The sequence below is a fragment of the Vipera berus genome, assembly GCF_964194415.1.
Source record: "Vipera berus genome assembly, chromosome: 12".
NCBI classification, from domain to species: Eukaryota; Metazoa; Chordata; class Lepidosauria; order Squamata; family Viperidae; genus Vipera; species Vipera berus.
Window position 1 is genome coordinate 17955519 of NC_138215.1, and position 71925 is coordinate 18027443.

The 71925-nt window shown below is 44.1% G+C and overlaps 2 protein-coding genes across 2 annotated transcripts in view; both read left to right on the forward strand.

Annotated features, from left to right (window-relative positions):
- Positions 1-7114: 7114 nt before the first annotated feature.
- Positions 7115-44875, forward strand: TBC1D21 (TBC1 domain family member 21; the record flags this gene model as incomplete). Its single annotated transcript, XM_081337027.1, has 13 exons — positions 7115-7207; positions 8301-8408; positions 11807-11910; positions 12172-12266; positions 16383-16493; positions 18393-18493; positions 19024-19120; positions 19785-19882; positions 23456-23572; positions 24070-24159; positions 43011-43234; positions 43474-43597; positions 44798-44875. The coding sequence occupies 13 exons, from the start codon at positions 7115-7117 to the stop codon at positions 44873-44875; spliced, it is 1440 nt and encodes a 479-aa protein (XP_081193153.1).
- A 24112-nt stretch (positions 44876-68987) lies between these two features.
- Positions 68988-71925, forward strand: part of LOXL1 (lysyl oxidase like 1) — a 16693-nt gene continuing 13755 nt past the window's right edge. Inside the window, exon 1 of the mRNA XM_081337055.1 lies at positions 68988-70799. Within this exon, the coding sequence (XP_081193181.1) occupies positions 69611-70799 (1189 nt within the window). The 5' untranslated portion in view covers positions 68988-69610. The remainder of the gene's footprint in view (positions 70800-71925) is intronic.

Genomic DNA, 71925 nt, shown 5'->3' on the forward strand with positions numbered 1-71925 from the left:
GTCACACGCCTGGAGCAAAGGAAATGCAAAGTAAAGAATGTCTGATGAGCTGTGGTCTCCTCCAGAAATATTTCACTTTTGTTTCTAACTACCAAGCAAATCATTGGACTAGATATTTTTAAAGGAAAAACGAAGGTGGTCAGAAACAAATCAAAAGGAAAACTACCTGGAGTACAACCGTGCCCAAAACTACAAGGACATTACTACATTACTCATATTTTAAGCGAATGAAGTCATGACCACATAGAATCATAAGGCTTTAACAATTTGAAAGCTGAGAGTTCTCATTTGCCTCTGGTGCAAAGGGATCTTTTTCCAGGGTCAATACCCACAACGCATTCATGGAACATAGGCTGCCTTTCCCTCACTTTAGGAACTTAAATTCCACCAAGGTCTTACATCAGGAATGGTTGCTGGAATTGGGGCTGACTAGTTTAATGAAAAGAAGGACCAGGGGTGGCACAATAGCCATGTTCCAATACTTGAGGGGCTGCCACAAAGGAGAGCGGGGAGGGTCAACATATTCTCCAAAGCACCAGAAGGCTGGACAAGAAGCAGTGGATGGAAGCTAATCAAGGAGAGAACCAACCCAGAAATGAGGAGAAATTTCAATGAATCAGTGGAACGACTTGCCTCCAGAAGTTGTGGGTGCTCCATCGTTGGAGGCTTCCAAGAAAAGATTGGATTGGACTGAACACTTTATTTGACCAAGTACGATTAGACACACGAGGAATTTCTCTCCAGGACAGAAGCACTCAACCATTTGTCCAGGATAGTATAAGGACTCCTGCCCTGAGCAGGGGTTTGGAATAGAAGACCCCCAAGGTCCCTACCAGCCCCTAGGATTCCATGATTCTATCATGCAGCTCCAGGTGGTGACCCCAACTTCCCCTTCTCTCTTCTCACTACTTTCATTCCCTAGTTTGGGCAATGAAACGTCTGCAAGAAAACCCACCAAGCTCAGAGAGCCCCAAGGACCCCTCAGAAAATTCCCTGAAGGGTTTATGGAGCCTTGGTGGAGCAGTGGGCTAATGCCTCCTTAAGTAACACCAGCTGCCTGCAATTAGTGCAGGTTCGAGTCCCACCAGGCTCAAGGTTGACTCAGCCTTCCATCCTTCCGAGGTAGGTAAAATGAGGACCCAGATTGTTGGGGGCAATTAAGCTGACTTTGTAATAATGCCGCTTGGGGTGTGTGTGTGAAAGCCCTAATAAGCAGGCATATACATAGAATGAAGGCTACTGCTAAGCTTGTAAGCCGCCCTGAGTCTTCGGAGAAGGGCGGGATATAAATGGAATAAAAATAAAAATAAATAAAATAAAAAATAAACCCCCACCCCTTGCTCATCTCCAGGAGAACTCTCCCATTCTGCCAGTGTCGCAGCACTGCCGATGTTATTCTTGGTTCTGCCCTGGGGGAAGATTTGAAGCTATCCTAATGTCCAGTTGTGTGTGAAGGCAGCTTTTGAGAGGTTGGAAACTTTGAGAAAGTAGGTTGCTGAGGTCATGAAGAAAAATATCTCATTTAGCTCTTCCCCTCAAAGCTTTGGCCCAGCCTGGCCATCCGGCTCCTTCAGGTTTCTGACATAACTAATGCCGAAACAGCAATTTGAGCTGCACACTCTCTCTCTCTCCCCCCCCCCCCGTTTGAATAAAAAAAAAAGACATTTCTCTAAGCGGGGAAATTATTCTTCCTTTTCATGCTTCTTCTTCTCTCTTCTTCACTTATTTCAATCTTTTCAAAAGAAAAAAAACACACCACCTGTCAGCGGTTAGCCAAGAGTCGCCCTGATTTTGCTTGTTCCAAACTATTCTGATGGAAATGTCTTCCTGATCAGTTGGAACCAGTGCCAAGTACAAAAACACATAAAAACAGAACCAGGAGGAGGAGCTCATGCAGGGTATAGAGTCTGTGTGGTTTGTGATTATTATTATTTTTTGTCAAACTGTAAGAAAGGAAGATTCAGGCCACCCCGGAAAACTGTGGAACTGTGGGGTCCTTGGTGCTCTCTGAACTTGCTTGTTTTCTTGCAGACATTTCATTACCCAACTAGGTAACATCATCAATGATAGAGGTCCCAGCATCAGTGATGCTACCTAGTTGGTAACGAAATGTCTGCAAGAAGGCAACCAAGCTCAGAGAGCACCAAGGACCCCACAGTCCTCCTCTTCACAAACCCCATTCCCTTCTGTCACTGATGAAGTTACCTAGATGGGTAACGAAATGTCTGCAAGAAGGCAACCAAGCTCAGAGAGCACCAAGGACCCCACAGTCCTCCTCTCCACAAACCCCATTCCCTTCTGTCACTGATGAAGTTACCTAGATGGGTAACGAAATGTCTGCAAGAAGGCAACCAAGCTCAGAGAGCACCAAGGACCCCACAGTCCTCCTCTTCACAAACCCCATTCCCTTCTGTCACTGATGAAGTTACCTAGATGGGTAACGAAATGTCTGCAAGAAGGCAACCAAGCTCAGAGAGCACCAAGGACCCCACAGTCCTCCTCTCCACAAACCCCATTCCCTTCTGTCACTGATGAAGTTACCTAGATGGGTAACGAAATGTCTGCAAGAAGGCAACCAAGCTCAGAGAGCACCAAGGACCCCACAGTTCCGCCCTGAGCTACAAGTATCCTTTTGCAGTTGTGTGGATGTAACCATAAACTTTCATATCCTGGAGAAAGGAAGGCCATTACAGCATATGGAAAACTTCCGTGGGGTAAATGGGGAAAAAAGGGAAGGATATAGCAAAAAAAAAAAAGGTTTTCTTAACTTTCTTCTGCTGTTAATTTATTCATTCTGCCTTACGCTTCTGTGAACCTTTTTTTTACAAGAACTAAATAAAAAAGCACTTCCCCCTTATTAATTATTGTATTGGATTTTTTAATATAAAGAGCAAGGAAATTGCATCCACATAAAACTTTTTGAGAACAACCTCTTTTCACCCCAGTACATTTATAAGAGTCATCTACTTTCCAGAAAATATCTATCTCTTCATTATAATCACCTAGGGTTTTTTTTTTCCTTTGTATAATATAACAATAGAAGGGAAATTTATATTCCGGGAAAGAAGGAATGAAGGAGCTGAGAACACAGGAGATACTTACAGGCTCAGCTTTTTGTTAAAAGAAAATCATTGCCTAAGCAAAACATTAAATTGTGATGCGGTGCTAATTATTAATAAGATTCACTAGTTATGGGAGAAAGAGAGATTTGGCAAGATTCCCAATTTCATTCTCCTTCCATGGGGGGGGGGAAATAACAGGTTGAATGTGAAATTTGTTGCCTACATTTTACAATCAAGAGTTTGAAATTGGTTTAGCCTGAGTCTGGATCTGCGAATCCATTCATATTTTAGCACCTTCAACCCAAACTTTAGATGCCATTGCCTGTTAGGTTTTGAAGACTGTCAAGGGCAATTTGGGGCATCAAATCAAATATCTTCTTCAGAGAATGTTCAAATAAGGGGGACAACAGAATATTCTAAAAGAGATTTTTTTTGGGGGGGGTGATAAATTTAATATCAGCTCCAGAAAATCATCACATGACATCTGCTTCTTCTGAAACTCCTTCCAAGTCAATCGTTGTCATCTCCACTACATTCAAGGAGCAGAATCAGAATCGAAATAGAGCTGGAAGGGATCTTGGAGGTCTTCTAGTCCAACCAGGTGCTCAAGCAGGAGATCCTACCATTTGACACAAGTGGCTGTTCAGTCTCTTCTTAAAAGCCTCCAGTGATGGAGCACCCACAACTTCTGAAGACAAGCTGTTCCAGTGGTTGATTGTTCTCACTGTTAGGAAGTTTCTCCTTAGTTCCAGGTTGCTTTGCTCCTTGATTAGTTTCCATCCATTGCTTCTTGTCTTGCTTAGAGGTTCATTGGAGAATAGGTGGACCCCCTCTTCTTTGTGGCAGCCCCTCAAATACTGGACTACTGCTATCATGTCACCCCAATTCTTTTCTCTAGGTTGGCCATACCATTCTTCTTCATATGTTTAAGTCTCCAGGCCTTTAATCATCTTAGCTGCTCTTCTCTGCACTTTTCCCAAAGTCTCAACATCTGTTTTGTAATGTGGAGACCAAAACTGGATGCAGTATTCCAGGTGTGGTCTTGCTAACACTTCATTTGATTTTGATTCTATGCCTCTGTTTATATAACCAAGGGTTGTATTAGCTTTTTTGGCTGCTGCTGCACACGGATGGCTCATATTTAAGTGATCATCCACTAGTACTGTGAGGGACCATTTCAGATTGCCTCTGCTAAACATAATATTAAAATCATACTGTTCTTACTAACATCCCTCTAAACAGCAGCCAGGAACATTTGCCAATGAGTGCAACTGTTGACTGGAGTAGCAGATGGTTACAAGAGGTAGGTCTGTGTCACACCAGTTGTTGTCCTCATTCTTCATGCCTTGTTTTTTATGCTTTATGTGAAACTTGCCCAAATCCAGGCTAATACAGATTAAGTCAGTTAATTTGTATTAACTTTGTATTCAGGGAAATTCATTTCTACTCTAGCCCCAAAGAGACAACCTTAGCTAGCTTATAGAGATAAAGCTTTGTTAGAGATTGTCACATGCTTACGAGAAAGATTAATCACAATTACCTTGAAGTAAATATCGTTCAACCAAGCACTTAGTACTGGCTGGCTTATGAAAATCCCATCAGTCAGTATACATCAAATTAACTATGGTATTATTAACTGTTGCTAGCTAACTTTTAAAAATATGATGAAATAACTTCAATGTATCACAACAATTACATCACCTGATAACTGGTTGTGTATTACTAATAGAAGGATCTTGATCAGCCAACCCATGTCTTATTTCCATCCTTGAGGTTCCAGAGGACATCCAGTTATGCCTTTCCCTAGAGCTGGTGTCCTTATTCAGTTGAGTTCACCTAATAAACTAAGCCATAGCTTGTCTTGACTTGGCCAAAGGACAAATCCTGACCCAGGACTGGCTTCATCCAATATGCTAAACTAGGACTGGAATCTGGTATAAAATCCAGTCCAACTAACCTGGATGGAGGAATGATTTGGTTTTATATAATGACATTTATTATGCTCCAGGACCCTATGTCATGATTTTTACTGTTAGAAGGGATGGGATCAAAACCTACATCCTTCCTTCCTTCCTCTCTCCTTCCCTCATCTTCCTTCCTTTCCTTCTTTCCTTCCTTCCTTCCCTCTTTTTCTCCTACCATCCTGGACCAAAATTAATACAGTGAATAGAGTAGAGCAACGCTTCTCAACCTTGGCAACTTTAAGATGGGTGGCTGGGGAGTTGAAGTCTACCCATCTGAAAGTCATCAAAGACACCCTGCTGTTGGGCATCTAGACATCTACCCTGTTTTGCTTTCTTGAAACATACATCGCAAGCAAAGTGCATTCTTTCCCCATCCAAGTCTCATTTTGAATGGATCTGTTTCTTGATCCTTCCCTGTCCATTAACTGTCCCTAGAGTTCAATGGGTTTTTCTCTCTCCACAGTTGTCCCACTCTGTTGTTCCACACCTCTGCTTTCATACCTTCCCATCCATTTGCAGCTTGTTTTGTTGTTGTTGTTTCTTTAGCAAAGAAAAAATCTGTGTATTATTCACATCTGCTTGAAATCCACATACAGGCATCAGGGTTGACCTTCATGGCTACACCAAAGGGATCTACCCAAACCTAGATACATACATCAGATCCACTTTGGAATGCAATGACTAGCATCTCTCACTTGCTAACCAACATGCTCAGTAACTGAGAAGTTACTGTGAGGAATATTAAAGGGCAACTGGGACACTTCAATCCCTACAGCTGAGTATAAGAACTGGTTTGTTTATTTAAATGTATTAGCTGGCCGACTCCAATGGACTCTAGGCAGTTTCATTTCTGAACAAATAAAGATTCAGGAAACTATTTAGTAAATAGTCACCTGCAAGCATCTCCAGTTACAAAAACTTATTAATGCTATCATTCTTCATATGTTTCTGAAAGATTAACCAGGATGAGGCCAACCATACCTCAGAGGGGCAGCTACTCCAGAGGGCAGGGTCCACAACAGAGATGACATCTCTCCTAGGTCCTACTAGATGACACTGCTTCTACAGAAGGGACCTGGGACCTGAAAAGCAGCTCCTTAGCAGGGGTCAGAAAAAGATCTGTTTCCCTCCACAGCCCAAGAAAGCTATTAGAAAGAAAATCAGAACATTTGTACCCTGAAGAAACAAGGATAGATTGCTTTAAAATGGGGAATGATTCAGTTGTTGAAATTTCTGTAAACCCATCCCCCTTGTCTCACCGCATCTTGCTAAAGAGATGATGTGGCAATCTTGCTTGGAATGCATCACTTTAGGGTAAGAAGACTTTCACTGGGTTTGCACACTAAGTGACAAATAAACAAATGAGCCCCGATGATGTTATCTAGTTTGGGTAATGAAACATCTGCAAGAAGATAACCAAGCTCAGAGAGCACCAAGGACTCCACAGTTGTCATCCTCCTCCTCCTCCTCTTCTTCCTCCTCCTCCTCCTCCCCCCCTCCTCCCTTCTAGCACTGATGATATTACCTAGTTTGACAATGAAACATCTGCAAGAAAACAAGCAAGCTCAGAGAGCACCAAGGACCCTACAGTCTTCCTCCTCACCATCTGCCTCCTCTCCTCTTTCTCCTCTTCCTCCTCCTCCTCCCCTCCTCTCTTCTAGCACTGATGATGTTACCTAGTTGGGTAATGGTCTGCAAGAAAACAAACAAGCTCAGAGAGCACCAAGGACCCCTCAAAAAAAAAACACAACCCTAAGACCTCAATGGACTTGCTAGCCAGGCTGAGCAAACCTATCCAGTGAGGGTTCAAGATTGAAGTTCAGCTTGATTCTAGAACTTCCAGGTCCGTTGAATCCTTTCTTCAACCACCTGTTTTTTTCCCTTATGACCTCAGGCCTCCGTTGACTTCACAGCGCTACGGAAACCTACTTTTGTTCCAAAAGCAGAAAAAGCCCCCGCCTCATCTATCCATGGGCTATTTTACTGGATGGAAAGAGGGAGAAAAGCTCAACAAGACAGCCTGGCTACTTTGAAGCTAGAAAGCGAACGCAGATCTTGCTAAGCCTGGATGAGGACAAACATTGAGAGATGAAGCAGAGGATGGAGAGCGAAAGGTTCAAAAGCCCCACCTCATCGGAAGAGGAACTCAAAGGATTCAATGCCTCCGTCTCAACATTATTAGTAAGTTGCTGTCTTAAATCCTTGAATTCCACCCAAATGCCCATCCTGGCCTATAACTCAGAAGAATATCACATGGGACATTCTCCTATTCTTCTCTTGAGGTCCCCATCAGAACAACAGAATAACAAAAAACAGAATTGGAAGGGACCTTGGAGGTCTTCTACTCTAACCCCCAACTCAAGCAGAAAATCCCTAGACCGTTTCAGACAAATGGCTGTCCAATCTCTTCTTAAAAACCTCCAACTTTGGAGCACCCACAACTTCTGGAGGCAAGATCAGAGCAGATTGATGGTACTATTATTATTCTAGAAAGCAAACTGGTTTCTAGTGCAGTTTTCTCAATAGGTTTTGGAATGTTCTCCATTTCCATACTGACACTTCTTTTTCCAACCCGAAACAACAACTGCGCCTTCAAGTTGAATCCCATTATTTCTTTTTTTTTTCCCATTCCAGGAGCTGCAGACCTTCTGTGATTTTAATGAGATTTGCTTAAATGGTCCCTCTACCTGATTCCATCGATTTTATTTCTCCCCCCCAAAAAAATTTCCTCTCACCGGTTGTTTGTAACTAATTATGCATTCAATCTGTGTCGACCCCTAGTAACTAAATCTCATTTACAAGTATCTCTCGGCTCAGGTTTTCCAATCGGAAAATTCATTGCTATAGAAAGGCAAGGAATGAGAAACACGACAAAGATGTCAACATGCACCTTGCCACAACTGATGCTCGCGCACAGTGCAGCCGCATGTATATGCATGTGTGTATAGAAACAAACAAAATGGGGGCCCCAAATTTACATTGTTAAGTGATGCCTTCGTGAAGAGGGTTTTGCCCCGGTTTATGACTCTTCTTGCCACAGTGTTTAACGAATCCCATTGATTGATTGCTCTAACCATTGGGGATTTTCTCCTTAGTTCTAGGTTGCTTGTCTCCTTGGTTAGTTTCTATCCATTGTTTCTTGTTTCTTGCCTTTTGGTACTTTGGACAATAGTTTGACCCCTTCGTCTTTGTAGCAGCCCCTCAAACATTGGAACACTGCTATCACGTCTCCCTTAGTCCTTCTTTTCAACTCACGCTTGACGTTGTGTTTCAGGGGATCAAGAAACTGCCCATCGACGCTGCTGAATGGGAAAGCTATTTCGACGAGAGTGGTCAGATTCTCAAATCACGCACCTATGTGGCCTCCCAAATTTTGGAGAGGGTGAGTGTCCTTGGAGAACAATAGAGAATGTGGTGGTGGTTGGACCTCAAGAAGATAAAATGTCCATCTTTACAATTGGCTCTATTTTTACCTGACACACACCCCCCAGCCTTATCCCAAGATGGATGTTTTTCAAGAGTCAGTTCCCACAAGCAGTCTGGCTACCGTACAAGCCACATGGGAACTGTAGTTCATAAACCCCCAGAGCATATCAAATGGGGGGTTATCTGATTGAGTGGCTTGATTCCTACTTTTCCACCTGAAGGAATTAATTTAAGATGAAGTTTTCCTGGGGTGGGAACTCTGATATGAAAGTCCCCTTTCTTGTGGATTCGCCATATTTTTTTGCATGGGGGAAACACAGTTTTTTGACTGACACAATGGGCCAAGAATCAAGTAGAGATCCAGCTGTCTCCCAACAGTTAATTCAGGCAAAACACAATAGTTCTCCTTCTCCAAACATCTTCCTCCTATTGAAAGGTGAGGTTGCCATGGAGATCAGATGCCTGGGCAACTTTAGAGTGGGGGGGGGGGAATCCTTCCCCAGAGTTCTTTTCAGCGGTGGTACAAGTAGATTTCTCCAGCCAATTTGAGGTCAAGAGAATTTGCTTTTCCAGGGATAATGCAAGGGACCGAGAAACAAGGTCTATTGGGAATGCAGAATTTCAGGTGGGGACAATAGTTGTAGCTGCCTAATTGTCCACGTTTTAATTTGATGGAGCAGGATCATTTTTAATTGTAAAAGTCGCTTTTTAATGCCTTGCCAAAGATAATTCATTTTCATCCCATTGATCTTCTCTTTGCATCAGAGCTACCCACTGCCTCCTAGACAGATGGGGAATAATAATACTGTACAAGACAATAGCCTGGAGAAATGATTGAAGGGCCGTACAGAAGTATCCTTAACAGAAGGAAGTAAATAAAGGAAGAAGTTAAAATGCGGCTCACAGTCCAATTAACATTTTGAAAAAGCAGGACGCCTAGACCTGCCATTGAAGCTCTATTATTTTCTGAAACAAGAACACCTCCTTCCTATCACCCTAAAACAAAGGCAAATTGAACGACTTAATACTAAGGAAAAGGTCCAGAGTTGGAAAATATTAAAAGCTGAGAACTGCAATTGCAGTTTTATATACTTCAGTCTTAATTTATGAGAGGTCCTTGGTGCTCTCTGAGCTTGATTTGTTTTCTTGCAGACGTTTCATGACCCAAACTAGGTAACATCATCAGTGCTGGAAGGGAGTGGAAGAGGAGGAGAAGGAGGAGAATGGGGATGGAGTCCTTGGTGCTCTCTGAACTTGGTTGTTTTCTTGCAGACGTTTCATCAGTACTGTTGTGTTACCTAGTTTGGGACATGAAACGTCTGCAAGAAAACAATCAAATTCAGAAAGCATCAAGGCCTCTACAGTCATTGTCTTCTTCTTCTTCTTCTTCTTCTTCTTCTTCTTCTTCTTCTTCTTCTTCTTCTTCTTCTTCTTCTTCTTCTTCTTCTTCTTCTCCTTCTCCTTCTCCTTCTCCTTCTCCTTCTCCTTCCTCCTCCTCCTCCTCCTCCTCCTCCTCCTCCTCACAAAACCCCCTCCCTTCTAGCACTGATGATGTTACCTAGTTTGGCTCCATAATGCTTCGGCTCCAGGTTAAGCTTTTCCTTAAAGAAGCTGTGCTATTCTGAATCTCACCCTGGAGTCATGTTCCTCTTTCCAGCTAACTCCAAGAGGTCAATGAGAAGACTTCCCTTTTGATGGGAAGGAGGGAGAGGAAGAGAGAGAGCCAGAGGTACTTGGATGGCTGGTAAATTCTGGGAGTTCAAATCCACAAGTCTTAAAAGTTGCCAGGTTTGGAGACTCTTGCTCTGTACCATCATAGTCTGGATAAACTCAGCTAACACTCCGGTTTTTTTTTTAATCCTAGAGTCGTTTGTTTTTTTTAATTTTATTTTTAAAGAAAACATAAAATTGCCAAGTTCTTCCACAACTCTGTTCTCTTGTCTCTATTATGGAAGCCCTACAGCAAGTGTCGTTGGCACTGAGATGTTCTGTTTGCCAGTCTCTAAGCTGGCCGCTGTTTTTCCTGGCAAAGTGGCTTGATTGCTTCCTGAGGTTTAATTATGCTTTGGCACTTAGAATTCCATTTTTGGAGAAAGCATGATGTTAGCTATGGCTGCTCTCTTCCTCCAAGCATCCTTTGAAGGTTTTCATCCAGCCAGATATTTTCATCAGGCTGGTTATGAGCAAATCGTCGCCTTCCCAAACACAGCTCTCCTCCAGGCTTGTCAAAACTCCCAGAATCCTGAGGATAATCCTCCAACATTCTAAGCCTGCATGGACAAGCATTGGAATTCTGGGAAATGTACTCCCCCACATCTCTGGAAGGAACCAGGTTGGAGAAATGAGCATAGATTTCTCAAGGGAAGAGAAAGTCAGATAATTTTGAAAGCAATCTCTTCCCCTTGCATTAAATGAGTTATTTTCATAGCAAAGAAGTGCCTTTAAACTACACGCTAGCTGTTTATTGCTTAGTCCGTGGACCGGTAGCAGCCGCGGCATGCCAGCAACCAGTCTGCACAAACAAGCAAAGCCCCATCCGTGGGATGTAGGCAGCACACAAAACCATGCACCCTCCGGTCCATGGAAAAAACTCTCTCCACGGAACCAGTCCCTGGTGCCCAAAAGGTTGGGGATCTCTGGCTTGAATTGCACTGACACAGGAACCAGGCAATGGATTTGTCAAAGGTCAGTATGTCCAGCCATACATCAAACGTAGGGATTAAAAGGAGGCAGCTAGATACATGAGGAAAGGTTGCCATTGCAAGTGCAAGCCATGTTCTATGCTCTTCTTAAACCTGGATTGGATCACCTAGAAGAAGCCAACAACAAACCACATCTAAAAGTGTCTTCATGGAGGTGACTCTGATGTTCTGGAATGATTGATGATGATAGCCATGATCATGATCGTGATGACGATTGCTGATATTGAGAAGTTTGTGTGTATGTCACTTTGGGCATTTCCTTATTTTATTTTTAGTCTGATGCTTTCACTCCAATGGTATATATATTTTCATTCATTAATTGGCAAGGATCTGGTTGATTGCTGGGGGCACAAATCAAGGAGATAAATAAATCCACATGGGAAGCTCCAGAGGTCATGGAGAACACATCCACAACACACAAACATAAACAAGGGACGGTCTACACAGAACTGGAAGGTGCAGAAAAAAAAGACTTCTCCAAGGCAGGTGGTAATGAAATGGTTGACTGAGCAAAATGATCTAGGATGGTTACTCAAAATCCTTGTGTAGTAATCTTTGGTGGCTTGGAGAAGAGGCTGGGGTCACACTAGAATAAGCAACCTGAAGGTCCCCGTTTCCCTCCATTTCTTTTTGAATTTTGTTTTTGTTGTAGGGATTGGATCTTTCTGTCAGATCAGAAGCTTGGAAGTTCCTCACTGGTTACTATCCCTGGAAGAGTTCCTACGATGAGAGGCTCACAACTGACAGCATGAGGCGGTGTGTAAATTAAGTCCTGGTGTGGATAGTGCTCAGCAGAGGGTAGTAACTCAGCCACTTCCAGATCCATTAAGAGGACTTGTGCAGAATTCTCAACTAGCATGGGGATCCACCATGCAGGCTAGGAATTGTGAGACTTGTGACACACGAATACTTGGACAGAGCCAGGGCTGAAGAAAGTGAGATGTTCTGCTGAGTTGTTCCACATCTATCTCATCGGTTACTCAGCCTTGTCATCAATGCCTCCCTTCCCCTTTGCAGGAAAAGCTATGAGTCCCTGTGCAACATGTACACCAAGATTGAGCCACTGCTGGAGACAGAGCATCGAGACTTCACGGAGGTCCAGAATGTTATACGTAAGTATCCAAGAAGGCTTAGGAGAAGGATGCCTATAGAACTGGTGATGCATCTCAATATAAGAAGATACGTTTCAGGGGGGGAAAGAATAAGAAGCATGTATTTAAAATTGGTGCCTATTCTATATGTCTATGGAGATTCTCAGTCATCCACGTCATGGTTGGACAACTGGACAACTGGACTTTGTTTTTCCTTGAAGACATTTCACTTCTCATCTGGAGAACTGAAGAAGCTTCTTGGATGAGAAGCAAAACATCTTCAAGGAAAAACAAAGTCCAGTTGCCTTTTGAAAAAAAAGCATTCCATAGTATACTCATAAATTAATACAGAAATGGGATAGTTGTAGGATGGACGTTTAGTGGGATCAGATTAGCTACTGAGCCACGTCTACAATGGTATCTCGGTACTCATCATTAATTGGTTCCAGGAGGCACAATTAATGGGAGTACGAGGAGTACCGAACAAATTTTTACCCATAAGGAATAAGTAGTGAGTCACAAGGCAGCCAACACCGGCAAGTTCAAGCTTGTGCATCAAGTACCAAACAAACTATGAGTTACCAAGACAAAAAAGGATCACGTCAAAATGTGTTGATTACCAAATTCGATGAGTTTCAAAGCAATTGAGCACCAAGGTACCACTGTATCTTTCTTTCTGTCTTATTACTCATTTCCATGATTAGGATGGAAAAGAACAATATAAGAGAAGAAGATGCTGAGGGTGTTCATTAAGTATCCGTAGGGAGTTGGTGACCGAGGTAGATATTTCATTTCTTTTATTAAAGAAGCTGAATATGCCTGTTCTCTCAAAAATGACAGTGATGGCGAACCTTTTAGAGACCCAGTGGCCAAACTGCAACCCAAAACCCACTTATGTATTGTCGGGTGCTGGGTGGGCGTGGCCCATTGCGTGGGTGTGGCTGTGGTGGTAATGGCAGACTGGGTGGGACTGGAAAGTTCAATCGATCAATTCCAACTTTGCGTGATCTTTTTTTCCCACGAGAAGTTGGAATTTATTGATTGAACCTTTTTTTTTTGCACACGGCAAAGGTTTTATAAAACCCAGCTGAAGGCCTAAGACTGGGGTGACGGCACACGTGGCCACAGAGAGGGCTCTGCGTGCCACCTGTGACATGTGTGCCATAGGCTCGCCACCACGGGTCTATAACAAGACCAAGGCCACAGATGGGCCCCCACCCCCAAAGTCTTAGTCTTGACTTACAACTGTCGTGACCTAGAATGGAAATTCCAGGATTTATAATGGTCATAAGTCAAGGATGACCTGTAATGCAATAAAGAGGCTCTACACACTGGTGAGAAAATGACCTTTCTCCTTGCTATAAGGTCCCCGTTAAAAGACTAGGAAACGAAAAGGGAAATGTAGAGATGGGTAACAAATATTGGGGGAAAGACAGGAATTTTTCCCCAGTTTTTTTAAACACTTTTGGGGGAAAAAGGGGGGGAAAACACCCTACCCTCCCCCAATTTTTCTTGCCCCCCCCACCCAGGCCTTCCCATCTCTAGAAGGGGAAATATTTGGGGGGGGCACCATCTATCCATTCTGCCGAATATCCTGTTCTCCAGCCATTCTTTAAAAACTGCTCCCCACGTGCCGCTTTAGTTGCCCATACTTGCTAAGCACTGATTCCTAGCTTGAACGTTGTATTATTCTAGAAGGAAATCAATAATGCCCAACGAGAGAGACAGGATTTTAAAAGACAAGAAGAAGAAAGGAAGGAAAAGAGGGAGGGGGAGATGGGGGGGAGAGAGAGAGAGAGAGAGAGAGAGGAAAGAAAAAAAAAAGCTAAGCTGTAATTTTGAAAGAGCCAAATGGAAAAACACCTAAGAATCCATCTTCTCACGTTGGACAGAAAAGCCATGATGGATTATTATAATTTTATTCAGATCTCCTTCTCTGTCTTTTCCCAGCTGTCTAACGAAAAGAATATTAAACGATACAGCAAAATTAAGGCTACAGATCAATGAAACGGACATAAATCAACGCGAGGCAGACTCAAAAAAAAGATTTACAACTGAGATGGGATGCAGGCCAAGCCCTTCAGATATAATAGATATTCTCTCTCGCTGGAGAATTCTTTAAGCAGGTCACGTGCTGGGGAAATGTTCCCCTTTGTGGCCCGTTCTCTTCCCCAGAATTGGAATCAAAAAGATCATTTTCCCACTTTTATAGGTGGTGGTGGGGGGGAAGTAGCATGTCAGAGAGCGGCTTTTCGGCGTTACCCGTTTCCAACCCACTTGGGGAACTTAGCGTCTCTCAACGTCTCCACTCGGAGGTTGAAATGTCTGGCTTTGCTTTAAGTTGCCCTGCTGTTTGGCTCCTTTATTATTATTTTACTTCCTCAGAACAATCAATTTCAGCCTTCAGTGAGGGACTGTTTAACTTGGAGAGGGGTTACTAAATTAAGAGGTGTCAATGAGCTGTTCAGTAGCTGTAGTAGGAGCAATAGCGATGCTTAATTCAGGAATAACCTATTGCTCCTACTTGTGAGTAGGGATCTCTTTCTGGGTTCTGTTGACTGGATTTTGAACTTCTTTTGTAATTGTTGTCTTTCTTTCTTTCTTTCTTTCTTTCTTTCTTTCTTTCTTTCTTTCCTTCTTTCTTCTTTCTTTCTTTTTCTTTCTCCCTCCTTTCTTCCTTTCTTTATCTTTCTTTTTCTTTCTTCTTTCTGTCTTTCTTTTTTTCCTTCCTTCCTTCCTCCCTCCCTCTTTCCCTTCCTTCCTCCTTTCTCATCTTTCTTTATTTCTCCCTTTTTCTTTCTCTTTTTCTTTCTCCCTCCTTCCTTTCTTTATCTTCCTCTTTTTCTTTCTTCTTTCTTTCTTCTTTCCTTCCTCCCTCCCTCCCTCCCTTCCTCCTTTCTCATCTTTCTTTCTTTCTTTCTTTCTTTCTTTCTTTCTTTCTTTCTTTCTTTCTTTCTTTCTTTCTTTCTTTCTTTCATTCCGTCCTTATTGGTTTTTTTACAAATAACTCAAAGTGTTGAATATATCCAAAACACCTTCCTCACCCTATTTTCCCCACCAAAAAGCCTGTGGGGTGAGCTGGGCTGAGGGGGAGGGATTGTCCCAAGGTCACCCGGTCAGCTTTCATGCCTAAGGCACTAGAACTCACCATCTCCTGGGAATCGGCCCATAGTCATTCACTTTCCTTCCCTGCTTAAGGCAGGACTAGAATTCACTCTCTTCTGTTGATTGGCCCAAACTTACCCAGCTAGCTTCCAGGTCTAAAGCGGGACTAGAACTCACAGTCTCCCGCTTTCTACACTGCTGCCTTCCCCATTAGACCAAACTGGCCAGTTTGGCGAGTCCCGTTTCTCATTTTTCCCCTCTGGAGATTCACTTTCAACCCTAATCCCTTTTATGAGACACCATCTGTCCTTCCTTCCTTCCTTCCTTCCTTCCTTCTTCCTTCCTTCCCCTTCTTTTCCTTTTGCACTCAATTTGTGTCTGTCCATCAAGCCTTTTCAATCATACCAATTTTTAAAAAGTATAACCTGGCTGGAGCAATGCAAAGGGATTTGAAGGAGGGCTAGAATCTGCCTATGAATAAATCAGTGTCTGCTTCTGATTGCACCATCCACATAAATAAATCAACAATGAGAGAGGGGGGGAGACAATCCAGATGGAAGGAGGAGGAGGAGGAGGAGGAGGAGGAGGAGGAGGAGGAGGAGGAGGAGGAGGAGGAGGAGGAGGAGAAAAAGGGGGTGGCGTTGAGGAATTTCTTGCTAAGTTTCTCTAATCTATTGCAGAAGAGGACCCTGGAATATTTTATAAGGAGTAGCCAAATACTTTATCCTGGAATAAGGAAAGCAAAAAGCTCTGCAGATAAAAAGGTCTTTGCCCTGAATTTGCACAAAGGAAGGGATGTCAACGGACATCAGATGTTTAGATACACACACCACGAGATCACAGTCAGCAAGCTAACATATTTTCTGACCTTTCAGCTTCAAGCGGAGCATAAATCATTACAGCTAGGATGAACGCCAAGTTCTGGCTTGGAGAAAATTGGCAAACTTGGAGGGGATCTAGTAGGCCTCATTCCTTCGACACTCGGTTTGCTTCTGGCAAGCCCTCCTGATCCTCCTTTCTTTTTCTCCACAGAGTCTGACGTTCAAAGACTTTACATCAAAGATGCTCAGGGCAACCCTCTGGTTGATAAGAAGCAACTGGAGAAGATTCTCCTGCTGAATTATGTATGCAACGTGAATGCCGGTAAGAGGAGAGGAGGGGAAAAAAACCTGAGGTCTAAATATTTTCAGCAGGATGGAGGTGATGTCTTCAACGTTTGTTGGGCCTGCTCAATCTCTGCCAGCTGCTAAACCCCAAAACGGGGCCACCTTTAATGCTAGCAGATCTGGGCTGCAAAGATCTGAACCGATGCTTGATAGAGACAAAAAAAAATGGACTTTTCCATATCTCCTCAGAGATCGTTTATCAGGCTGTGAGAGAAATCGTTAAATCACTCAATACTACGAAGTAAAACACCTACAGGGAGTTTTCCAGTTATGACTAAGTTATCACTTAGTGACCATTCAAAGTTACCAAGGACCTATCGGTGGAGTGGGGGGGGGCTATTTATGATTCAAAGTTACAATGGTTGCACCCTCATAAGTTGGCATGGTCACGTGACCGAACTTCAGGCGCTGACTGGGGAATTCTGGGAGTTGAAGTCCATTCATCTTAAGGTTGAAGTCTTAGAAGTTGCTCAACTTGAAAAACACTGAGTTAGAGAAAGAAGGATTTACGCTCTGCCTTTGTCTTTGAAAAAATGCTAATCTGAGGTCATTTCTTTCTGTCTGTCTTTGCTGAAACGTGTCCGTAGGCTGTGTTAGCTTTTCTCCTAATATGATGTAGTCTAGGCATATATCTGGAGCATATTCCCTGTAAATAAGCCACCCTCTGGTTATTGTTCAAAAATCTGCTTTCTCCATCAATACTCAGGTTAAATTCCTCTCTTACACACACCCAAACCCTCACCAACCAGTACAAGCTTAGAGTAGCAACTCAAAGCAGTAGAAACGGCAAAGAATCCTTGTTAAAGCTCGGTCTGTTGGGTCGCTAAGACTTAGAAAGGACCAAAAAAGCAGACATTCAGATTTTTTGCAATATTGGTCACCCTTACATTAAGTCCCTAAGTTAACCTGTAAGCGTTTTTTACAACCCAAATGCTTTTGTTTCCCTCTTAATAGCATTTTTGAGTGCTATTGAAGCTTTCTAGAACAATTACATCTTCAATTAAAAGCTTCCTGTTTTCTAATCCTGTTCCTTTGATTGTTTTCGGTGCAGGGGAATTTGTCTCATGGAGGCTCAGACCACTGGCCAATCAGGCTTAGTTTGGATAAGTTCTCTGCAGGGTCCTTCATGCAGACCTTTCAGAACTAGAGTCATCTATTTTCTGCAACAACAACTGGATTTGCTCTCATCTATCCAGCCCTCTAAGTATCATTTCCTATAAACTTCTGTTTTGATTCCATTTCCAGCTGGTTGCAAAAAATCAATGCCTCAACAATGTTAAAGGGCCCTGGGAGATAGAGGCGAATCCTACCGTTCTGAGAACTTTGAAACATTCCCACAACAGTAAATTTTCCACATAGCCAAGCTCTTGTACAGAAGCATCTTATCAATTCTAAGGAATGAAATTCTGGATGTTCCCACTGAGAAATTCCAAGGCTCAAAGCAATTCAGGAGATATCTCTGAAAAGAGAATCTCCAAAGCTGGTAGGAATAATGAGATGTCAGTTTTGAAGTATGAAGGTCTAGATTCTTCAGAAGACCGATTTCTCAGTCACTTTCCCATCTCTCTCTCTCCCTCACACTTTCTTTCTTTTTCCCTCCCTCTCTCTCTCTTTTTCTCCCTCACTCTTTCTTTCTTTTTCTTTCTCTCTTTCCCTCCCTCTCTTTCTTTCTCTCCCTCACACTCCCTCACACTCTTCCTTTCTCTCTTTCCCTCCCTCCATCCCTCCCTATCTCTCCCCCTCTCTCTTTCTCTTTCTTTCCCTCACACTCCTTCCTTCCTTCCTTCCTTCTTTCTTTCTTTCTTTCTTTCTTTCTCTTTCATTCTTTCTTTCTTTCTCTCTCTCTCCCTCCCTCCCTCTCTCTCTCATCTTGCAGAATACCAACAAGGTTTCCACGAAATGCTTCTTCTCTTCAGGTTGCTTGTTGAAGAGGAGCATGAGATCTACTGGCTATTTCAGTTTTTCCTGCAAAAAACTGTGAGTTGGTCTCTCTTTGCTATTGCTGCAATTGTTGTTGTTATTTAAATCCCATCTTTCCATTTTACTCAAGTCATGAGGCTGCCTCCAAACAGATACTCAGATCAGGGTCACCTACCTTAATCAAACAACTCTGGACAGACAACATACAAATAGCAGCCACATAAAAAGAATAAGGTGGTCACGTAAAAACAATCAACCCTTCAATCAACAGAAATACTGAAGTCTGGCTCTTGAAAAAAGGCCGTTTCTGAAGCAAAAAGCTGTTTGATATATCATTCCAGATAATAATATATTTTTCCATTTTCTTGGTGCCAGGTCACTCAACTTGTTTTGTGTCTCCCTCTCCTGATTCCTAGTCCAGGGCTTTTAAGTAGACTGGCTCTTACGATAGTTACACAGTTGCGTAATATGGATTTGGGAGGATCTAAAAATGTGTAGTCTTAGATATTGTTTGGTTTGGGTTAGGTTGTCCAAAGTCTTTGCGTCCCTTGATCAAATCCCCTTTCCTCAATTGCTCTGGTTCTCAGGAGAACAGCTGCATCATAAATGTTGGGGTGCAGAAGAACCTGGTCATGCTGAAAGCCTTGGTGGCATTTATGGATCCAATCTTTGCAAAACACCTGGGTAAGTTTTGACGCTTGACTGGGTTAGCTCAGATGCTGTTTCCTTGTCTGCTCAGGAGTGTAAAAGCCAGAAGGTGACCAGAGATCCCTGGCGACTTCCTGGGCAGAGATTTAGTTTATTTATTTATGAACTCTTTAGAGAATTTATATGTCTACCCATCTGAAATGTATAATCCTGAGGGGCGGAAGGGAAAGGAAGGGGAGGGGAGGAAAGGGGAGGAGAAGGGAGAGCACGAGAGAAGGAAAGAAAGGAGAGAGGGAAAGGGGGGAGAAGGGAAAAGGAGGGGAGGGGAGGGGAATGAAGAGAAGAGAAGAGAAGAGAAGAGAAGAGAAGAGAAGAGAAGAGAAGAGAAGAGAAGAGAAGAGAAGAGAAGAGAAGAGAAGAGAAGAGAAGAGAAGAGAGAAGCTTTAATGCACACAACATAATTTTCTTTCATTCTAGAAATTTGTAAAAGCACTTTTAAAAAGCCAAGATCAGCACAACACAACACTGGCAAAACTTAACGGTTCATTACACTTATTTTTCAGGGTTTTTCCAGGAGTCAAAAGGGCATGAATAGAATGTTTTCTTCCTGACTCTTTCGGTATTGAAAGACTGGATTCACAGGACATAAACTTTAGTCCTTTTTGTATATGTGTTTGTGTGTGTTTTGTTTTTTTTCCAGAGTCAAAAGGCCAAGTGGTGTCATCATTGTTTCCTTGGTTCTGTCTCTTTTTCCAGCGTGTCTTCAAGTCTTTTGAGGATGTCTGGAGACTGTGGGAGGTAAGTATCTCCTGATACTTGTTTAGGGGTCCAGCAAAGAAGTTGGATGTCGAACGATAATCAATATCTTTTTGGTAGCAGTCAGAACAAAACTAAGTTTAAATGATGGGTTTTTTTTCTAAATTGAATCCACAATAAACTAAGGAAATAAAATACAAATCATTACGGTAAAAGTAAAATCTTCTTGGAATCAAAGTCAGCTCCTGGTGACCACCCAGGAAACATCTCATAGGAAATCCTGATGGGTTCCCACTGGAAAGTAAGCCCTAGTGTGATTTTTCAGGAAGCTCATAATATGAGCCTTGGTGGAGCAGTGGGCTAATGCCTCCTTAAGTAACACCAGCTGCCTGCAATTAGTGCAGGTTCGAGTCCCACCAGGCTCAAGGTTGACTCAGCCTTCCAACCTTCCGAGGTAGGTAAAATGAGGACCCAGATTGTTGGGGGCAATTAAGCTGACTTTGTAATAATGCCGCTTGGGGTGTGTGAAAGCCCTAATAAGCAGGCATATACATAGAATGAAGGCTACTGCTAAGCTTGTAAGCCGCCCTGAGTCTTCAGAGAAGGGCGGGGTATAAATGGAATTAAAATAAATAAAATAAATAAATATAAGCCCCACCCCAAAAATAAGCCCCAGTTAAGATCTTCAGCCAGATGGACGCATTTAGTACCAAATTTGCCTGAATATAAGCCCTAACCAGAAAATAATAACCCTAATGCATCTTTTGGAGCAAAAATTAATATAAGACCCGGTCTTGTGTTCTGGGAAAACAAGACCGCCACTTAGATGGGCAACTGATTATTACTCTCATGCATTTATCATTTTACGCTTCTCGTACTTAAAAAAAAAATTGCAAAAGACCTGGGGCCACATTCAAGATTTTTAACACCACATATGGATAGAGCCGCTAGTTCTGAACTTTATCCCGAAAGAATTCAGGAGAGGTGTGATTGTCACCCCCAAGCAAGGAATTCTGCCTCTGAGAATTGGTAGGAGGATTTTTCCTTTCTAGTCATGTCCCACTCTGCTCATTTCCACTTCTCAGCCGAGAGAGACAATGTTGTCCGAAAACCTTTTCCACGGTCATGAGGCCAGCGCGGCTATACGCCAAAGACGCACGGAACACTGTTACTTTCCCACCCAAGTGGTACCTGTTTCTCTACTCGCATGTGCCCGCTTTCGAACTCCTAGGTGAGCAGGAGCTGGAGCAAGGGACAGGAGCTCACCCCGTCGCGTGGGTCTCAAACCCAGGCTGTCCACTTTCCAGCTGACAAGCTCGGTGTCTTTCAACCGCTGAGTCAGCACACACCCCGAAACGGATTTGTTTCCCTAAACTGATTGGCAGAAACTGTTGGCCCCCCGTCTTCTGCCCAGAAACATCTGGGAGAACTTCAAAAGGCCACTTCTGTCCGACTCTGCTCAAAAGAGAGGAGACCTACAAAAGGAGAGCAGTTCGGAGATCCTGGCATTTCAATGGAAGCAACGGATGGGAACTAGTCAAGGAGAGAAGCAACCTAGAACTAAGGAGAAACTTCCTGACAGAACAATTAACCAGTGGAACAACCTGCCTCCAGAAGCGGTGAATGCTCCAACACTGGAGGTTTTTAAGAAGAGACTGGACAGCCATTTGCCTGAAATGGTATAGGGTTTCCTGCCTGAGCAGGGAGTTGGACTAGATGACCTCCAAGGTCCCTTCCAACTTAATATTATTATTATTATAATGCCAGAGATGAGAGCACTCCAGCTGCTGGGATCAGCGCAACCTTTTGGAGTGGGACCAGGAAACACATCAAAGGATTGGATTGTTTCTTCCTAGAAACCTAGTGAGGGGCATTTATTATTTTTGGGAGACTTCCTGCTGTGTGGCTCTTTTTCATGCCCAGCTGATATTTTTTTATGAATAAAAGCCACCATTTCAGAAGATCCTAAACTTCTTTTGCGTTCCTGCACAAGGCAACTGAATTCTGGGGAAGCGCTCTACTCCCGTTAAAAGTCTCGCCTCTTGGACTTGGCACACCTTCTCGGAAGACTGATCACGTTTTGTATCTTGCCACCTAGCTGGATCTAAAGTGCTTTCCAGTGTCACTCGAAAGACCAATAAGCATCTCACTTCAAAACTGCTGTTCGCTTAAAACAACAACAGCAATCATTCGCACTGATTCGCACACTGAAAAGCCTGTCTGATTTAGGGGAGGAAAGGCAAAACAAAACACCCACTCGCTGCAGAGCCCAAATCGAATTTTATTGACAGAATCTCTGCCAAGTGTTTCATTGATTCTCTGGACAAATAGGAGGGCACCAAGCAGTTTCCAGATGTTGACATCAGTGTCTGCCTAATGCTATTTCAGCACCTGAGAGCAGCTAATTCGGTTCCTCCCTCCCTCCCTCCCTCCCTCCCTTCCTCCCTTCCCTTCCTTCCTCCTTTCTCCTTCTCTCCATGCCTCCCTTCCTCTTTCTTCTTTCTTCCTTTCTTCCTTGTTCTTTCTTTCATTCATTCTCTCTCTCTCTCTCTCTTTCTTTCTTTTTCTTTTGGCTATTGCAAAGTCGCGTGGTCGCACAGAGAGACGGACACTGGAGCTGGGTAGTACTTTGTTTATTCGGATCCGGGATGAATCTGGGACAAAGGGGTTTACCTGGTGTTTCTTATACCTGCCCAGGTGAATGATGACCAATGGATTTGAACCTGGGCTTCCCGCCAGTGCAGGTGACCAATAGGTTTGAACCCTGGCTTCCCGCCAGAGCTGACCACGCCTGGGACTGTCAATGACTCACTCCATTCCGGCTTTTCCCGCCTTAGCAGTTATCACCTGGAGCTGTCCAGCCCCCTGCTGTGCTGGCATTTCCTGTGTATGCTAGCAGCATACACTACAGCTATCGAAGGGGTCCTTAACAAGGACTGGGACAGTGACCATAGCAAGTTTTCCAACCAAACCAAGCCACAGTTCCCACTCTGGTTCCATCCTGTCACCCTCTTTAGCTTTTCTTATTTCATTTCATATTTGCAAAGGTTGAACATCGGCATGCTTGTTCTTCTTGCCAGGAAGGTTGTCAAATACCAGGGGTTTGCTGGCAGTTATAATGGCAGCAGATGCGACAGCTCTATTTTTTGCAGTTGCTGCACTGAGAGAAATGCCAGCAAGATGATCTTCTCTGTCTCTGTCTCTTTGTCTTTCTTTGTCTTTCTTTCCTTTCTCTCTCCTTCCCTCACTCTTTCTTTGTCTCTCTCTCTTTCTCCTCCTCCCCCACTCCCTTCTAGCACTGATGATGTTTCCTACTTTGGGTCATGAAACATTTGCAAGAAAACCACCCAGCTCAGAGAGCACCAAAGACTCCATCCCCATCCTCCTCCTCCTCCTCCTCCTCCTCCTCCTCCTCCTCCTCCTCCTCCTCCTCCTCCTCCTCTTCCTCCTCCTCCTCCTCCTCCTTCAGAGGTCAAGTTCCTAAATATTTCACCAATAGTTTATCCCAGTCTAAAATGGATTGCGGGGATAGAAAGAGGCATAGATGATAATCCTGGATCACAGAAGGAATCCTCCAACATTATCTACTAATTCTAATTTGTGTTGAACTTCAAGGTGTTTCTGACAGGGCACCCCTGCAGGAACTTCCAGGTGATTGTGGCTTACACAATGCTGCAGATGGTGAGGGGCCAGATCCTCAGAGAAGATCTGGAGGGAGATGACATTTTAATGGTAAGTCGGATGAATGAGGGAGAGAAACATTCAAACGCAGGGTGAACAGCCCTGCATTTCCCCACTGAAAGCTACTTATGAAAAGTGCGGATTGCATGGAATTATGAAGGCCGCAATAAAGTAAAAACGACAAGCTACACCTGGTAAATTTCTATAGTCTAGCTTGTCAAAAACACAGTGCACAGACTCATTCCAGGACTCATGTTGTATTTTACAAAAACTGGTCTTTTCAAGAGTTGTTGAAAAAGGGATCTGCAGGTTTTGTAGGTGTAATAGTTGTACACGTGAGGGTGGGTCCTAAATCACTTTATTCCATAGCCATTTGAACGGTCGCTAAATGAGTGGTTGTAGGGTGAGGACCACTTGGATACAAACAGTAATTACCAGCACCAACAGCACCATTCTCATCCGTCAATTATATATTGATCTGTATTGAATTTGAACCATGAACTACAATGTGAGGTAGCTGATGTTGTCCCCTGTCCTTCTCCAACTAGCTGTGCCACAGCATTGTAGATCTTGATGCGGATGACTTGATCACCAAAGCCTGCAACATATATGAACTCTTCCTGAAACATGAAGACAAGGTAAAGAATTCCATAATTGTCCCACGTAGCATGGATTTAGAGGGAATGATCCTCATGACTAGGCATGTAAGAAGAACATTCTCACAGTTACACTTAACCAAATACTGTCCACACAGGGCATTAGATTTCAGATCCAGTGAGCAAAAGGGTATGACATTTCCCCCAGCATGAATCAAGGATTATTCCACACTACATCTGTGTCCCATGGCTAAACCCCTTGTCTTTTAAGAAGATGGCCTGCATCCCAGGTTTCTAGATGATGTTAACCTTGGTCTGGACAGGACACTTGGCCATCAATGGGGCCAAAGTGGAGGAAAGGATGGAAATTTGAAAAGCAATTTCAGTTGACATGAAACCTACTCAAGAAGTGAATAGAACAAGCGATGTTAACCAGTCCAAGGTTAATATTAGCTAGCAAGCTTGGATAGAGGTCACCTCCACATCAGAGAAGGGATCTGCTGAGAATGAAAGAATCCATTTCTACCATCCCCAAATGGTAAGTGGTCATCATTCTCGTGCTGGGACAAGCAGAATACAGAATAACAGAGTTGGAAGGTCTTGGGAGATCTTCTAGTCTAACCCCCAACTCAAGCAGACAAATGGCTGTCCAATCTCTTCTTGAAAACCTCTGGTGATGGAGCATCCATAACCTCTGGAAGCAAGCCCTTCCAACGGAAATATTTCTCACTGTCAGGAAATTTCTCTTTAGTTCTAGGTTGGGTTTCCCTTTAACAAGCTTCCACACATTGCTTCTTGTCCTGGCCTCTGGTGCTTTGCAGAATAGGTTGTCCGCCTCTTCTTTGTGATAGCCCTTCAAGTATTGGAAGACTGCTATGATGTCATATCATATCAAGCAGGAAGTGTGGTTCAGACCAAAGAAGGGTCTTCCAAGTCCTGGGTCAAAATACATGAATAGGAAATATTCTTCATCCATGGGAGGTGCAAACAAAGTCCTTTCAGCTATGTAAGGAATGTTCTACCAAAAGGTCCCCTGGTCATAATATTTCCTGGTGACTCTTATCCTACCTTCCTGATTTTTTTTTCTTTCTTCTCAGGTTCCAGAGGATCTCAAGGAATTTTTCAGCCAGCCTTAGCAATAAAGAGTCCACGCTATAAATCAAGAGGCTGCTCTAGCCAAAGCAGCATGAGTATTACAGAATAGATAAAATTGGGAGATAGAAACATTGTAAATACTGTTCAGCTAAGACTGGATTCACTGAATTAGATTATCTGAGGTTAGGGCGATGCCTTCTCTGTCTCTAAACTACCCATAAAGTGAAGGGGCAACTTTACAATTTCTGTTTCCTTCAAGGCAGGGGTGGACAGGGTCCCTAACGTTTTGCGGAAAATATTTCATTGGGTGAAGTCACAATGCACAATGGGTGATGGTGTGTTATGCATAAGGGAAGCGAGAATGAGTGTTTCTTAATTTCTTTTTGGAGATCAAGGACTTTTTTCTGGGTTATTAACCTATTTTAAAGCACCCATGGCCATCTTTATGAGTCATTTCAAATAAGAAACAGAGGCTACAGACTTTCAGTCAAGAACTGGATTCACCCATTCTAAAGATACAGTTTGCTGTAGCCCTGATGGCTACAGGGCTGCAGCAAATTGGGTTGGGTTTACATTTCCCAAGATATCTTAACCATGCCAATCACACTGTGGCTTAATGCAGGGCATAAATTTCCTCATTTAACAGTGGGTTAATTGGGCAAATGCTGTGAATTGTTAGGATAAAGCTGCATGAAACAGCAACAACAAAAAAATCTCATCATTGTTTGTGAGCAACGCCTGGTTCCCTCTCTCAGTAAAATGCACAGTGCCAATTGACTTCACAATGTGTCCATTTAAACCACCCCAGCTTTGGCTGTGAATGTCACTTGCATCATTTTTACTTTGGAGGAAAACCCCCATGGAAGAGTCTCTCCTCCAGTCAGACTAACCAAACAACAGAGTTGGAAGACACCTTGGAGGTCATCTAGTCTAACCCACTGCTCAGGTAGGAAACCCTATACCATTTCAGACAAATGGCTGGCCAGTCTCTTCTTAAAAACGTCCAGTGTTGGAGCATTCACAGCTTCTGGAGGCAGGTTGTTCCACCGATTAATTGTCCTCACTGTCAGGAAATTTCTCCTTAGTTCTAGGTTGCTTCTCTCCTTGATTAGTTTCATCTGTTGTTTCTTGTCTTGCCTTCGGGTGCTTTGGAGAATAGCTTGACTCCCTCTTCTTTGGGGCAACCCCTTATATATTGGAAGACTTCTATCATATCACCTTCTTTTCATCAAAATAGAACCAGGGGTCCCCAACCTTTTTGGTCCTGTGGACTGGTGATGGCAGCTTTGGCAATTTCTGCGGTGGGGGCAGGGGAGGAGAGAGCATGGTTTCACGTGCAACCTAGATCCCATGCGTGCCGAAATGAAGCTTCATGTGCTTGCCTGTCACTTTGGCGGCCAGGGTCCTAATGGGCTGCAGCCCGAGGATTGGGGACGCCTGAAGTAGACCTACTCAATTCCTGCAACCGTTCTTCCTATGTTTAGCCTCCAGTCCCCTAATCATCTTTGTTGCTCTTTTCCGAACTCTTTCCAGAGTCTCAACAGTCCAGGGGGGGCAATAGAGAAGAGGGGGGGTGGACAGAAAGAAAAAGACAGCCCTTCATAATAATTAAAATGATTTTCAACACCGAACGAGGAATTCTACATCCTAATCCAAGGCTTTACATGAAAGGCTGCCACTGTGAACAAACAGTTTCAGCTTTGCCACTGCCTATTAGGAAAACTGTTCATCTCATCTTGATTCAATGCACACGGGACTTCCCACAGAATCTCATAACCGGCACAGAATTTTAATTGGTGGACTTCCTCACTGGATGATTTGGGGTTTTTTGAACCTCGCCTTATCCTTCTGAAATTGCATTTGAAGACATGGAGGGAAATGCTTTTCAAAAGAATCTGTTTGCACTTAGCAGCTGATGTTGCCCATCTCGGCAGCCCCCAGCCATCTTGTTTGGCCTTTCGTACCACAATTCAGGGGTACATCCTCCGAAAAGTTTGGAACAATCTTCTCTGGGCTTACAGACTAATATGCAAAAATTCAGATCCCTACAGAATTTAAACTAAGATGTAATGGGAATTCAGGGAAAGTGGTTTGATAAATCACAGATAAGCTGTGATTTGCTTAACCATGATATATTGAATAAGCCACACTTTGGCCATTATTCATGGTTTAGAAATCATAATCACTGGGCATGGGAGCCCAAATCTGTTACCTCTTTGCACAATTTTAAAATGAATTACAGTAAAATAGGTTAATGGGTTACTCTTTCTTTCAACTCTGTTATTACACTCACAAAAAGTTCTCTTTTTAAAAAAGTTTCAAACTATAGTTCCTTGTAACAACCAAATTTGGGAACATGTGCTCTCTCTCTCCCTCTCTCTCTCTCTCTCTCTCTCTCTCTCTCTTTCTTTCTCTTTCTCTTTCCCTCCCTCCCTCCCTTTCCTTCATTATCTTTCCCCCCCCATACAAAATCTAAAACCAAGAACAAAATATGCATTAATCACATTCAGGGGATTTATGGAAGTTAATAAAATGTACATCATCACAGTTTGCGACAAATAAATTAACACTTCGTAAAACTACCACTTGAAGAATTAATCAACATTGCAAGGATCAACTCTCCCTTTTTAAGCAGAAGTGCTTTGGAAGAAAGTGAAAGGGGGCCTCAGGAAGGGTCTCAAAGACCAATATTGGAGAATATTTGTAGCTCAGGGATGAAACGAGGGGTCCTTGGCGCGCTCTGAGCTTGCTGGTTTTCTTGCAGACCTTTCATGACCCAAACAGCACTGATGATGTTACCTAGTTTGGGTCATGAAACGTCTTCAGGAAAACAAGCAAGCTCGGAGAGCACCAAGGACCTCTCAGGATCTCAAAGAAAAGTGAAAGAAAGAGTCCACACTGAAGGGAAAAGAGTTGGACGAGGAACCGGCGGTGCCAGGAGGATCCCAAGAACTCAACCTCGCCCAGAAATACATATCCCGAATCACGTCTGAACATGTCTCAAATATACAACTTACACCTGTTCCAATCATCATTCAATCATTCTCTCTCTCTTTTTCTTTATCATCTGTCTACTCTCTCTCTATCTTTCTATCATTCTCTCTTTTTTCTTTATCTATCCTTCTCTTTTTCATCTATCTATCTATCATTCTCTGTTTTTATCATTCTCTGTTTTTTTCTTTCTATATCTATCATCTATCATTTTATCTATCAAAGATAGGATGCAAATGGAATACACATTAAAATGCAGACAATTTATAAGCTAAGTCGATAGAAATGGTTGAACTAAAGAGCTGTCTCTGAAGTCCTTTGGAGTTTTCTCTTTTTTTTAAAGAACTTTTGCTATTATCTGTTGATTTATGTTGTGTTTTTAAAAGGGATTTTTGCTGACAAATTATTTTAATTTGCTGTTCAGTGGCTTGAAGAGTGTTCTGTTTTAATGGATGTGGGTTTTTAAATGTATTTGCATAACCAGTTGAGTACTCAAACAAGTGGGGGAAGCAGATTGAACTTTCTTAAAACATTATTTATTTATTTTATTTTTTAAAAAAAGCTACGTAAAAGTAAAGTTGAAGTCCGGAGAGTGATACCAGATTTCCAGTCTCTTTGGGAGTGGAATTCTGATGGTCAATTCTTCCATCCATCCCCAGCCGGTCCTTCCTGCGTATAACCCAGGTGACATGGGAATTAAAAGACATTAAGGATTTGTAGGAGGTGACCAGGCTGAGCCCAAGGTAAAGGTAAAGGTAAAGGTAAAGGTTCCACCGCACATGGGTGCTAGTCGTTTCCAACTCTAGAGGCCGGTGCTCATCTCCGTTTCAAAGCCGAAGAGCCAGCGCTTGTCCAAGGACATCTCCGTGGTCATGTGGCTGGCATGACTAGACGCCAAAGGCACACGGAACCCTGTTACCTTCCCACCGTAGCGGTCCCTATTTTTCTACTTGCATTTTTACGTGCTTTCGAACTGCTAGGTTGGCAGAAGCTGGGACGAGTAACAGGCGCTCACTGTTACGCGGCACTCGGGATTCGACCCGCCAAACTGCCGACCTTCTGATCGACAAGCTCAGCGTCCTAACCCACTGAGCCGCCCAAGCGAGGGGTCAAATACGTCATCAGTCATAAATCCCTGCACGCTCATAACATGCCTTTCTTATCTCCCGCTCATTTCCCAACTCATTTCCTAGTTGGTCAATTTCTTGTAGAGCGCTTAAGCTTGCAATAAATCTTTATGCTCAACTGAACTGCCTGAATCTCCTCTTTTTTCCCCCAGCACTTGACAGGATTAGTGCAAACTGGCAGGTCGTTCACTTGGGGGCTAAAGTGCTGATGCCCAAATTAGAAGTAATCAGAAGGAGAAAAACGGGATCCTTGGAGATACTAAGATAAATAAAGATAGATGTTCAATAAAGCGGTGCAAAGCTTCTGGTTACAGCTTGGAATTAGGAATGAAACCACGGAAGGACGTCCACTCCAAATGACATGAAATTTACAAGAGGAAAGATATAGATAGAGATATAGAGATAGATAGATAGATAGATAGATAGATAGATAGATAGATAGATAGATAGATAGATAGATAGATAGATAGATAGATGGATGGATGGATGGATGGATGGATGGATGGATGGATGGATGGATGGATGGATAGATAGATAGATAGATAGATAGATAGATAGATAGATAGATAGATAGATAGATAGATAGATAGAAGATAGAAGATAGATAGATAGATAGATAGATAGAGATAGAGATAGAGATAGAGATAGAGATAGAGATAGAGATAGAGATAGAGATAGAGATAGAGATATATTTTTCAACTGGATTTCCCCAGGTGGACATTGCAAGAGCTTCTACGAATCGGACCAAGACATCCATCAGCGTAAGCCCTGTCCTTGTAAAGCTCTTGGAGAAATTATTTTTTCCCCCTAGAGAAATCTGGTTGATTTGTCCAATTTCTTCATCCCCCAAAGGAAACTGCAGAGAGGCCCTTTGCAAACAGCTCCAGCAGCACCAACTTCAGACATTAGGATGCATTGCAAAAATTGGGCAGGGGTACGGCACGAACCGCGTCCAATCTGAAAATTCCAATTAGCCTGGGAAATTGAGTTGGCCTGATTTTCTAAATTGATTGGAGGAGGGGAGGAGAAGGAGGTTTCTAATTCAAAAAAAATGTGGCAATGTGGCCATTTCAAAATGCATCATGTAATGCTAAGCTTGCACTTTCCCGCTTTCCATTCGTACCGTTCCTCGGATTGTGCAAGAATCCGATTTAGAAACTCCAGCAATTTTCTCCACTATCTCTGCATGGCTTGATAAGCAGGCATGCGCAGGGCTTAACGTTATAGAACTAACTTTGAGTTGGCCCCATTGGAGGATCCTTATTCCAGTTCTCTGACTTACAGAAGTAAGCATAGCACGAAGAGCCATATTATTTTGTACGGCAATACCCATGGTGGTTAGAAACAGTGGGAATAGTGTTACGAGGATGCTTCATCAGGAAGGGAGAGAAATATCTTCCAGGCAAAAATAGACATAAAGTTTTCCCTGTCCGGTTGTGTTCCTACTCTAGGTCACAGTGCTCATCTCCATTTCTTGGCCAAGGGAGCCAGCGTTGTCCGAAGACATTTTCCATGGCCATGTAGCCAGCATGGCTATACACCAAAGGCACACAAAATGCTGTTACCTTTCCACCAAAGTGGTACCTATTTATCTACTCGGATTTGCGTGCTCTCGAACTGCTAGGTGGACAGGAACTGGAGCAAGGAACAGGAGCTCACCCCATCATGCTGTGCTCAGGTCCTGAACCTGGAATGTCAACTTTCCAGCTGACAAGCTCAGTGTCTTTAACCGCTGAGCTGTCACACCTAGGCAGATCCAACATCGTCTAGGCAGTGATGCTTAAACAATGGAAACATTCTGATGTGTAAACTATTTGTCTTTCCCACTTTATTTTGACAATGGGTGGTCCCCAAATTGCAATCATCCATTTAGAATGCAGACCTCATTCTGTCGCAGTGTTCCACACACTCAGAGGACTACATGAATAGGCATCCCTTCTTATCGAGTTCTTTAAAAACTCCTCTCTTTAAATCCTTTGCCTAGGGATGCCAAACAGACCGAGATGTAGATTTTAATTACAAAGGTCAAGAAGAAGTAGAAGAGGTGCAGGGTTTGCAAATACATTAGTTTTGACTTTTGCAAATGAAATTGGTACTATAAATATTGATTCTTCCTCATCCCCATCCAAATATTTCTCGATTGGGGAAATGGATGCCTAGGTAAAGGGTGGACCACTTACAAAGGAGGGGGGGCTGCTTTCCAGAGGACCAAGAAGCAACGGGGCTTGGAATGTTTGGTAGGCAGGAAGAGAGTAAAGGCAGACCCTCCCTAGCAGTTCAGAGAATATATCTAATAGTTAGATAGTTGCTTTAGTCTGGCAAGATTCTGTCTGTAGGCAAGTAACCATAAAGAAACTACTCAGGAGTAACTATACATTGTTCTTGGTTTTTGGGACCTGACATCAATCTTGCCGGGGGGGTGGGGTTAGAAGCTTCATCTAATCCAGCATACTGGATTATGCAAAGCTAAATCCAGTAGATCCCAGCTACTCACCTATGTGGACAGGAGAATAATAACTTTCTTCCAGAGTTCTTTCCTAGCAGTAATAGTTTGATTTTTCTGGCAGGTGGTATTCAGCTAACAAAACTATAGATAGTCTTTGAGATACAACAGAGATCGTTCAAAGTTACAATGGCACTGGGGAAAGTGACTTATGACTGTTTTTCGCACTTATGACTGTTGCAGCCTCCCCAAGGTGACGTGATCAAAATTCAGACGCTTGGTAATTGAGTCATATTTATGACGGTCGCAGTGTCCTGGGGTCACGTGATGCCTGTTTGCATCCTCCTTACCATCAAAGTCCATGGGGAAGCAGTCTCCAATCAGTAGACAACTCACTGTGTAAATCTCAAATTTAATTGTACCTCGTTCAACACAACCCTTGCTGATTTCTCCTCAATCTCCCTATTTCGGGCTTCAGCGAAGGACCTGAATTTTAATATTCTGAGAAAGGGGGGGGGGAAGTGTCTTTCCACTCTACGCAACACATGATTTTCCAACTCTATCGTATCTCCCCAGCTTTGCATTAAATTAATCTCTCCAAATGCTCCGAATATGCCTTTGTGCAGTACCGTTCTGATTTCTCTCCGTCATTTCGGTCTGGAATAGCAGCTGCATCATTTCATGCAGTGATTTTTTTCCGACACGGAGTGTAAAACCACATTCTGTAATGCTAATCCTTTTCTTACACGGACTTCGCTGTGGTAGGAAGGGTTGGCATCTAATCAATGCTCCAGAATGTAAACCCTCCTTCCCAGAGTTATGTGGTGGGCTCCTTCCTTGCTTGCTGTCCTTGGGGGTATCTGCCTAGCCTAGCAGTTAGGATGCAGCGGACATGTTGTCAGTCCCTTCCTTTAAATATTGCAATCCAGTGGAATCTAAGGATGTGTCTGTAGCAGCCCCCGCCCTTCCCCAACAGCATGGCAGCCCCTCCATCCCACCCTTTTAGAAGGTCGTAAAGTCCTGGGTCCTCCTCCAGATGCTGGGATAAAATGAGATGAAGCTTGTAGATCAGTGCTTCTCAACCTTGCTGACTTGACGATGTGTGGACTTCAACCCCCAGAATTCCTCAGCCAGCAAAGCCAAGGTTGAAAAACACAGAGGCAGATAGTTTACTCAGGGCATCTGTCTGAAATGGTATATAGGATTTCCTGCCTCAGCAGGGGGTTGGACTAGAAGACCTCCAAGGTCCCTTCCAACTCTCTGTTATTTTGATTATCCCAGGAGGATGGTTCAGGGGCTGGTTTTATGTTCTTGTTTTTCTGGCTTTTACAATTCTTTTTGTGGCTTCACTCTTGTGGTGAACCACCCAAAGTTGTTTTCCAAAGTGGGTAGTCCTACCAGTCCCTCAAATAAATAAATAGCAAGGACTTTGGAAGTAATGTAGGGTGTGTTTTTTTCCAGAAGACCACCTAAAGTGATTGCTCAGCAAAACATTTGGTTTGTTTCTTATCTCTAATTCCGCCACTTGACATTTTTAGTAGCACAACCATTGCAAAGAAAACAGGTCGGCTTAGATAGTTACCTTTGCTCAGAGTCAAGGATTCTCAGGTGAATGAGTTCAGTCTAGAAAGGTTAAGATTATTTGAGTTAATTACAAGATCTCCTAGTCTGGGCTGCATGTTATGAATTGGATAATCGAGAAAGGAAAAATGATTTCTGATGCAAAATGACCCCACGTGTGTAGTGTATGTTTGTGTTTGTGTTTCTCTCTCTCTCTCTCTCTCTCTCTCTCTCTCTCTCTCTCTCTCTCTCTCTCTCTCTCTCTCTGTGTGTGTGTGTGTGTGAGAGAGAGAGAGAGAGAGAGAGAGAGAAAGAAAGAAAGAAAGAAAGAAAGAAAGAAAGAAAGAAAGAGAGAGAGAGAGAGAAGAAAGAAAGAAAGAAAGAAAGAAAGAAAGAAAGAAAGAAAGAAAGAAAGAAAGAAAGAAAGAAAGAAAGAAAGAGTGAGGGAGAGAGAGAGAGACCCTGAAGGCTGATCCCAGTAGGAAGTTATCACTCAAATGGGGGGAGGCTGAGTAATTCATCACAAAGAGACCCACATCTATTATATGCCCAACATTACTCGATGTAAGTACGTCTCATAATATATTGCAGAGCAATATCAAATGATGTCTAAAGATTTGTTGGCATTTCCTTACAGCGTGGGTATAATTAATCTGCTGTGCCAGCTTTTTTATTATTATTATTATTCAATTCCTCCCCTTCTTGGAATTTGAGAATTCCTTAGAATTTGGGGAGTGCTAAAACCTGGAGCTATGCTCTCTCCAAGGCAGGAATGTCAAAAAAATAAAGATTTTTTTTTCCAAACAAAGAATAACCCAGAGTGAAAACAATGCTGAAGCTGAGCAAAGTAATTGAAGAAATGACCATAAACCAGATGGAAAGCTAAGCATGGATGGACAGGCAGCGAGACAGGAAGTTGCCCAAATGAACTTGTAAATGAACTCTGACTTCTGCTGGTTTGATGTCCACCGTCCTCGGCTTGAGTCAGATGCCATCATTCATTATGATGGACCACTTTATAAGGCCTTGGTAAGACCACACTTGGAATATTGCATCCAGTTTTGTATTGCCACTATATAAAAAAGAGGTTGAGACTCTAGAAAGAGTGCAGAGAAAAGCAACAAAAATGATTAGAGGGCCGAAGGCTAAAACATACGAAGAACACTTGTATGTCTAGTTTAATGAAAAGAAGGGCTAGGCAGAAAACTGATAGCAGTTTTCCAATATCGGAGGGGCTGCCACCAAGAAGAGGGGGTCAAGCTATTTTTCAAAGCACCCGAAGGCAGGACAAGAAGCAACAGATGGAAACTAATCAAGGAGAGAAGCAACCTAGAACTAAGGAGAAACTTCCTGACAGTGAGAACAATCAATCAGTGAAACAACTTGCCACCAAAGGTTATGGGTGCTCCATCACTGGAGGCTTTTAAGAAGAGATTGGACAAACATTTGTCTGGAATGGTATAGGGTTTCCTGTGTGAGCAGGGGATTGGACTAGAAGATCTCTAAGGTCCCTTCCTACTCTGGTATTATGTTATCTTGTTATTCTGAAAGCTTCTTTTGGAGGCGGATTCTGTGGAATGTTTGTAAGTTGAGTGTGATGTCCTTGCACCAGCAATTTCTTGAAGTTAGTTTGGCGTAGTGTAACCTTTCTCAAGAATTCTGGGAGTTGAAGTGCACACATCTTAAAGTTGCCAAGGCTGAGAAAGACTGGTGTAGTGTAGTTTAAGGTATCAAGGTAGACAGCAGGACACCAGGCATTCTAGACCTACTTTAGGTCAATGTTGCCATGTTGCCCACGGCCCGAAGTTCAGTCATGTGACTACAGAGGGGACCCAACTATCAGACGTTTGTCTGCTGTTTGTAGCTCCCCTCTTTGAGATTGGTCATAACTTTGAACCAGTTGCTAAACAACCAGCCATAAGCCCGGAATTACCAGCATGATACTCTCTGTGTGTGAGTGAGTGTGTACCTGCACACATGTTCAGGAAAAAAAAAACCTGTTAACAGATGACCGTGGTGGAACTTCTATCTCCATGGTTGCAAAATGAACAGACAGTGGCCGATTCCTTTTGCAGGTAAACAAGAGATTTTTCTCCAACGAATCAGTTTCTATTAATTACCCTTCATTCCTGTGGAGATTTCGTAATGAGATCATTCTGTCGGAGCAATCCTTTTGGAGAGGGAGAGAGAGAGGGAGAGGGAGAAATCAGGCAGGTGGTGGTGGAGGGTGTTATTATTTTTAATTCAACCGGAAGGAAGGTTTCTCATCTCCGCGAAAGCTGTTAAGCAGAACCCGTGCAACCTGTAACAGCTTCAGGACAGCTGATAAATGAACAGGTGTGACACTGAACAGGAAAGAGGGAAGCCATTTCCCCTTGGCTGGAATGTGAAGACGGTAGTTCTGATTCTGCATAAAAGCGATGGGCTGAGAAGAGCTGCCAAACGCAGCTCAATCTTTTCCAATCTGTAAGTCGGCCAACCTTGTTTGACGTCCACCAGATGTGCAAGGATGCTGGCGAAAGGCTAGATGGTTGGCCTGGTGGGAGTAAAGCCCAAGCAGTGTTTTTCAACCTTAGCAACATGAATATGGGTGGGTTTCAACTCTCAGAATTCCCCTCCCCCAGCCAGCATGCTTTAAGAGGGGTGGACTTCAATTCCCAGAATTTTCCAACCAACTTGGTTTAAGAGGGGTGGACTTCAACTCCCAGAATTTCCCCAACCAGCCAGGACTCAGGTTGACTTGATAGCAGTCTTCCAATATTGAGGGGCTACTACAGAGAAGAGGGGGTCAAGCTATTCTCCAAAGCACCCGAAGGCAGGACAAGAAGCAACGGATGGAAACTGATCAAGGAGAGAAGCAACCTAGAACTAAGGAGAAATTTCCTACAGAACAACTAATCAGTGTAATGGCTTCCCTCCAGAAATTGTGGGTGCTCCAACGCTGGAGGTTCTTAAGAAGAGACTGGACAACCAGTTGTCTGAATTGGTGTAGGGTTTCCTACCTGAGCAGGGGGCTGGACTAGGAGACCTCCAAGGTCCCCTCCAACTCTGTTATTCTGTTAATCAGTGATTTCATCCTGGCATTTTGGCTGGCCCACTCCTGCTCTATGCTTGCCATTAAAGCAGGCAGCAAATACCTCAAAAACTAATCTCAAAGCATTGGGGAAATGCACATTATGTTGATCCAACTGCAATTGCCTTTCTAAGCTTGATCTGCTCCGCCGAGCCTTTCCAACTTCCAGAGAGAGATGTGCAGCCGTGCCAAAATAGCCCCGTCATTCTCATTGCTGTGATGCTCAAATGCAACACCTGAAGTATAATCAAATTTAGAGCTCCCCTTCTTAGCTCCCTCTTCTTTTCATCTGCACCCTGCCTCTGGTTCCCGTGGAGAAAGGTTTCTAACATATTCTGCTCCTGTAGATAAACCTTTTGCAAATACTGAAATTGCTCGAGTGCCCCTGCTGGATACTCAGATGTTAAAAGCCTCACATGGGACCTTCTAACAAGCAGCAGTCTTGGAGGAACACAGTCTCCTACGGTTGTGCGTATTCACCTGAAGGGGACCTTTGGAGAGGAGGCAACGGTTGATTCAGCAGTCTTGAAACTAATCCCAAGAAGTGCCATGAGAAAGCAGAAGAAGAGACAGTCACAGCCCCAGTGTTTATTCCAAGTCATAGAATTTTAGGACTAGAAGGGACCTTGGAGGTACCTTCTAGTCCAGCCCTCTGTCCAAGGCAGGAGAACCCACAGCATCCTGGACAAATGATTGTCCAGTCATTTTTTGAAAACCTACAGCAATGGAGCAATCCAAAACTTCAGGTCATGCATTCATTCATTCATTCACCCACTCACCCACCCACCCACCCATCCATCCACCCTTCCATCCATCCATCCATCTATCCATCCACCCTTCCATCCACCCAGCCACCCTTCCACCATCCATCCACCCTTCCATCCATCCTTCCATCCATCCATCCACCCACCCACCCTTCCATCCATCCATCCATCTATCCATCCACCCTTCCATCCACCCATCCACCCTTCCACCATCCATCCATCCATCCATCCATCCACCCTTCCTTCCATCCATCCACCCTTCCATCCATCCATCCATCCACCCACCCTTCCATCCATCTATCCATCTATCCATCCACCCTTCCATCCACCCATCCACCCTTCCACCATCCATCCATCCATCCATCCATCCATCCATCCATCCACCCTTCCATCCATCCATCCTAGAATCATAGCCCTGGAAGACAACCTCTCTCTTCTAGTCCAGCCCTCTGCCCAAGGCAGGAGAACTTGTAAAATCCCAGACAAATGATTGTCCAATCTTTTATCAAAAACCTCCAGTGATGGAGCACCCACAGCTTCTGGAGGCAAGCTGTTCCACTGATTAATTGTTCTCACTGTCAGGAAATTCCTCCTTATTTCCCGCTTGGATCTCCCTCTGAGGAGCCTTTTACCCATTGCTTTTTCTCCTGCTCTCAGGAGCTTATGAAGAATAAATCTAACTTTGGCTGGTGGCATCACTGAAGATGACAAGCCCTGCTTAACATAGAATGCAATTCTTTTTCCAAGCTCAATTCTCAAAATCACTTTAGCTGGATTTATTATGGGAAAAGGGATGAGGTTAACAAGATTTCTGGCAAATGTATTATATATTACACAGCAAAGTCAATACAAGTCGGCAGAATGAGGAGACCATGAGTCTTCAACCAATGGCTGAACTTCATGGCTGGTCTGGTAGTGAGAAGGGATGAGAATGCAAAATCTCAAGGTATCTGTGGAGATTCTCAATCATCCAGATCACGGTTGTCCCCAAGGTGCTTTTCCAAAAGGCGACTGGATGTCCTTGATTTTTTTCTTTGCCAATGTTTTGCTTCTCATCCAGGAAGCTTCTTCTCAAACTGAAGAAGCTTCTTGGATGAGAAGTGAAAGGCTTTCAAACGAAAAACCGAGAAAGTCCAGTCGCCTTTTGAAAAAGCACCTTGGTTTTTCATTTGAAAACCTTTCGCTTCTCAATCCAAGAAGCTTCTCAAGGTCTTTATGATCCCATGTTGACTGAAAGGACCGCCTGAGTTAAACTGTGGCAATGACTGAACTTCTCAACAGTGAATTGTCCTGTGGGCGCATCTGGCCTTGGTTTGGTAGAAAAGGCATGATCCGAGGAGGATAAGAAAAATTCAGGCTTATCCAAGACACCTTTTCCTCTCTTCTTCAGGACGAAAGAGGCAGCTTGTACAAATTAAAACCTGAATCCATTTCCCCCACCCCAAGTTGAGTTGGAGCAAAGAGCTGTCTTGTCTTTAGGAAGTGTTGTCTCAGCAGAAGGGGAGGGAAAAGAAGAGTTATTAGCAATAGCAACTGGGACATGCTTCCCTAATTAAAGCACCGTGGATGATCCCGGGTGAGAGAAAAGGGCTAACCTCTCATTAATCCTCCAAATGTAAGGTGGTGAGTCAGCCAACAGTTTTATCTTTAATAAAAGGTCAAGGTGTGACCCCCTCGGAGCTGGTTTTAATGACTTGGCCTTTGGGAGGGTGTGCAACAGAGAAGTTAATCGTGTTTTATTTCAGATCATCCCTTCAGCTATGAAATATCCAGGAAAGCAAAACAAAGAAACAAACAAACCCTATTGACACCTTGACTTGGACCTCTTCAGAGCAGAGAGACTCCACCTTGGCAACTGGGCTGGGGAATTCCGGGAGTTGAAGTCCACAAGCCTTAAAGTGGCCCAGGTGGGACATCCCTGCTTTTAGAAGGAGCTATAGAAGATTTGGCGGGTCAAATCCCGAGCGCCGCGTAGCAGAGTGAGCGCCTGTTACTCGTCCCAGCTTCTGCCAACCTAGCAGTTCGAAAGCACATAAAAATGCAAGTAGAAAAACAGGGACCGCTACGGTGGGAAGGTAACAGCGTTCCGTGCGCCTTTGGCGTCTAGTCATGCCGGCCACATGACCACGGAGATGTCCTCGGACAAGCGCTGGCTCTTCGGCTTTGAAACGGAGATGAGCACCGGCCCCTAGAGTCAGAAACAACTAGCACGCATGTGCGGGGGAACCTTTACCTTTACCTATGGAAGATTACGGGAGTACAGGAACATTTATGTGGCCAGAATTTCCACTGCTAAGCAAGGATTACATGGCTGTTAAGAGAAGCCGGCTTTCACACACACACACCCAGCTTTGCTCATCGGAAGCCAATTGGGAAGGTCCAAATGTTGATCGCATGACACAGAACGCTGCGACCGTTGTTAATAATTGGCCGGCTGCCAAGTGCCCAAATTTTGATCACATGACCATGGGGATGCTGCAACGGTCATAAGTGGGAGGACCAGGTGGTAAGCCACTTTTTTCAGTGCCATTTTTAAGAAGAGGCTAGACATTCACCTGTCTGAGACGGTATAGGTTCTCCTGCTTGAGCAGGGGGCTGGACTAGAAGACCTCCAAGGTCCCTTCTGGCTCTATTCTATTCTATTCTATTCTATTCTATTCTATTCTATTCTATTCTATTCTATTCTATTCTAAAAAAACCGGCACCGATTTTTGCATTCCGCAAATCAGAATCCCGCTGATATTTCTTTCTCCCTTTGGGGAGAAAAAACATCAGATTGTAATCTCTTTTCCATCAAGCTGAATGAGAACGGTCGGAAGAAAAACACAAGAGATATTTTTGGCATTATGTAAAAAAAACAACGAGGGACTAAAACGACTTGGAAGTGCCTCCACTTATAATAGTAGGTTTCGCCTGGAGGGTCTTGAGTTAAAACGATCTGAAGGCGTCCAGCCATTTACAACGGCTCCTTCTCTCTAATTTCCCTCTGTCAAATCTTAGGGTGGGCGAAGAAGTGAAGCGAATGTACGTCGCTCAGCTGGGGACTAAATCCTTTTGATCTTCAGAAGGCTCTGGGAGATGGCTTGCATAGAACGTGAGGGTGGCGGCCCCTTCTCCCAGCTTGTGGGTTGGAAAAAGTTCAGAGAAGAGCAACTAAGAGGATCCAAAGCCTGGAGACTAAAACATACGAAGAACGGCTGCAGGACTTGGGGTTTGGCTAGTCTAAAGAAAAGAAGAAGTAGGGGAGACATGACAGCAGAGTTCTAGTATCTGAGGGGCTGCCACAAAGAAGACGGGGTCAAACTATTCTCCAAAGCATCAGAGGGAAGGACGAGAAACAATGGTTGGAAGCTGACCAAAGAGAGAAGCATCCTGAAATTAAGGAGAAACTTCCTGACAGTGAGGACAATTACGGTAACCCGCAGAACAGCTTGCCTCCAGAAATTGTGGGTGCTCCATCACTGGAGGTTTTTAAGAAGAGACTGGATAGCCACTTGTCTGAAATGGTATAGGTTCTCCGGCTTGAGGTGGGGGCTGGACCAGAAGACCTCCAAGGTCCCTTCAAAATGTGATGAGTTTCAAAGCAGTTGAGTACCAAGGTACTATTCTATTCTATTCTATTCTATTCTATTCTATTCTATTCTATACTATACTATACTATACTATACTATACTATACTATACTATACTATACTATACTATACTATACTATACTATACTATACTATACTATACTATACTACTATACTATTCCATATTTTCTATTCTATTCTATTCTATTCTATTCTATTCTATTCTATTCTATTCTATTCTATTCTATTCTATTCTATTCTATTCTATTCTATTCTATTCTATCCCATTACATATTTTCTCTTCTCTTCTCTTCTCTTCTCTTCTCTTCTCTTCTCTTCTCTTCTCTTCTCTTCTCTTCTCTTCCATTCCATTCCATTCCATTCCATTCCATACGGGAAGCCAGATTCACTTAGCGGCCACAGGATTAGCTTAACAGCTGCAGCGATTCAGTTAACAACCATAACCGTGGCCGTAAGTCAAGGACGGGAAATGTGGACCACTTGTCCTCCTTCTTCCCTGCACGTGTATACTTTGCCAAATAGATTATCATCGGTGGTAAATTTAAAGCGGTTTCTTCGTACTTTGGTGCAGTAGGACTGCAGAAAAGCTACTGAGTTGTGTTTTGGGGGGGGGGAGAGAGAGAGAGAAAGAGAGTGTGCGTGCGCAACTGTTGCCATAGCAACAAGACCCCTTTCATTCCGGAAAGGTAATACAAATCAGAGTGTGATACGATGATAGGGTTCTTGTGTTCTGGGAATTATCGTTGAGCCGTGTGTATTAGTGAAAATATTGTGCAAATGGCCTGCTGAAAAGACAAAAAAAAAAAAAACCAGCCACTATAATTTTGCGTTAGGAATGAACACAAACGTAGGAATCTCTGCACCCGTCCTTAGGAGCAAGAAGTTTGCAAACTGATATGGAAATGAACCTTAAAAGGGTAGAAAACGGATAAATTTCTCCTTCAGGAAGAAGGTAACACCCCCCCCGCCGCTCAACTCTTCCGGCTAAATGGTTGACCTTAAAAATTGGAGCGGTTTCCTTGGTGTTGGCTCAGGGTGTTGTGTAAATCCACCCACTCTTGATTCACCTGTTTAGAGTTTAAGGCTTCTTCCCAGAGCCAGGGTTAAAATGAGCCATGGCTTAGCTCGGCTTAAACCTCCAGTTCTGATGGTCGGTGAGAATGGCCTTGGGAGACAGGAGGAAGAGCTAAAGAGGAGTCAACGGTCAAAGAAGAGGTTGCTAAGCCCACAGAAGAAATATATGGATCTGGCCAACATCTCAGAAAGAACCCATCCTAGTTTCCTGAGTTGTAAAAGGCAAGGGGTGTGTGTGTGTGTGTGTGTGTGTGTGTGTGTGTGTGTGTGTGTGAAGAGCTACTTTCAGACTGGATTCTGTTAATGTAGCTTTACAATAAAGCAGAATTAGTTTATCTGGTTGCATTTCCTGTCTGGTCTACCTGATAAGGAAATGACCCTGAGAATTCGGAGGAAGAGCTACAGACTAGGCAGTAGTCAGATAAGAGGCAATTGAGTTCCGAGAAGGAAAAAGGGAGGTGGTAAATAACTCAGAAGAGATGTTTGCTTTTAGGGGTAGCTGCCAAGAAATGGGGTACAGTGGGGGAGTTTGTCCAGGGTGTGGAAGTGTCTAAGTGTGTGTGTGTGTGTGTGTGTTTGTATGTATTCTTGGGAACGTACAGTTCTGCTGGGAGACTTCATTTAATTAACTCTATTTCTGTTTGCAGATCTTCTCCTTTGATACATGGATTAAGTCTGGGTAACTTATTTTTTTGAGGGGGGGGTTGAGGAAGTTTGCTAATTGGATTAACTTGGAGACCCCGATTCTCAGACCATTGTGGATTCTGTTAATATTTTAAGGGAAGATGGAATCAGTATAAAGAATAAAATATATTTGGATATAACCTCTCACAAGTCCCTCCCTAGTTTGGGGGGTTCTGTTAACGTAAACTTACCATAAAGTTGCAGCGAGTATTTCTGAGTGTTCATCGTCTCTGGACTTCCTCACAAGACTGATCTCTTCTAAGTTTCGGGAAGGATCCTGAGATATACATGAATGCAGTGCACTTTGCTCAATACCAATGTTTTCAAACTTGGCAACTTCAGAATAGGTGCCCTTCATCTCCCAGAATTCAGGGCGTTGAAGTCCACATATTGCCAAGGTTCAAAAGCACCGCGTGACATTAACATCCGCCTGATTGCGCCGGTAGGATTTTCAGTCTTCTGAAATTCACCTGCCTGAATTATCTTCCCAGGCCAGCGAGTTAAATAATTCCCATTTTTGCTGCACAGTTTCTGAAATCTGTGAGTCCCGCTTGCGGTTCCTGAAAGCTCTCCGGTGCAGCGATGTGAAAACTGACAAGCTTTCACTGTTTCCTTGCGAGTTGAACGCACACCGATGTATCTACTTCTACTTTGCAAGCATTTCCCAAAGGCAACACGAGCCACAGTTCCTCCAGCCTTCACCTCCAATGCCTGTGTAATTACCAGGAAAAAGACAGAATTCTCCCCAGTGCCCCCGTAGAGCTTTCCTGTATAAACTCCATCTTGGTGCAAGATGAGAACGTCACATTTGCATTTCAGGGCAGTTATTGCCCTTTGCAGCCAGGGAGGTCATCGCAGTCTTGAGCAAAATGTTTTATGCAATCTTTCCCCAGCATGCTAGTTCAGCCCATCCTCCATGCGCTAAATTGCCTCCTTCTCATCTCTGACAAACAGCCGCAAGGCTTTGTCCATTCCATCCCTGGAGGACCTTGTTGAAGCCTGGAAAGACGGGCTGGATTCTGGAGATGCGGGTGTTCCATCTCTGGAGATCTTCCAGACAAGATTGGACAACCACTGGGTACAAAATGGTATAAAGGTTATGAATGAAGGCAAATAGACATGTCCCAGGATAATGTTGCAGGATCCAATCTGGGTCGGTCACCGGGACAAAAAGTTTAGTCTTCCGAGCTTGCAGACTCATGCTGGAGCCCATCCTGGGGGAACATCTCTTTATCAGAGTACGTGCTTTGGGCTATTCTCTGTGTGTGGCTTTTTAGTTGTTAATTGGGGTGTTGATGGCTGGTTATTAAGTCATTGGCTGTTGTTTCCTTGTACTGCCAAGCTCTGAACTCCTAAGTACTTGATAAGCCAGTGGTGAATCAGTACTCCTGTTGAATGATGGGGGGGCCTATTACCCAGGCATCAATCACTTCCCTGGCTGTTTTTGCACTTGCTCATCCGACAATCTTAGTAGCTGCAAAACTGAATGTATAAGGATTCCTGTCTTGGGCAGTGGGTTGGACTAAAAGACCTTCAAGGTCCCTTCCAGCTTTATGATTCTGCCATATATGCATAGCTCCAGGTGGTTTTCTAAGCAAGCCCACCAACCTTATGTCCTAAGGGGTCAATTCCACTGCTAAAGAGAAGACTTAAGAGAGATCTGATAGCATTCTTCTAATACTTGAAGGATTGGAAGTACTCACAGGGAAGAGGACCTTGATTTATTCACCAAAGCACCTGAAGGCAGGAAACAAAGCAATGGCTGGAAGCTCCTCACAGGGAGAACCAACCTGGAAGCAAGGAGAGATTTCCTGACAGTGAAAACAATTAACCAATGGAATAACTTGCCTTGTTGTGGGTGGATGGAGTTGTGGGTGCTCCATCGCTGGAGGTTTTCAAGAAAAAAATGGACAACCATTTGTCCAGGATAGTATTAGGACTCCTGCAGGGGATTGGACTGGAAGATCTCCAAGGTCCCTTCCAGCTCGAGGATAGTTGGAGGAAGGAAGGAAGGAAGGAAGGAAGGAAGGAAGGAAGGAAGGAAGGAAGGAAGGAAGGAAGGAAGGAAGGACCCAACATTGTTAGTGCTCCATCACTGGAGATTTTCAAGAAAAGATTGGAGAACCAGAATAGTATAAGGACTCCTATCTTGGGCAGAGGGCTGGACTGGAAGGCCTCTGAGATCTCTCCCAGCCCTGTCGTTCTATGATCCTTCTGGTTTAAGCACTATCTTCTCTTCCTCTTTGGAGAACAGGAACTGTCTTTTGCCTGTCCCTAGTTGAAGCACGTCAACGCTGTGATCTCCAGATTAATGTTCCATGAAGCAGCCACACCAACCGTTGGGGTGAAGCGATGAAAAGAAAAGATGTTCAGCATTAATCTGGACTGGCGACTCGGGTCACCTGGAAAGGAAGATTATACAGTCGCTGTGGGATTAAGCAGCAGCTGCTAAATCGTAAAGGAAGGGCCCAATAAGCAAATATTAATTCTGCCTGTAATAATAGGGGGAACAGATTACTGAAGGATGAAGCTGCTCATTCAAACGGCTCCCCTGCTACCAAAGCCCATCCAGCAGGGATTCAATATTCACTCTGCTGAGAATGCTATAATTAAGGCCATGAAAGTTTCCTCTCAGTTTTCCCATGTTTCAAAAAAGCTCTGCCGCATTGTCTTGCAGGAGAATAAACTAGCAATCCCCTGGAGTTGACCCAAGTAGAACAGCACCTCATCTTCCTTAAGGGGTATAGAAACCTTGAAAGTTTCTGGAAGGGATTCTTGTTCCACCATCTCTTACTTTACAAGTAGCCAGAATATAAGAGAATAACGTTGGATGGTCTTCTAGTCCAACTGCCAGCTCAGGCAGGAAACCCGATCCATTTCAGACAAATGGCTGTCCAGTCTCTTCTTAAAAGCCTCCAGTGATGGAGCAGCCACAACCTGTGGAGGCAAGCCGTTCCACTGGTTGATTGTCCTCACTGTGTAGGAAGTTTCTCTAGGTTGCTTCTCTCCTTGATGAGTTTCCATCCATTGCTTCTTGTCCTGCCTTCAGGTGCTTTTGGAGAAGAGGCTGATCCCCTTTTCTTTGTGGCAGCCCTACAGATATTTAGATGTCACCCCTAGTCAGTGGTGGGATTCAAATATCTGAACAGCCAGTTCTCTGTGTGGAGGCCACTTTCGGGTGCCCGTTCTGGTCCTGGGCAACAAAAAAATTAGCTCCCAGTTCTGCTGAACTGGTGCAAACTGGCCGAGTCCCACCGCTGCCCCTAGTCCTTCTTTTCATTAAACCAGACATACCCAATTCCTGCAACTGTTATCATGGGACAGGGGGCAGTGAAGGCTCTGGTACACCTTGCTCTTTGTGAGCAAAGCATCCTACTTCTCCTTCTCCTTCCCCCCCCCCTTCTCTCTCTCTCCTGCTGCTGCTAAACTTGGGTGGATCTGAACTCCTCTAAAATTCAGGGTTGTAGGATCTCTGTAGCTGGACTGTCTCAAGCCTGACACCTACTGATCCATCCCTCAATTGGTCTTGCAATCCAGACGTGGTGAGACTTTGCAGAGGAAAGCAATGGATCCTTAGGTAGCCCAGGAGACTTGGGAGTGGGGGTGGGGGCAGAGGGAAAGAATAATATTCTTTCCTCCAATCCACAGTCAGGAAACTTCTGAAGGTCTTAATTTAATGCAAATGAGAAGAGTAGAAAGAAAGGCATAATAATAAGGATCTTGCTCCTTATTGGACAGGTGTCACTGCAGATGGCCCTGATTGGTCATCTTTGAACAGTCCAATGGACTGGTGATTAAATATGATGCTATTTCAACTTCTCTTTAAAAAAAAAGCCAACATGAGCCAAACTGGCAACAAAATCATCAGAGAGAGAAACAGCAGGAAAACGTTAACAAGGCAACGCTGAGCAAATCAAATCGCTTATGCCGGGTTGCTGCTATTGGGGAAAGGTATTGATTACATGATCTGATTATGTTTGTCGGTGGAAATATACATTTAGAAGAGCTGTCTTGCTTGGGGCAAAAAAGTTGCCTTGGGACCAATCTTGTTTTTCACAGGACATGTATCTGATTGCCTTGATTTTGTGATGGTAAGTAGGGCCTATAAGTGATTGGCCACAGTCAATCAATCAGATTTTGATTTACAGGCATAGACCAGCATTAACATAGTTAGGTAATGGCGGTTAGTATCATTCACTGAACGGTGCAAAGGTTAGCTTCTTTAGGTCCTTCACTTGGTGCTGCAGGAGAAGGAGTGGCAGAACTGGGGACGGCGTTAAAACAGGGATCAGCCTAGAATCCCTACATAGCCACAAGCAACCTAAGTCTATCTTCCTTGAATGTGACAAATGCTAAATAAACAAGGCAGTTGCAAAGTGAATGCCACAGTTGTTAAGCAAATCCATTGTCTGTGGTGGATGGGGTTTTTTTTTCTTTGCCGGAAACAGGAAGTAAATACAGGTTTCCGGCAAAAAAAACCATCGGAAACCGTCATCACATGACTGGGGGACACTGCAAATGGTCTTAAGTACAGGCCACCCTCCGGTCATCCATAATGTGATTACGTAATTACAGCTGATTACAGCTATTGAGTGATCAATAGCTCTGGGAGGTGTGTCATAGTTTTGATCAGTCACCAAGGAACCAGCTGTAAGGTGAGGACTATCTGTAATGGGTTTGTTGCTATGGCTTGGTCTAGTGATGAAGGCAGCAGACTATGAGTTCTAGTCCCACCTTGGACATGAAAGGTAGCAGGTAACTTTGGGTTAATCACCAGAAGACGGTGAGTTCTAGTTCCATCTAAGGCATGAAAGTCAGCTGGGTGACTTTGGACCGATCACGGTGAGTTCTAGTTCCATCTAAGGTATGAAAGACAGCTGCCTGACTTTGGGCCGATCACCAGGAGATGGTGAGTTCTAATCCTGCCTTAGCCATGAAAGGCAGCTGGTTGACTTTGGGCCAGTCCCTCTCTCACAGGGTTGTTGTTGTAAGGAAAATGGGTGGGAAGAAGGTACGTTGGACATGTTCACCTTGAGTGATTTGTGAAAATAATAAAAGGCGGAATACAAATAAATACATGAGAAGCTGGGTGACCAGATAAGCCTACGGTTGGCTTCCAAGGTACTCTGTGGCTGCCCCATAGCTTCTTCCATGAGGCGTGGGACTAGGACAACAACTCATTAATGTGCGACAGCTCTTGCTTCTGCCAAGCCCAGAGGGAATCTCCAGACTGGAGAAAGCTGGAATCAAGAATGCAAGACCCAAAACAGACCGTCTGTAAAAATCAAATTTCTGAGCTCCTTCCTCTTCTTCGCTTCTGCACCTGCTAGTCAATTAATAGAAAACGGCTGTAGTCAGAGGGAGGGCGGCTAATAAAGTCCTATTAATTATTGAATTTAATTTGGGACTTTGCTTCTGCTGGGCTCCGAACGGTGGTCTGCCCTCACCAGGTAGCCCCACTTTCATGCCTGCAGCTTGGCATTCCAAAGCCTAATTCATCTTCATTCGGCACAGAAGCTTATGAAATATTCAAGGCTGTTGCATGTTAACCATTTGCCTATAAATAAGTTATTTCCTTGACTCGGTAGGTTGTTTGTACAGTCCAGCCTGTTTCAGAAATCTCTTTCCCAGCTCTGTGAAAAGGCTTCCTTGTTCCCCTCCACCCGTCTTGAATATCTGCCACAAGGGGTATTTGGGATGGAAGCTGAAGGCACTAGCGGTGTGTCTCTTCACAACAGCAACATCCCGGGAAAGGATTGGTTCTCAGCTCAAAAGAACCTGCCATCAGGGAATAAAGATTAGACCTTCGACAGAGAGCCCCCCCAGCCCTCTCCTCAAACAGGACAGGGGTGGGTGGTCTTTCTAAGCTTAGCTGTGATCCAGAGTAACAGAATGACAGACTTGGAAGGGACCTTGAGGTCTTCTAGTCCAAGCCCTCCTCAAGCAAGCGACCCTAGATGAATCCAGACAAATGGTTGTCCAAATCTCTTCTTGAAAATGTCCAGTGTTGGAGCACTCACAACTTCTGGAGGCAAACTCTTCCACTGATTAATTGTTCCCACAGTTAGGAAATGTCTCCTAGGTTGGTTCTTTCGATTAATTTTCATCTGTTGTTTCTTTCCTGCCTTCCAGTGCTTTGGACCATCATCTAGGTCAGGGGTCCCCAACCCCCAGGTCCGTGGACCGGTAATGGGCCACGGCATGCCAGCAACCGGTCCGCACAAACAAGCAAAGCCCCATCCATGGGATACTGGCAGCATACAAAACTACGCCCTGTCCGGTCTGTGGAAAAACCTTTCTCCACGGAACCGGCCCCTGGTGCCCAAAAGGTTGGGCACCTCTGATCTAGGTCATAGCTGTGTCAAAGGTTTTTTGTTTTTTTAAAGGCAACTGGACTGTTATTTCCTTGAGGAAGAAGAACAAAGCGTTTCGTTTATCAGCCGAAACACTTCACAATTGATGAAGTTTCTTGGAGGAGAAACTAAAGGCTTTTGTTCTTCTTCCTCCAGGAAAAAGCAGTTCTAGTTGCCTTTTGAAAAAAGCACTTTTGAGACATTCAGGAACTGACCTGGGAAGATCCCCATTTCAAAAGATTAGAATCCATGGGCTGAGCTATGGGGAAGTCTCACTGAAAGGTAACTGAGATGATTGCTTTGAACCTCAGAAGAACGGCGTCCTCTTTCAAGTTCTTCTCTTTTTTTACTCCTGAAATCTTGAGGGAAGGACTCCACGGGCACTCTCACCTTTTTTTGGAGTCTAGCAACTCTGGGATTTGTAAAACAGAGTCACGTCACAGACTGGCTAGTAATTGGCACCTCTGGAGCAAACCTGTTTGAGGCCTGTTGCAGCTAATAAATCATGTAGCGCCTGGAGAAAGCTCTCCTGTTGAGTGGTCAGCAGCTCTCAGCAAGGAGCAGGACCTTTCCTTGTACGAAAAAGGTCACTGCTAAAAAGTTTCCATCACAAGTCTCCCATACACAGCAGCGGCTGATCGCTCCAGCACTTGGAAGCACGTATGAGATCTAGAGTCAGTTAGGAGCTACCGAGCCAGCACAAAATTCTCCAGTGGGGGGAAAAAAAAGTTCTCGAGACTGAATTAACGATGACAAGATGGTTTGGAGGGAAAACTCTCGGCACAAAGGTGTTGCCACTAAGAACCTGGGACTGAAAAATGGTTCATAGTAGCCCAAAGGTCAGCTACTGCTCAATTCCCCATGTCTAACCAAGACTTCAGCATGGAAAGGTGGCTGGTTCTGAGTCATATTGTTGATCTCTTTGGAATTGTTTCTACCGACACTTTGGGGCTACCCAGATGCATGCTGCATGCAAAGTTGGCATTTGTGTACTGCGTTAGGAATGGGCTAAATGGTCACTAAAGAAATGTTCGTAAGTCGAGCACTGCCTGTATAATCTCCATTCTCTTTTTGCCTTCCTTTCAAACTTACAAGCCAGAGGTGTGCAAAGGAGCAAACTGAAGAAGAGACGAGTTGCGTCTCAATCTATTGTCAAAGCAAAAACATCCGATGTTAGCAGCGTTGACACAAATCTTGTCTTCACCTTTTCAGACAATGTGAAAATACCACTAGCTCCCTTCCTTCAACATGACCAGAGTCCTCTTGAGCTGTAGCTCAGCAACATCTGGAGGGATGCAAGCTCCTCAAACCATGTTCTCTGAAAATCACTCAAAGCATTGCAAGATCCGTAAACTGGTGTGGTCTTCTACAGCTGGTACTAACCGAGCAGGGATAAACTTTCTGCATGACTGGCTCTGGACTACTTTTCTAGTGTCCTGCAACTGTGGTTGGCCTCTTTGTGCTGCCTTTGAAGGTATCAGCTACAGCTACCGGTGAAGCGTCACACCACCGGAAGGCCAGACCAGGCCACTCGGTTCAAAAGCTCCTCACTCTTTGATCCATGATAAGGCCATCCATGTATGATGTGCCCAGGAAAATTGCTGCATGGATTCTAATTAAGGCCAGGTTACCTGTCCATCTCAAAAGGGTTTCCATTCCTCCAGTGTTGGAGCATCCACAACTTCTGGTGGCAAGCCGTTCCACTGGTTAATTGTCCTCACTGTTAGGAAGTTTCTCCTTAGTTCCAGGTTGCTTCTCTGCTTGATTACTTTCCATCCGTTGCTTCTTGTCTTGCCTTCTGGTGCTTTGGAAAAATAGGGTGAGCCCCTCATCTTTGTGGAAGCCCCTTAGATACTGGAACACTGCTCTCCTGTCACCTCTGGTCCTTTTTTCATTAAACTAGACAAACCCAATTCTGTGGTAAGTCGAGAACTTCCTGTGCAGTTGTAATTTCAGGACTCCCTGCATTGCTGGTGGTAGAAACCAACCAGCGTCTTCAAGCTGCTTGATAAAAAACAACAACCCATCACTCTTCTTGAAGAATCAAAAAGCTCGGATGCATTGTTCTACTCTGTCCATCTGGAGTGACATCTGCAAAAGCCAGATGTCTTCTCAGCAGGAGTGGCTCTAGTGGACAAGACAAAGCAGGAGAACCCATTGTTGTGGCCAACAGAATCATCTCCTTGCCTCCATCCAAAGAACTGGGTTCAATGCAAGGCGAATCTCGCCCACCAGCCTCGCATGCTCCTCTTTTCCAACACGGCCTGTCGCAGGAAATGTGTGAGACTGGGAGGGAGGGGACTGTTTTCGTGATTGCTCTCACAGTGTATTCTCTGCTGCATTAAACTGATAAAGTGGAGGAGCCGAAGAGATAAAATGTGGCAGGATCTAAATGGCTTTGTTCTGCTACTTGGTGTGCTCATTAGAGCAGAGTATAGATTTCTCCCCATCACACAGGCTACGTCTCTTTCCAGTGACTTTCCCTAACTCTTGATGAATCTGTCGCATCCTCTTTTATTACCCCAAAGTTTAGACAAACATGATTCGCGAGAGCAAGGAGGCAGCCCGCCTGTTCTGCATCTGAGAACAGACCAGGCTATTAGGATTCAGGGCAATGGGCAGTTTGAAGCCACCAATTTATTTAAAACAAAAAAAACAAAACATTATTTGGCTTCTGAGTCAGCCGTGTCTGGGATGGGGGTCTTATCATGGGGATCCCCAAAGCCTCTGGCTAAAATTCACTTCCCAGTCTTGAAAACTGGAGATCACAATTCCTGACCCATCCTAAGATAATCCTTGTTGATTATCTTGTTCAACCATGTCTGCCTAGTTGACGGTTTATATGACTCTGCTGATTGTCCCAGGCTGAGAATGTCATCTCCCAAATTCGAATAGAATAGAATAGAATAGAATAGAATAGAATAGAATAGAATAGAATAGAATAGAATAGAATAGAATAGAATAGAATAGAATAGAATAGAATAGAATAGAATAGAATAGAATAGAATAGAATAGAATAGAATAGAATAGAATAGAATAGAATAGAACCTTGGAGGTCTTCTAGTCCAGCCCCCTACTCAAGTAGGAGAACCTATACCATTTCAGACAAGTGACTGTCCAGTCTCTTCTTAAAAATCTCCAGTGATGGAGCACCCATGATTTTTGAAGGCAAGCTGTTCCACTTGGTTAATTGTCCTCACCGTTAGGAAGTCTGTCCTTAATTCCAATCTGGAAAGATTGGGAAATTGTAAGAGAGTTGGAGGGCAGAATCAAACGAGTCATCAGCCTAAAATCAATACATGCTCACAAACAACTCCTCGGGAATTCCGTAGAATTCCATACCTGGCACCAATTTAATGTTGGACTTCACTTGACTAGGTTCTTACGCATAGGCTTGAGCAATGAACATTCTGAACTGCAACTTAACACAATGGTCTGATCCTTTGCCCCGAGACAACTATCTGGATTTACTTTTGAAGAGATTGAACCCAAGGCAACGTGCAAGCCCTCTCTCTTAGGAAGAAGACACTCTGCTGCAGCTTGTCGGAATTGTCCATGAAAGGTAGGAAGGAGAAGACGTGTGAAATATTACTATGCACTTTTCGATAAAGAGACAACAGCGTGACCTTCAGGACGTGGCACCTGTAGATCCTCCAGCTGATGGAACAAACCCTCTTTTCCCCTAGGAGACACTGGGTCTTCCTTCTGGCTTTCCACTCCGAATATGACTTCTTTGGGCTTCCTTCATTTGACTGCCGAGGAAAAGGGCCATTGAACACCGCTCCAAGGTATTATTATTATTATTATTATTATTATTATTATTATTATTATTATTGTTGTTGTTGTTGTTGTTGTTGTTGTTGTTGTTGTTGTTGTTGTTATTATTATTATTATTATTATTATTATTATTATTATTATTATTATTATTATTATTGCCATCACCTGGAATCTTTGTGCTTTTTTTTTTCCCCTGACAAGGCTGGCGTGAAAACAAGGAAGTTTTTTTTTAAAAAAAAGAAGAAAAGAAAAAAAACAGAAGCAATGTTAATTATAAGCTTCATTAGGAGCAGAAGGTGTGGGGAATGGTGGTCGGATTAGGGAGTGGGTGGGGAGGGGGGAAGTCCGCGTTAATTGCTAAATGGAATGGAAAAGGATGCAAAATTGCCAGTCGGGCGGAAGGAAAAAACGGCGTGTCGCCAGATTTTGAAAATGCCAGCCGAGCAAGGAGGGACAGGGGACAGGGGGGCCGTTTGGGAGACTGCCCAAGAGACAGGATCGACTTCATTAAATCCTGCTCTTTCCACTCTCACATCCTCAAGTGTCGAAAATGCTTCAGCTGGTCCCCACCCAGACTGCATCTGCGCCCAGAAAACGAAAAGAAGAAAAAAAATGCACAGAAGAGCAACTAGGAGGATTAAAGGCCTGGAGACTAAAACATAACAAAGAATTGTTGCAGAAAAGAAGGACTAGGGGTGCATGACAGCAGTATTCCAATATTTGAGGGGCTGCCACAAAGAAATGGGGGTCTTTTTTCTCTAGACTAGCCATACTCAGTTCCTGCAAAGATTCTTCAAAGGAAACCAGTTTTTTAAAAAAAAAACACACCAGAAAAAACCCCACTGGCATAGAGAAGTAACATCAAAAGATTGTAAAATGCCCAATGCTTCCGTCTTACATCTTAACATTTGGGAATAAAGTCAGTTAAATTCAATAAAGTCAATAGATTTCTGGGCGGATACAGTACATGCACGATTGTGATATTAACTTGCCTATGTTTTCCTTTAATGATGTTGCCGAAAAGACCTTTGTCTAATATTTGAGTGCCATCTTACGCACTTTGTACAAGGCTATGCCACTCTGTGGCTTTATTTAAGACTTCAAAGGGAAACGCAATTTAAAGTAGGGAAAGATGGAATTAAAGTAGTGAAACGGCCCTTTTCTCAGGATAATTCTCCGTGAAATTGTTTGAGGCGACCATGTCTGGAGAATTAACTCCATCAGGAAGAAGTGGAGAAAATTCATGTTTGATTTTCTTTTAATCTTTTCTTTTCTATTCTTTTTTTAAGGGCCAGGTCAGAAAAAAAAATATTGTTTTGATTTACGGAAAGGGGTTTAGAAGGACAAAGAGGTGCTGAGATATTTTCTAAACTAAGATCAGACTAAAAAAAATGGCAAAGAATTACTGGTTCGAATTCCACCCAGAACACCTCTGATTGAGGCTAGGAGTAGAAACCAAATTATCTTATTTTTATGCAGCCCTTTTTTTTAGAACTGGAGAGATTCATTGCTGCTATTAGCTAATTCCAGTCAAAAATCCCCATAATCTCCTGTAAATTACTTCGAGTTTTACCTCCAGATGATTTACCCATTTCTGAAGTCCGACCTTTTTTTAAAAAAAAAAGTTTGTCGTCTGTCAAAGAAGAAAACTTACTCTGGGACCCTTAATCTTCTCTGGATATCATTTTCAATTTGTGAAACACACACCTAGGTGCCTGTAGGATAATTGTATATTTTGCTTTGAAACAGGCCATTTTAATCATGCACCTTAGGGTAAAGGAAATTGAAGCTTTACCTCCCTATGTGATTCAGATCTGTCATGGGGAGTCCCCCCCAGATAGTTATCAACACCTCTTTTTTTTTTAAGAAAAGGGGACGATCCTGTTCAAAGGATTCCCCTGGGTCTCATTTGGTTTCATTGCAAGTCAAATTTCTTTATAAAGTATGGCCTTCTCCCCCTCTCCTCTCACATGCCTGACTGAGTTTAATCATAGCCAGAGAGCTTCATCTATTTTTAGCTTTTATCTGCTTTTGATTTCTCTGATCAAAAACAGCGTTAAGGTATTTAATTATATTCCACTTTAAAGTCTCTAAACATCGATGCTTTGCAGGCAAATTCAACCTTCATTTCATCATCACCTGCCTAGCAAATTTGATAGGATTGTCTCCAACCTCTTTCAAGGCTAGGTTACTGTAAGGATGCCATATATATATATATTTAATATAGTTACTTGCAAAGTAATTGAATCCCTTCTGATGTAAAGGAGTGGAAAAACCCTGACAATTATTTTGATTTATTTGAAGTTGTCATTGAAAATGGCAAGGCTGTTTAATCATACCTTTACCTGCTGGGAAACACCTGGGAAGGTGTCTCCAGGGCTTTGCAACCTCTCATCTCCAAGAAAAGCAGGCATTGTCAGTGGGGCTGGTTCATAGTCAGCCAGATGTTCAGACTGGATTTGTATCCACCTCTTGAGTCCTGGCCAATGTTGTGGTTTGTTGGCGTGAAAGGCACCGTCACAGCAAGTAAGCTGTTCCAAATAAATCTGCCTTTTGCAATTGACCAGTGGTGATTTTGTCAATGCCAACGGACTTCAAGTAGTTCTCAACCCTTGAGCTGAGTGAGACATTTCTTACGTGAACTTTGCTCCCTTTTAAATGAGTCACACAGTTGTAAAATGAAGCGGGCTTCCCCCCCCCCCCTTGATTTTGCTTGTCAGAAGGTCACAAAAGGGGGATCACAAGGGTGTTCAAGTGGTGATTTTTCAATAATAATAATAATAATAATAATAATAATAATAATAATAATAATAATAATAATAATAATAACTTTCAGTCCTCTCAATGATTGTACAAGGAAGGATCGCTCACATAAAACCTAAAGCTGGTTTTGATTTGAGCGTATTCATTGAGGCTTGGCTATTTGCTTATGTTATTGTGCGTGCGCGCGTGTGTATACACAGTTGTCTGCCTGTGTCTGTGTATTCAAAGCAGATGGGCCACCCTTGATAATCACTGTTAGTTTTTCTCCCTTCCAACATGGTGAAGGAAATGCCTAAAACGCGATGTTGCCGGGTAAAATAAAAATAGCAAGTCACAGAGAAATCATGCAGAAAGAGAAATTGGCTGGTTTTATTGTTTATTGAAAGTCACATTATAATCATATTCTGCTCGATAGATATTTTATTCCTGTGATGTTTGACTCCGTGCTCATTTATAATAGAAACAAGATGGGGAGAAGAAGCGGATAATAACAGGGGATAATATCCCGTAATCAAGGCAGGATAAAAATATATTAAAGTGGCTGGATATGTAAACAATCAAACAATGAACACAGGTGTTCTTTCATGGAGCTGATGAGAGCTTGATACCTGAATTTGAGAGAAACACTTTGACTTCTCAAATTAGGTCTTCTGTGCCCACCCAAAAATACAAATCCTCAAGTACAGATAGTCCTTGACTTATGACCACAATTTTTATTTATTTTATTTTATTTTAATTCCATTTATATCCCGCCCTTCTCCGAAGACTCAGGGCGGCTTACAATTGAGCCCAAAGATTCTATTGTTAAGTGACATATTTGTTAAATGAGTTTTGCACCTTTTTAACCAAGGTTAAAAAGCCCCTAAAAGGGCTTTTTAACTCTTTCTTGCCCCGGTTATTAAATGAATCTGACTTCCTCACTGACTTTGCTTGTCAGGAGGTCATAAAAGGGGGACCACATGACACAGCAACAGTCATAAATGCTAGTCAGTTGCCAAGTATCTGAATTTTGCTCACGTGACCCGGGGGGGGGGGGAACGCTGCAAAGGTTGCAACTGTGGGGGGGGGGGGAAATGGTCCTAAGCCACATTTTCCAGGCCCCTCATAACTTTGAACGGTCATTAAATGAACTGTTGTAAATCAAGGACTGCCTGTAATTCTGGCAATGCAAAAAATCATTTATTAAAGGGGGGGGCATTTTAAGTTTGTGGTTTTTTTCACAGGGCGCAGAAACCAATGGCATGTACATTCGGGATATGTGGCCTGTCAGAAAGCAAAAGATTGAACAATAAAAGAGATCAATTACACGCGAAACATGAGCAATAGGAAACATAGCTTCTCAATAACCTTCCAAACATGGCAGTTTTATGAGTGACGTGATTCTTTCCCAGCTGGCTTTGATTCTTGAAATGGATTGTTAAAACATTCTTGAAACTTGCCAGCGTATCCAAGGATTTTCAGAAGATGCCTCGCTATTTATTTATAAAAAGCCTTGGTGGAGGAGCAGTGGGCTAATGCCTCCTTAAGTAACACCAGCTGCCTGCAATTAGTGCAGGTTCGCGTCCCACCAGGCTCAAGGTTGACTCAGCCTTCCATCCTTCCGAGGTAGGTAAAATGAGGACCCAGATTGTTGGGGGGCAATAAGCTGACTTTGTAATAATGCCGCTTGGGGGGTGTGTGAAAGCCCTAATAAGCAGGCATATACATAGAATGAAGGCTACTGCTAAGCTTGTAAGCCGCCCTGAGTCTTCGGAGAAGGGCGGGATATAAATGGAATTAAAATTAAATTAAATTAAATTTGTTTTGGACTAGAAAAACTCGTTCTTGCTTAGCAAAAGAAATAGCCTTGACTCAGAAGTTAAAAAAAACAAAACCAAAATCTTGTTTTCCTGAAGACTGTCATCTTAAAAGTACTAATATCATATTTCGCAAGGCTAATAATGATGTCTAAACCTCCAGATAACGTGAGGAACTGGCAGCTTGTCTCGTAAAGGACAAGACTACAGGTCACCAGGAATCTGAGGAGGAGTTTTTGAAACCCTTAAAAGAGTTTCTGCCTTCATTAACTCGCTGAAAAAAAGATGGGAAATTCTTAAAAAAATTCCAGGAGGAGAAGTATGCAAGATACTTTAGATAGCTTTAAAGACATCTAAAAAGATAACTTTTTAAAGGTTAAAAGTAAAAAACAAAAAATGAGGCTGGGAAATTCTTAAAATTTCCAAGAGGAGAAAAGCATGAAAGATACTTTAGTTACCTTTAAAGATACCTAAAAAGATATCTTTTAAAAGATGAAAAATAAAATAAAATAAAATAAAAAAAGAAGCTGGGAGATTCTTAAAATTGCCAAGAGGAGAAGCATTAAAGATACTTTTAGACACCCTTAAAGGCATCTAAAAAAGATATCTTTTTAAAGATTAAAAATAAAAATAATAAGGAAAAGAGGCTGGGAACTTTTTCCAAGAGGAGGAACATGAGAGATACTTTAGATACCATGAAGTATTTATTGCATTGTTCTTGCTTTCTGAATATTTTGCGCACCTGGGGTGGGGTGGGGGGGCTCTCCAGGACTCTCCTCTGGTGAGCCTCCCCAGGAAAGACCAGGAAACGTGGACCAAGGGGCAGAAGGGGGTTGCCAAGGGAAGCAAAGGAGAATTCTAGAGTGTTGGCCTTCCAACTGCCATCCTTGTCCTTCTGGAGGGTGGGAGGTGGGGGCTGCTTTAGACCCTCCAGCCCTGAAGTGAAAGAAGAGCAAATTTAGAAAAGAGGAGAAGAAACGGAGGTACCCCCCCCCCCTCAAAGGAGAAGCTGACCAAGAAGGCAGTCACCCTGGCTTGGACCACGTGTTACGGAGGCATGTTCAAGAGGCGGTATCTGTGGTGGGGTTTGCTCTGGCAACTTAGGATGAAGTTGCCGCTGCCTCTGCTGGGCCGCAAAATGCACCAGAGACTGGCTCTAGGTTCAAATGACGGACCCATGAGAAGGAACAGTCAATTCGGAGGGCCCCGTCTCCGCCTGTAGGTCAGTTGCCAACGGGGGGGAGGGGGGGTGTTCAGCGAAGGTGGGAAGGAGACCCTCCTTTGATGCTGTGATGGGTGTGTTAAAAAAATAATCACAAGTCCCTTTTTTCAGGGCCCCGGTGACTTCAAACCATCCCTAAGGGAACTGTTTCCAGTCAAGGACTACTCATACAGTGCAGATGCCAGACTGAAGGGCTAACTGGGGACCACATCTAATAAAAATCAGAGGGTGCAGTTAGGAGGGCTTGAGGACAAGATGTTACGGGCTGGTCTTCAGGCAGAAAACGGTGAGATGGAAAGAGAGACCATGGAACTGATCTATCCAAAGCTGTAACTTTGCTCATTCTTCTCCTCCCTTGCAGTTTCCCTTCAAGATTCCCAGAGGGCCTGGATTTTCCAACATTCAACCAAAGACACGAAGCTTGTTTGATGGGCAGCATCCCAACCATACCAGATGACCACCCGGGTAGGGAAGAGGCTGTACAAGTTCAGTCCTAGCCAGCTGCCGGAGGAGACGTGGAGTCTGATCTTTCCCCTCTGTCGTGCAACTTTGTCATCGGTCAATAAATAGTGTGCTTGCTTATATTGGAAGCTTGCCTTGGCTCACCATATCGTGGGGAATAAGACAATGAGGTCATCTCGACAAAGCTGTTCAAGAGGATATTGCCAAGGCGACAGTGAGTTCTAGACCCGCCTTAGGCTTTCGTGGCAGGCTAATTTTGGGTCAAAATTAGCCGGGAGATGGGGAGTTCTAGTCAAATGGTCATCCAGTCTCTTTTTGAAAGCCTCCAGTGATGGAGCACCCATAGGAAGGCAAGCTATTCCATTGGATGATTGCTCTCACCATTAGCACATTTCTCTTTGGTTGTTTCTGTCCTTGGTTAGTTTCCAACCATTGTTTCTTGTCTTGCCTTTTAGTGCTTTGGAAAATAGCTTGACCCCCTCGACTTTGTAAGAGCCCCTCAAATATGGGAACAATGCTACGATGTCACCCTTCGTCCTTCTTTTCATGAAACTAGACATACTCAATTCCTGCAACCATTCTTCGTGCGTTTTAGCCTCCAGCCCTCTGATCATTTTTGTTTCTCTTCTCTGCACTCCTTCAAGTCTCAACATCTTTTTTAATATTGTGATGACCAGAACTGGACCAGAAAAGAGGTCCAAAGAATGGAGCATTGAATTCTGCAATCCAAATAATGACACACACACCCCTCTCTTTTTGGTCGGATAATTTGAGTGGGCCGTGGATTTGATTGTTCTTGTGCTCTGAATTGCCTAAGCGTGTGACTCAGAAAGTCATTAATCAGCTGGTGGCTTTGCCAGAGACCTCAGCTTGACCTTGGTGGAGAACACAACGCTCAACCATGGATCCAGGATGTCTCCTCTGCTGTCAGAATCCTGTCTTCATTGGGAAGGAAAATGAGTTTTTCTCTCCAAATAATTTATCCTCAGGAATGGCAGGATCATGACAGATTGGCGGAGACAGTGGTAGAGTCATTTTTTGTTTGTTTCCCGGATCTTCTCTTTTTCCCTTGGCTTATGAGTGTTGGGTGAATGTTCTAAATCAGACATGTTGAACACAAGGCCCGAGGGCCAGATCCGGCCCACGAAGCGGTTTCATGCCTGCGAAGCCATCCTGGAAAGAGTGAGGGAATGGCCCCCACTGCCTTGGCCCTGGCCCAGAGACCCTCCTTCTGCCAGAGACCCTCAGATCTGTCCCACTCCTGCCCAGGCCCCCATAGGCACCCTTGATGCGAACGATGTAGAGCTGGCCACGCCCACCCAGTAGGCCATACGCACTCTAGCCACGCCCACCCAGTAGGCCACGCCCACCCTGGCCATACCCCCCGCCCGCCCCCCCGAGGGCAACCGCAATGCTGATGCGGCCCTCAATGGAATTGAGTTTGACACCCCTGTTCTAAATTGAGGGTGGTCTTCCTTTCGGGCCAATCTGCATTTTTCTGGGGGTAGCAGGAAAAGCTCCGGGAAACGCACCTTGTCCTAATTACAATGCTGAACTCTCGTTTTCAATTCATTGGCAGCTGAGTGGCTGGATCTCAGGAGGCTTCTTCAAGGCCAGAAGATGCGTTCTAGCAAAGGTCAACTAAGTATGTGAGAAGCAAGAAAGGAAGTCTTTTTCAGAAAGTTCATTTCCCTTAATAGCTGCCAATCCTCCCGCAGCAACCTTTGTAAAACGCAGTTGAACTGGGTAATGGATTGAAACAAGAGTAGCAGGACCCCCCCTCTCTCTCTTTCTCCTCTCTTCTCTCTCTCTCCCTCCCTCCCTCCCTCCAGCAGGACTAGAAGTCATAGTTCCCTACTCTTGGGCCAGCACCACTAGAGCAAAATGGCTTTGCCTTAGATATATGATTGATTGATTGATTGATTGATTATGTGCTATCATTTTCTCAACTCCTAATGATGACATCAATAGATTTTCTCCTGGGTACAATCTAGCCTTAAGCTGTTCTTTCAAACACAGAAACCCCAATTGCTCAACATGGAACGGAGGCAAGTCCAGGATTATATAAATGGGTCTGATGTTGCCAAGCATACTCAAGAGTCTTTTTCTTGAGATGTTTCAGATGGTGGGATTCAAGACTTGCGTTATGGCACCATCTAGTGCACAGTCCAGATCTCCTGACCAGCAATACGGCTTTAAAAAAAAATGCCCGGACCTTTTAGGAGATATAAGGAAATCCCACAGCAAAATCTTACACAACAAGATTGTTGGACACACAAAGCCCACAATGGTTGATCCATCTCTCTTGGAGTGGGAGGGCTTTTTCTTCATAAAAAAAGGGACCAGTTTTAAGTTTTTAAGAAGTGTATTCCTTTCTTGATTTGCAATTGTTGATGCCCAAGATATAAACATCAGAGGATGGGGGCCTAATCCTTGTTCCCCGTAGAAGGCTCAAAAATGGGATTCACGCATAGATAACACAGCCAATATTTAGATAGTACAGCCAATATTTATCCATGACAGACATCTTTGTTGTGCCAATAATTCAGAACTGGGCCACAGGAGCTTATAACACACTAAGTAAAGATTAGCACAATCTATATGGATCTTAGCAAAACATACCTTCTCCCCACCGGGGGTCCTGCTTTTGCAAACCAAATGAGGTTGTTTTTTTCCTCTAGGAACAGGATTTGAAAGACAGACTCTTTGGGATTTGCAAAGCTGTTATAATATTTGGTTTAATGTATTTACAAGCATCGGAGCAATATGTCAAAGGAAACAAGCTGGCACTGGAGAGGCAGGGACAGCCACCAACTTAAGCAGCTCAAAAAGGGATCTGACAGCCTGGCGGTGGAGAAGTCTATCCAACAGCACGGAGCTAAAAGGGACCTGTGTAATTTTGAGGACCAAAGGACCAACTGAGCTATCAGTTGCTCAGGGAGGGTAGAGGTAGGAGAAGGCTACAAGCTTTAGGGTTTGCGGCTTTGGTCTACCGCAAGTAATCTGGGGAGTGAGTTATTCATTTAGGTAGGGGATGGACAGGTGCTGAGCAGTCCCGACTCTATTGCAATCCCTCTGAATTGCACTGCTAAAGTTTCACCTGTAAAATGGCCTTTCCGACACAATTTTCTCCTGTGTTCCTCCAGCCCAAATAAAAAGCATTATAACTCAGCAAACTTATCTGCCTTACACTTTATGCAACCGTGAAGGAAGAAGAAGAAGAAGAAGAAGAAGAAGAAGAAGAAGAAGAAGAAGAAGAAGAAGAAGAAGAAGAAGAAGAAGAAGAAGAAGAAGAAGAAGAAGAAGAAGAAAAGAAAGAAGAAGAAGAAGAAGAAGAAGAAGAAGAAGAAGAAGAAGAAGAAGAAGAAGAAGAAGAAGAAGAAGAAGGAGGAGGAGGAGGAGGAGGAGGAGGAGGAGGAGGAGGAGGAGGAGGAGGAGGAGGAGGAGGAGGAGGCGGCAGTCCTGGTCACTCTACATCTGTGGGGTTCTTTGTGTTCTCCAAGTTTGGTTGTTTCCTTGCAGACTTTTCATTACCCAGCTAGGTAACATTATCAGTAGTAGAAGGGAGGAGGAGGAGGAAGCCCTGGTCATTCTACATAACTGCATCCTCAGCCATAACCCCAGTAGGTCATGGAGATGCACAATACATGTATCCATTTAAGCAATCAGAAATCCTTGATTCATAGATTACTCATACGGGATCAAGAGTGAGTTGGTGTGAACTGTTAACAGAGCCTCCTCTGAAGCTGTTGGTTCCCAGTGTCTTGATGTCCTCCTCCTCCTCCTCCTCCTCCTGACTCATATCTTCAAACTTCCCATTTCTAGGAACCTGCTTATTCACACTTTGGAATGAGCTCTTCTTGCCAGCAAAAGTAGGTCAAGATCAGCGTGGTGCTATCTTCACTGGTGGGAAAGCTGCCTTCCATCACGGCAGTGCACCTCCTCAAGCCATCTTCCCACCTTTGCTGGTGGTCCTTCTTCTTCAGAAGACAGCCCTTCTGCAAGACTCCCACTCCAGAGTGCCCATTGGTCTTCTTTGGGCTCCTCCTCCTTCGAAAAGTGAGGTCCCAACCCGGTGGTGAGAGGGTAGAGAATTTGCTCCTTCAGCCATGCCAAAACCAGAAGAGAGCAGCAACTTTGAGGAATGGGGGCTGTTATGTTCCCTTCAACTCTGTTCCTCTGATCACACCCCCTTGGACCGAAGGCATGCCCAGATTTGTTTGCATTTTCAAAGGCTTAAGTAATCTGAAATGGGATCTCTCATCTCCCCCTCTGTTACAATGTGAGAAACAGCTCTTATTTTTATACTGTTATGTTCTTCTCCAAATTGGCCTCATTATGGCCCTCCAGATGTTGGACATTGCTCCTGGCAACATGACCAACAAAGAGGAAATGCCATCTGGCAGCATCTGGAAGTCCTAAAATCCCCTACCCATGATCTAAATCTGATGCAAAGGTCCATCTGTTTCAAGAGAAGTCTTGGAGACCACCATGATTAAGTGGTCACCTTTGGAGAGACAAAAAAGAACTGCAGCCTGTGATCAAGTGAGGCCCCCCCAGGGTCTTGGCACAAACCCACACAGATGAGTTAGCCTTGGTTGGATCCAATCCAATCTCAATTTTTAAATTATCTGTGGATTTGAAGCAGAGAGAGACTCTGTCACTGAAGGACAATTGTTTCAATGTTGTTGCAAACCTTTATTGTTTTCCAAGCAACCATGTTGGCTGAATCATAGAATCCCAAGGCTGGAAGGGAACTTGAAAGTCTTCTATTCCAACCCCTTGCCCCCTAGACAGAAGTTCTTATTCCATCTTGGACAAACGATTATCTAATCTTCATCAGGGGCAAAAATATCAAGAGCATGCATTGAGTTCACCCCACTGAATAATTTATTATTGCTAACCTGTACACAAAACCTGAGCCAACCAATGGTCAAATCTAAATTGGATCTAGATAAAGATCAATGGTATTCAAGGAGTCTGGACTTGGGTGCCTTCTGGCAATGCAATGATTCGAAACTGATGACCTGTTTAACTCCACCTTCTAGCTCAGTCTGCTCTTCTCCTACTATCTTTTCTTCAAAACCTCCAGAGATGGAGCACCCACAAGTCCAAGAGGCAAGCTGTTCCATGGATTAATTGCTCTCACTGTCAGGAAATTCCCTCCTTATTTCTAGGTCGGATCTCTCTTTAACGAACTTCCACCCATCGCTTCTTGTCCTGGCTTTGGAGTGCTCTGGAGAATAAGTCAACCCCCTCTTCTCTGTGACTGCCCTTCAAGGATTGGAAAAAGCTATCAAGTCGCCCCAAAGTGCTTCCCTTCATTAGGCTAAACATGCCCAGTTCCCTTATCCACAAGCTTCCTCCTGTACCACAGCGGAGGGGGAAGGGAGGATAAAATGGATGGGGAAGGCCAGGAAAGAATGAAGCGGAGCCTGTAAGTTTATCCAACGTTTCATTTCTGGCAGTGGTTCTCTGCTTATGACATCAGCTCTGCTATTTCCAATCCCCGGGGGGCGGGGGGGGGAAAGAGGGGGAACCAGGAGGAGGGGGAGAAAATAAACTTGGAAACTAGGCCAAGATAGGACAATATTTCTTTGGCGTTTCTGCAGGATGGCCTGGTTTGAGGCTTGGTTTGTTTGGAGGAAAAAAGGCTGGCCGGCCAGCTGTCCCCCAGCTGTGACTTGCAAATCGGTAGCCCATCCACCAACTTTCCCATCAGGAGCTTGGTTTCCGAGCCTTCCCCCAATCTCCTCCTCGACTTGGCTGGGCTGGCCTCCTTCCTGCAGGCTTTGAGCTGAGAATTGGAAGCAGCAGGGGAAAAATAAATTAAAACACGGTCAGAGTTTAAAGATACAAAATCCTCCCTTCCTTCGTTGGTGCGATAGGCCTGGCTTTTCCACGGTGTGATGGCCTGCAAGAGGCTGGAAGGCTTTGGAGGATATGGACCTCTGGGTTTTAGGGCTTGACCTCTGGATCCTCCTCCACCTTCTGGGGGGAATTTCTTTTATTTATTTTTTTTAAAGGCGATACGGTTGATTTAAGCCAAGAATAAGGCTCAGTATGTCCATAGGGCTTGGTATTCTCTTCCCTCAGTGCATAAACAACCCAATAAAATTGCATCACTCTCGGATTTCTGCAGTCAGCCAAGCAACTTCAGCACTCCAGGGATCTGTGAAAAGAAGGGGCCGAGCAAGAGCCCCCCCCCTTTTTCCCTGAGTGTGGAAAATAGGCTAAGATAGATTTACTATTTATACATACCTTCCTATCCGCCCATCAGCGAGAGGCCAAACTCAGGGGAATTTCCCAAAGGCAAATGAAAAACTGTGGACACTGGAAAGTGTTGATATAGTTAGTTTTGCTCAGGATGACGGGAAGTTTAAGAAAGTGGAGCGGGATGTGGATACTCCGCAGCAACAATGAGGCTTTTGGTCTGCCCTCAATGCTCTTTCAAGATTCTTTAAGGCTGTTGAGTCAATCCTTTAAGTCCCCTTCAAGTTAAGATGGCTGATCCCTTGGCCGATCTCTCATTCTCTGTTGTAAGAAGAGCAACAAGGATGATGAGAAGTCTGGAGGCTAAAACCTATGAAGAATGGCTACAGGAGCTGGGCACGGCTAGTCTAGTGAAGAGAAGGACCAGGGGAGACTTGATGATAGCAGTGGTCCAGTATTTGAGGGGCTGTCACAGAGAGGGGGGGGTCAACCTTTTTTCCAAAGCACCTGAGGGCCAGACAAGGAACAATGGATGGAAACTGATCAAGGAGAGTGTCAACATTACTAACGTTGAATGTTCTTGCTTTGACAACCTATGGAGATGCAACTTTTTTTTAACTTGTGTGTTAGTTTTAGAGTTAAAAGTAGATGATACTTGGGGGGGGAGGAAGAATGTGTATGGGAATTAGTTAGACATGACAATATCGTAGTAGTGCATGATTCAAGGCTGTTTGAAATAAGAGATGATAAGAAATGGCGGGTTGGAGAACTGGAGGGAAAGCCTGCATTTCAAACTAATTGGAGAATTGTGCTTTGATACTATGTGTTCGGGGGAGGGGAATTCAGATTTTGGCTTCAACCATGTACGTGCCAATGCTATGCAATTCAAATAAAGATACTTTAAGGTAAACAATGCCTCGAAGTTCTTTGAAGAGTTTCATTTGTCAGAACCATGACAGAGAGATTAAACCTATAAACGAGGAGAAATTTCCTGACAGTGAGAACAATCAGCCAGTGGAACAGAAGTTGCCTTCAGAAGTTGTGGGAGCTTCATCGCTGGAAGCTTTCAAGAAGAGACTGGACTGCCATCTATCAGAAATGGTGTAGGGTCCCCTGCTTGGGCCAGGGGGTTGGTCTAAATGACCTACAAGGTCCCTTCCAACTCTGTTATTCTATTACCAGGACCCAGATTGTTGGGGGCAATTAAGCTGACTTTGTAATAATGCCGCTTGGGGTGTGTGTGAAAGCCCTAATAAGCAGGCATATACATAGAATGAAGGCTACTGCTAAGTTTGTAAGCCGCCCTGAGTCTTCGGAGAAGGGTGGGATATAAATGGAATTAAAATAAATAAAAATAAAATAAATAAATAAATGTAACCTTAAGGTGGAATCTTGGGATTCCTTCCAAGGAACAAGCAGAACACCTGGTTGTAGTATCTCTCTCCTGTGTGATCAGGCCCTGTCCATCTCAAGGTGCTTCCACACACCAAAAAACCTAGGTAGCTTACCTCCAAACCCAAGACCAGATCAGGCACAAAAGTCACATTGACTGAGGTCCCCAAATCATAACTGCAGTGATCTCTCCACCATTTCTATTCTCATCCAAGGACACTTAGACAGGTTCTTGACGCCTACGGAAACACCGAATGTCTTGGGACTAGGGACTATAGACTTGAGATCTGGTTTCACTTCCTCTAGATCTGATTTATTGCTCCATCTTATTTTGATGACCCATGATTTCCAGCACTTGGCTCCTTTTCTAAACCTCCGTGTTGAGCCCACCCTTGGCAAAGGTGATGATGTTACCTACTTTGGGTAATGGAACGTCTGCAAGGAAAGAAGCAAGCTCGGAGAGCACCAAGGGCCCCTCTTGGCAAAACTACTCATTGCATTCGGCTGCTTCAAGTGTCCTCCCCGCACAAGAAACATGACAGCCTCACAAGCATTTGATTGGTTATGACTTCTGCTCTTGTCGAGTGAGGAGAAGGTGGTTTAAGGTCTGGATTAGCTCTACCAGGCAGGCATTACATCTCATCAGTTTGAAACGTGGCCTGTTTCACTCATAAAATATGGGAGCACCTGCTGCCGGCATCAACTTCCCTTCGTCCTGTGTCCTATGCGCTCCCACAGAGAGGGCCTCCTCAAGGTGCCGTTGGTCATCTGTTGAGCTCCGGACGGCTCCCGACCTTCGCTCTTTCCGCCGTGACCTGAAGACTTGGTTGTTTGAACAGGCGGGCCTGGACTAAGGGTTTGAGTTTATTTTAACTATTTATTGTTAGGGCTAATTAATTTAATTTTCTTTTTAACTTTTGTACCTTGTATTTTATTGCTCTGTACACCGCCCTGAGTCCTTTGAGAGAAGGGCGGTATAGAAATTTAATAAAATAAAATAAATAAATAAAATATAAAGAAGCACAATCCACCCATCCTCCTGCTGTTTTCCCTTACTCACACCTGTTGTCTCAAAGTTCTTTTTGTGTTGCATTTTGTTTTGTGGTTTTATTTTTTTTGTTTTTTTAAAATCCATCTCGGCTTCCTTGCGTAGCAGAGTACTACGTGCTTTGAAGTTGCAGCATGTTCAACTCTCTCTCCAGGACATTGGCAGGCAAAGTCTAGGGGGGGGGGAATCCCACAGAGGCCTTTTCAGGAATGAAGTTAAACAGATTTTGGGTTGGAAATTGACTTCAGAGCAGACAAGGCAGAAAGAAGAGAAAGGTTACTGGGTTCCTTCAACAGGAAACAGCCCCAAAGCGTAAGACAATATTGTGGGTAAGCTGACACTGGGGTGCTCTGCAGACTGTCAACCGGGATGATCATCTCAGCGTCCCTAATTGTAGGGACAGCCTTGAGTTTAAGAAAGAGGTTATTGGCTGTCCTTCCCTGGTGTTGATTTACCCTTTCCCTGTCCTTGAACTAGATCCAACTAGAAATCTAACCCATTTGGATAAATTTACCTGCTGTTCCAAAACATAGAGAAGCAAATAAACAAGAGGAGGGCAAGGGGGGGACATGTAGGCACGTCAAGAACATTCGCGTTAGGAAGGCTCCTTGTCCTTTGTTGTGATGGTGAAAATTCTGAGTTTATCAGTGACCTCTGACGAGCAATTTGCTTCTCTCTTCTACGCAGCTTTGGATAACTCTGATCAATCTTTCTCACAGCAGTTATTCATCTCTCCCAGGGAACTCCAAACTTTGGCAAACTTTTAAGACTTGTGAACTTCAACTCCCAGAATGTCAGCAGGAAAAGGGAGCTGATTTATTCTCCGTAGCATCTGAGCAGACAAGAAGAAGTCGTGGATGAAAGCTCGACAAAGAGAGATCCAACATAGAAATAAGGAGGAGTCTCTTGACAGAACAATTAATTAATGGAACAGTTTTTCCTCCGGGAGTTGTGGGTGCTCCATTGCTGGAGATTCTTCAAGAAAAGACTGGACAACCGTTTTTCCTGGATGGTATAAAAACTCCCGCCTTGGGTAGGGGGGTTGGACTAGAAGACCTCCAAGGTCCCTTAGAGCCCTATGGTTCTATTATTCTTTTTGTGAATCTTTTTAAACAGCAAGCTTTTGCAAAACAATCCCTCTCACCTGAAAAGCAAACATGCGCTCGTCCCCATGTTCCCAACTAAGAAAAGAAAATAATCTTTGCAGGCTGAGATGGAAGATGCACTAAAGAGTCTGTGCACAATCAAAGCCCTCCAGCTTAAATCATTGTGCATGCTATAAACTGTTTCTGTTTGACTTGGAGAACCTCTTCCTTCAGCTAGATCCTAGGATGCACAAGAAAGCTCTCCAGATTGGATAGAGTGTCGCTTTCTTTGCCTGTTTCGGAAATGTCCCACCTCATTTTTCTCCCAACTTTTCTTTTCAGACTAGAGGGAGACAGTAACGCTCCGAGGAAAACTGGCTAGTTTTAGGACCCTGTGGGCAGATTGCTTGCCGAGAGTCCTAAAACATCCCCAGCATTTTTGAGAGCTTGTTGCTTATTCATTCAGAGCAGGAGCAAAACCATCCAGCAACCAGGATCCACCAACCTCCTTTGCAAACAGGCATTGCAGCAATGTAACAACAACCAAAAAAAAAACCACGTACAGAAGACCCAAGTGAAGAAAAACTTTTTTGAGGTTCTTTTCTCTCTCTCTCTCTCTCTCTCTCTCTCTCTCTCTCTCTCTCTCTCTCTCTCTCTCTCTCTCTCTCTCTCTCTCTCTCTCTCTCTCTCTCTCTCTCTCTCTCTCTCTCTCTCTCTCTCTCTCTCTCTCCCCTTTACTCCAGAGCCTCATTCTTTGCAGACTTTTCTCCTCCACAACCTCAACATGAAATTTGCCGAGAACTGCTGGGGCATCTTAGCAGAAGCGAGGAATGGACAGCATTGAGATCGGCTTGCTAAGGGAAGCAGAGAAGGGAAGAAGCGAGTCGTCAGAACTCGACCCCTGGGCTGTTTCACGGAGGTGTTTCCCTGCTCCAACGAGCATCCAGCAAGGTCAAGCCTGTTGATCCCGGCCCTCCACCATGACAGCTCACAGCTTCTGGGACTTCTGGGTGTTGATGGTTTCCACTGCCTTCCTGCTGGTCCGAGGACAATATCCACAGCAGGGCAGTGCGGACAACGGTCACTGGAGGCAGATGATCCAATGGGAGAATAACGGAAGGCTCTACAGTCTCCTGAACTCTGGCTCGGAGTATGTCCCGGCCAGCCACGTAAGAGCTGAGAGTAGCGCCAGAGTGATGTTGGCCGATGCTGCCACCAACCAAGGACAGCGAAGTGCAGGGAACACTCGGAGACAAGCGCCAACTTTACCCATCAGGTCAGGATCTGATACAGTCCGGGGACAGACTAGGCACCCCTTCGGCTTTGGGCAGGTCCCAGACAACTGGAGAGATGCAAGCACCGGAGACAGTAACTCCAACCCCCATCGTCCATGGTCATCCACTCCTCGTCAGCGGCAGGTGGGTGCTGCGTCATCTTCCTCTTCGTACGTCGCGTTTGGGCAGCTCTACCCACAGGGCTCCTATCCTCAGCCCCCTTATGCCAACCAGTATGAATCCTACGACTCGCAGGTGGCCCGGGGGTACGACGAGAGCTACAATTACTACCGTACCACTGGGACAGGAGGTGGTGCTGTGGCTGCCGCCGCGGCCAGCGCTGGAGTGGTGTACCCATTTCAACCCAGGGCACGATACGAAGAGTATGCAGAGGACCAGAATCCCTACCGCGCTCAACCCTACGCCTCTGTCCAGGAGAGGCCGTACGTGCCTTCCGCACAACAGCTCCCATCTCCGGATGGCTTAGACAGACGGTATTCCCACAGCCTCTACCACGACACTGCAACGAGTTTTGACCAAAATGTCCCAGATTCCTACGCACCCACCCAGAACCAGGGCCAAGGGGTTCCTCTTGCAGATAATTTGCATCTACACCCTGGATCGCCTTCCAGCACTGGTACCGGCTATGGGAACGAGCCCTGGGCAAGGCAATATCCTCCCTTTGGGCAGGTTCCCGAAGAGTCCTACGTCCCTGCTCGCAACGTGGAACCCCAGCCCCCTTTCCGGCCTTTAGACCCCCACGGGGTTCCTCGGCCTGAGCCCTACCTTCCTATCCGGAATTCTGAAACTCCCCAGTTGATTCCAGACAACCAAGGGGTCAACCAAGGCCGAATGAGTGTGGGCAGCATCTACAGACCAAATCAGAATGGACGTGGTGAGTCTTTGGCTGTAGGAAGAGTGCTGGGGAGAGGGAGGAGGGTCTACTGTGGGACTTCATAGAGTTCCAAAATTGGGGCAGCTTAGGTTCCTTACCTTCCTTTTGGGGTTCAGAGAGCCCAAGCGGGTGCTTTCAATACCAGAGAAATTATGATTATGATCAAGAGAACCATTGACATCATTCTAGCCATTGTCCATCCCTTGCAGGGTGAAGGTCTCCTCCACCTGTTTCCAAGCCATGCGGTCCTGGGCTTTCTTTTGCCAGTTGGGCCTACAACACTTGCTGATGTCATTGATCCATCTTGTTTTAGGTCTCTTTCGCGGATGCTTTTGATCGAGTGGGATCCGTTCTGTGACAGTCCACCTTGGACCATCGGTTCTTCTTGCTATGTGGCCATCCCGTTCCCATTTCAGCTCTTTTACTCTCTTGATGATCTTGTGCACTTTCGCTTGTTCTCCAATCCATGCGTGGGTCTTTCCGTCTTGTCCTGTGGTGGCTGAGCGTGTCTCTTTCTGTGGCTGTTTGCGCCACCCGGAGCTTTCGTATCGACTGTGAGGTTCAGACTGTGAGATCAAGTGAATATACTGTCATATCTAGAACAGGAGGTGGTGCCAGACATCAAAGCTATCTGAGACAGTGCTCCTTGGAAGATTCATCATGGTCTATTAGTGGTTTCTTTCAGGTTCACGTCCACATTAGCCTCTGTGGTTTTTATCTATAACCTCTGTTTGGTCAAGCTATGGTCAACAGTTGCTTTCCAAAGCCAAACAGGAAACCATGGGTTGGAATCCTGCATGATATTGTTGAAGCTTAGCTTATCATCACAGTGCACATCTGAGCTAGTCACAACCATTATCTCATAAAGTTGGAGTCTCCCAATAGGGTTCCTATGGATATCAACGTCCCCAACATCTGTAACTGCCCCCAAGAGAACACGTCTTTTTCTGTCTCCTTATTTAAATTAGTTTTGCATGTAATTGTCCCTCCGTCTTCTCAGTTGTCATAGTTGAGATTCATAGCAGGGCAACCTTCCCATGGCAGACATTTTCCAAAGCCTTTCCAGCCCTGTCCAACTTGTAGATGGATTTCCTGTTAGCCCAACATTTCAGGACTGTTGGAGCAA